Source organism: Sciurus vulgaris, assembly GCF_902686455.1.
Source record: "Sciurus vulgaris genome assembly, chromosome: 3".
Classification (NCBI taxonomy): Eukaryota; Metazoa; Chordata; class Mammalia; order Rodentia; family Sciuridae; genus Sciurus; species Sciurus vulgaris.
This window is the reverse complement of record NC_136463.1, coordinates 62,718,496-62,772,569: the sequence shown is the minus strand read 5'-3', so window position 1 is coordinate 62,772,569 and position 54,074 is coordinate 62,718,496. Positions and strand designations below refer to the sequence as shown.

Below are 54,074 nucleotides of genomic sequence, written 5' to 3'. Positions count from 1 at the left end.
CCTTTTGCAGTTCTCCCATTTCCTTCCAGGGCTCCTCTTTTCTCACCCTAGGATGAAAACCTGGTGTTGGGCCTGACCACTTTGCCAAGGGGTAGAGTTTTAGCCTTAGTATCACTGTCCTGAAATGGGCAACATTCAAAGCCTGTGGTGCATCATATACATCATGTCTCCTCCCAGGATTCATGGCTATCTCTGTTCCTTGATGGATGGTGAGGGACAGCAGAGTGGAAGATGGGGGAGAAATTGTGCTACCTTCTGGGTATTGCTGATCTCCCAAAATCATCTGGGACAGCTGTTGTTCTGGAGCCAGTAGTTAGTTGTAAGCCTCTCCTGGGAGTTTATTAGAAATGCAAATTCTAGGGCACCACATCCTGACAATCCCCCCACTCAAGGAATTGAGGGCACTCTACCAGTGAGTTACATCCCAGCCCTTTTCATTGAGACAGGTTCTTGTAAAGTTGTTCTTTTTTTCCAGAGAGTAGTTTTTCTTTAGTAAGGACCCAGCTCCTTCCACATAGGTCGAGGTTGTGAAGCAGCATCACAAGTCTAAATTGGGCTGGGGGATCCGGTCCTTCTGGGCTTCAAGGGATCCATTCCTGATCACCGTGCTGTGAACGATACAGTTCATGCAGTAAAGCAGCTTCATACACAGCTTGGGAAGCACAGAAGCGTTGAACACAGCTGCAGCCTCTACTGTGTTTTGAATGCTGAGTTTCTTAATGGCCTTGTCCTTAGGCACATACTGCGCAGCTTGTGCAGCAAATAGGCTGTATGTGGTCATGGCCCTTTTTGACACAGTCATTCCTTTATTTGCTTTGTCATTTCGGAAGCAAGGACAGGAGAGCCCAGAAACATTTCAACATGCCTCCAGATGATTCTGATGCTTATTTGAGAACCACTGATCTAAATGATTCAACTTCTCACCAAAGAAATTTGGGCAAAAGTTGCTGGTCCCTGAACCCCAGCCCCTGGTAGCCAGGGTTTTTACTCAGATTTCTCTCCCTTTCATCTTCACTTTTGACACAGGGAGTTCATTGCTTTGTGAATGTTTGATGGTCGTCATTCCCACTTGGTCACTTGGCCCTCTCACTGAAATTGGAGGTGGAGGGAGTAGGGCAGGGAGGAAGACAAATGGCATTACAAATTCTTATTAGGGACAAATGCTTCATACACACGCCCCCTGCTGGTAAATATATGTTTTAGGGACAGGAAAACCAAGGCTGACACATGGGAGTTGCAGACCAGAGGTATTAGTCAATTAAGGTGTGAGCTGCAACTTGAAATGCACTCGCTAGTTGTACTGTGTACTGTACCTTATGAGCTAGTATGTGTAAGGAGGACATTCTGAGACGTTTCAAACAACCTCCCTGCCCACTACTGGGAATTGAACTCAGGGGCACTTTATATCCCCTGCCTCAGGCTCCTGAGTCACTGGGATCACAGGTGTGCATGTACCACCATGCTCAAGAAAGATGTTATCCCATTCCTGAGTGCTCTATTGCGTCACCCACTGCTCACCCATTGGAGCACAGGAGGCTGGGGATTGATAAGCAAAAGTTGTGGTGCACAAATTTGTGATCATTTTATCTTCAAGGTCACTATGTCCTGAATACATCTTTTTAAATCAGTGGATTTAATCATACTTTTAAAATCAGTGGATTACCACCATTAGTAGGAATATTTCACCTTACACTTGTTAGCCACCTTTTTTTTTTTTTTTTTTTTTTTTTTTTTTTGCGGTACTGGGGATCAAACCCAGGGCCTTGTGCTTGCAAGGCAAGCACTCTACTGACTGAACTATCTCCCTAGCCCCAACCACCTGACTTTATTTGGTAGTTTGGACCCTGGAGGTTGTGGTGAGGAAATCTTTGGGCCACATCAGGATATTTTATTCTCAACTGCAATATACATGGGAATTTCTGAATTAAGGCTAACAGTTCTCTCAGTACTCATTACATTCAGCAATGACCATTTGGAGGGCTGGAAATGGATGCAGATAACACAACCCTCAAAGTTTGGTTATGGTGGTTACTGTAAAAAGTTTTTGGTGTGTGGTGCTGGGGATCAAAACAAGTCTTGTGTATGCTAGTCATGTGTGCTACCATTAAGCTACATCCACAGTCCTAAAATATTTTTTAAATAAATATACATGTTAAGAGAATCCAAACATGGAATAAGAGTCAAATAGAAAGTAAAAGATCAGGATAGATGGGCCACACACAACTCGGGGAGACTGTTTTTACATCTTGAATAGCTGCCCATCCACAAAGCAGCCAGAACCTAGCACATGCCAGGTCTCACACTAAGCTTTCCCTGATAATGCCTATTTACCTTTTCAGCAAAAATTGCAATCTACCAGGTGCAGTGGGGCATGCCCAGGTACACAGGAGGCTGAGACAGGAGGATCACACAATCAAGGCCAGCCTTAGCAATTTTTTATTTTTTATTTTTGCGGTGCTGGGGGGTTGAACCCAGGACCTTGTGCTTGACAGGCAAGCACTCTACAAACTGAGCTATATCCCCAGCCCCCAGCCTCAGCAATTTAACAGCATCCTGTCTTAAAAAATAAAAAGGGCTGGGGATGTGGTTCCATGGTAGAATGCCCTTGAGTTCAATTCTCAGCACTAGGGAAAAAACAGAATCCTGTCAACTAAAAGGGAAGAGAAAGGGTGACTGCACCTCCAGTTTGTTTCCTTTATAGAACAGCCCCTTGTTACCTGGGTTGACAGAAGATGTCTGACAGCACTAATACGCTTAAGAGATCAACCAGGAAAAATGGTCCTCTCAGGTGACTAGCAGCCACAATGCTAATTAAATCCAAGCCAGTCTCTGCTTCACATGATGCCCCATATCCACAGGCCCTGTGAAACATGCCACTTAAAGCCTCAGGTCAGGGTTGTTTCCCCAAGTTTGCTCAGGGAAACTAACAAGACATCAGGTTTGGATTTTTTTTTTTTTTTTTTTTTTTTTCTTTTCTCTTCTCTTTTCTTTTCAGGATGTCCAACACACTAAGGACTCTCCAAGCACTCAAAAAGGGATTCAAGGGCTGGGGCATAGCTCAGTGGTAGGGCACTTACCTAATTCCAGCCCTGCGTCGGAGCCCCAGCACCACAAACCACCAAAAAGACATTCAAGCATCCATTATGCTCAGAGCTCTGGAAAGGGATAGTTGAGCAACAGCCATCCACTTTACAACAAACTTCCCCTGTCCGTAGGCCCCTTACACATGCTGCATCCCATGTCATAGGCTCAGCCTCTGAAGTTGCCCTAGTTGAGCTCCTCTTCCCATTTGGTGGGGGGGAGCGGGGTACTGAGGTTTGAACGCAGGGGTGCTCAACCACCAAGCCACATCCCCAGCCTTTTTGTATTTTATTAAGAGACAGACTAAGTTGCTTAGAGCCTCGCTAAGTTGCTGAGGCTGACTTTGAACCCTCCATCCTCCTGCCTCAGCCTCCCAAGCCACTGAGACTTAAAAGCATGCACCACAGCACCAGGCTTCCTCTTTGCATTTCATATTGCCCTCCACGAGCTGGCTCTGAAACCTACACTGAGGTTGTAGTTCAGTGGTGGAGCACTTGCCTAGCATGTACTAAAGCCCTGGGTTCAATCCTCAGACCTGCCAAAAAAAAAAAAAAAAAAAAAAAAGTTGCTAGCTGGCGTGGGACTTGCCTATAATTCCAGAGACTTGGGAAGCTGAGGCAGGAGGATCAGAAGTTTGAGGCCAGCCTCAGCAACTTAGTCTCAAAGTAAAAAATAAAAAGGGCAGTGGATGTAGTAGGGGTTGAGTGCCCCTAGGTTCAATTTTGAGTACCACCGAAAACAATATAAGCCCTACAAGATAGACTAACTATAGGCCCTTCTCATTCTCCTTGCACTACAAACCTAGGCCCAATCTTCCTGCTGCAAGTGAAGGGACAGGGCAGGTGCTCAGCCAATTAGCTATTCAATAATGTAACAAGTCCAACCTGTCCCGGGCCTAGGCACCCTCTTAGTACCCATCCCCCACCCAGGCTTCATTCCAACCTTTCTTCTTGTCACCTATGCAACAAACTCATGGGTAAGCCTCAGCTAAGTGCCTAGGTCTCCACCCCCTCTCCTCCCACTTCAGTGACATTATAAGCATAACCTTGAGTTTGACCTAATTTACAGTCAACTCCCAGTAACATTTCCGACAACAATCCTTACAGTGGAACACAAGAGGCAGGGTTACAGAACACACTGGGGAGGCCGGGGCAGCAGGTTTCAAAAACTCATTTTATTCCAATGTGAAATGAAGACGTGATGGTTTAAAAACAAGAAAAAGTTCTTGATCAGCTGTGGGATGCCTCGCTTGCTAATTCATGCCCACTCCCTTTGAAACAAGGTGCCTGGACAGACCCTACCCATAAGCAGCTCTCTGCAAAGCCCCAGGTAGCTCCCTTGGGCTTATAGGGCAAAGATGTCCTTTGCTAGGGCTCAACAGCAGGCACAGAGAAGCGACACAGGCAGGCAGGGAGAGGGAGCAGTTGAGCCGATGAAGGTCCCCACTACCCCTGAACTACTCTCTGAAGGTGCCTGTGTGACAAAGATCAGGTAGGGAGCTGGGCTCCAGAGGTGACTTCTACCTGTAATTTCTCTCCAGGATCCATGATTCAGTCCTGGTTACCCAGCCCCTTGTCCACCCTACCCCCACTGTGCGTTAGGCAGCTCAGGTTAAAATGGGAGGATACATTCAAACTGTGGCCCCCAAGGTTATCCCACCTGGGGTGCAGGGAGCGGAGAGACAAGTCAGAGTCTGTGGCAGCCCAAAGGCAGACAGGCTGGGTTGGGTGATTGGGTGTTGGAGGGCCCACCACCACTGGCCCCCTTCTCCCTTGCCCTGAAGCTACAGCCAGGTCAAGCCCCATCATGATTAGTAAAGCCACTGCAGCTCTCATCGCGTCACAAGACTAAAGTGCACCCCAAACCTCCAGCCGGCCAGAGCTCTGGCTCCCTCTCCCAGGACACAGGAAAGCCCCCCTCTTTTTTGGCTTAAGACCTGGACTTAAGCCAGGCTGGGCCCAGGGGTAGTGGCAGCAAAAGCAGCAGCCATAATGTCAAACATACAAGGGACCTGAGAAATCGCATCTGCACGTCATCCACTCAGAACTGACTGGGGGCTATGTACAAGTTAGGTGGGACGGATCAAGACATTCACGGGCATGGACACACTCACACACACCTGCTTGAGGATGGGGCCTGAGGGGCACCTGCCCCCCAGCTGGAACCAGTGCCCACACACTCCATTCATGTGTCTTCAATTAGGCCTCTGCATTGTATATTCATTGAACCAGTGCAAAAACATCTTTTGGGGAACAGGCAGGCCAGGCCGGGGTCCCAGGAGGATGCTGGGGTGGGGTGGGTGGAACATGGAAGAAGAGGGACTGGCTTCCTCTCCCGATCTGCAGGGCACGCCCCCTTCTCCTGGAGTCTGGATCACTGGGTAACGGCCGCTGACTAACAGTCCATCTGTCTTTCCCTTTCTATCCCTGCAAGCTTGGGGAGGAAGGGTCCTTGGCAGCCTGGGGCTGGGAGCCCACATCCTCTGGAGCCCCCGCTGGCTCAGGCTCAGTGGCCATGGGCTCCTCGGCCTTATCCCTGTTTTTGCTGGCCTCCTGGAGCTGGTGCCGCCGTGCCACCTCGGCCTTCAGATTCTCCAAGTCTTTTTGGCTGAGTGGAAGGATGGGAGGGTGGGGTGAAAGTGAAGTCAGAACAGCTTGGGCCCTCTGCCACCTTGCTGGTTTTGGTTACATTTACACTCAGGACATGGTTAAGCTGTGTTTTATTTTGTGAGAGATGTGTGAAACAAGCACTTCCCTTCCTAAAGCACAAAAGTCCCTAAGTGCTAAAAGTGTCAAGTTCATGCACTGGAGGGAGCCTTCTACCAAGACCTGGCTCCCACTCCCCTTCATGCCAAATTCAGTGAGTTACAACCTGTCTTCTCCTACAGCAGACCACACGCAGAGAATGGGAACGGGGTGCACTGCTGGCTGACCAAACCCACTTCCCACAATGGTGGGAAGAGGGGAGAGGGAAGAGCTCCCAAAGGTTGCACAGTTAATAGGTGCCAGTAGGGAATCCTCAGAGAACCCTCAGGGTTGGTCTGTTTATAAGGGACATCCCTGGTCTGGAATAGAAAGGGAGCCACTTCTTATCTGCTGGATATAAAAAGACCATCAAAATATATTAAGTGATATAAATACCCAAAATTCTATGTGCATGGTATGCTACAATTTCACGTACAAAAAGGGAAAAAGATCATAGCTATGTATTTGCTCTATTGTGTAATTTCTGGGAGGAATAACAAGGAACCTCTCATTACTGGCTACACTTCTCAATTTGCAGCCATGTCAATGTGTGACATTAAAATTGGAAACTTAAAGGCCATCTTCTGATAGGGGTGCATGCTGAGAAGGGTCTCACCTGAGAGGAATGAAGAGGATGCCATTGATGACGTTCAGCTGCTCCAAGACACTGGCCATGCTGGGGGCTGTGAACTGAGGGGCAGTGGGGAGGACAAGTCAGGGAGTGAGGCCAGGGACCCACAGGCCAGAGCCCAGCCACATGCCCAGGGAAATCATACCTTGAGGGGCGGGATGTTGGCGCTGGAGCCATTGCGGTAGATCTCATTCATGGTGCGCTGCAGGGCGACAGCCTGCTGGGTCAGGCACTTGAGGTACTCAGAGCTCTCCTTGGTCTTCTCGTGGTCCTCACCCAGCTATGAGGGGTAGGGGAAATCAGGGCTGGAGGACTCCAGCAGGAGGGAATCAGGGCTGTCCGCAGTGCTTAGGTCCAGCCCCCTGCAGCCCCTGCCATGGTTCACCTGGGTCTTGTATATGGTGTAGCCCTCCTTCTCATGCTGCAGGGCTGACCGGAACTCAGCTTTGCTCTCATAGACCCGGGCAACGAGGTGGTGGCTACAGGGAAACATAGTGCACAGGACAAAGGAAGGATAAGAGAGGGCAGGGGCACTGAGGGCCTTCTGGGGCCTGGGGCTCTGCTCTAGATCCATCCCTGGAAATCCTCCTGGGGAGACCACACAAGTCCAGGATACAGAACAGAGGTGGAAGTTAAGAAAAATTTTCACAGGAGTCAGATAAAAATAGCACTGGGTTCCTCCTCTGCCCCACCAAAAGCCCACTGGGTCCCTGTGGGTCTGGGCCAGTGTAGACTCACCTGAGGGCCACCTTGAGGGCTTTGGGCCCATGGTACTTGGTGCTAACAGCCAACGCATTCTCCAGGAAACGCAATGACAAGTCATACTCCATCACACCATGCAGCACCAAACCGATGTTGTTCTGGACGGCAAGTGAGGACATGGTCAGCTCCTGCTCTCATGGACTGAGGTTGGTCCCTACAGCTCCCCTCCCTGGCACTCACATCCAGCAGAGCCATCTCAGGGTGGTCCTCCCCAAACACGAGCAGCATGAGGTAGCGGGCACGGTACAGTAGGCTCAGCGCTGTGGACAGCTGGCTGCTGGCGAAGCAGTACAGAGCCAGGTGCATCTGTGGGTGGGGCCATGATGGTCAGGCCAGTGCAGGCCCCACCTCCACAAAGGCTACCCAGGGTAGTTACTCACGTATTCCTGGATGGTGTTGGGGTGCTCAATGCCCATCACTCGCTCGCTCATCAGCACTGCCTTTTGTTGGTTACTGAGGGCCTGAGGAGGTGGGGTGGTCAGTGTCAGGGTGGGCACCACCCAACACCAGAGCCCACACCTTGCTGCTCAGCCTAAGCTGTTCGGCCTAACCAGCTCCGGCTATACTTTCTATTCTTTCTTTGCACAAAGGCAGTAGAGTGGCTTATACCCAGCGGTTGTCACTGTGGATGTCCACACCCCAACAAGGCCTTCTAAAAATCTACTCTATTTTATGTTTTTGGCACTAGGGACTGAACCCTAAGCACTTTATGACTGAGCTACATTAAAATTTTTTTTTTTTTTTTTTTTTTTATTTTGAGACAGAGTCTTGCTAAGTTGCTGAGGTTGGCATCAAACTTGTGGCTCTCCTGCCTCAGCCCTGAGTCACGGATTATGTGGATCATAGCCATGGGCCACCACACCAGACTAAAAAATTTACTGTCAAGTCATTTTCCCCTAACAAAACCTATACAAAAACATACATACAAACCCAACCCAAAACTGCACTAAAAATAAAACTAACTTAAAAAAAAAAAAAAAAAAAGATGCCTATACATGGGGCTGGGGTTGTGGCTCAGTGGTAGAGCACTTGCCTAACATATGTAAGGCACTGAGTTCAATTCGCAGCACCACATATAAATAAATGAATAAAAATAAAGTTTCATCAACATCTAAAAAAATTTGTTTTTAAATGCCTACACAAAAAGGTTAAATAGAACCCCTCTGAAGGGAAGTGGGGGACAATCTAAAGCATAATGATCCCTGAAATGGACTCTCAAAGCTCCAGGGTCAGAAAGGTAGTCTGCAAACCAGGCCACAAAACATTAACGATGACAACAAAAACACCATACTGTGTGGCTTCCAAGCAGCACCTGCAAGGTGATGGGAACCATTCCACACTCCTCACAGGGTCTCAGAATTTACCCTTGCCAGTGTCACTGGAGGGCAGGCCCTGAGTTCTTCCCATGTATTCACCTTAACTGCAGTAAAGGTGGCCCCTAGCTCTCCCAAGTACAGTGAGTGAGGGGTGGAGCTGAAAGGAAGATCACAGGTGAATCCAGGGGCTCCCTGGATCCTGCCTGCTTCCCCATAGGACTGCCAAGGGGAGCAGCATCCTAACACCTTGGACAGCCTGGACACCATCTCCTTCTACTGCAGGGCATGATAATGCAGCCCCAGGCTCCTCACTCCTCCTCATCAAGGTCTCTATAATACAGCCCAAGGGTGCTCTAGGGCCACCCACCTCAGCATAGTCACCCATAATATAGTGGAGACGGGCCAGGAGGCGCAGGCAGGCACAGATCTCCACATGCATAGCTCCATACACATTGTTGAACAGGTTCAGGGCCTCATTGATGAGCTCGCAGCCCTCCTTCAGGAAGCCTGCAGGGCAGCCCACCGCAGCAAGGTCAGAGCAGGCTGAGGGATGCCCCCACCTCCCCTGGCACGCCTGGCACTCACCCTGCTGTACTTTGGCCTGCCCACTCTGGAAGAAGTGGAAGGCATCCGAGGCCTTAGGGTTGACATGCTTGACCACAGGGAAGATGTTGAGCACGTCCTCCTCAGTGAATGCGGGCTTGTGGCGGCTGTCGAAACTATACTCCTTCAGCAAAATCTGGGGGACAAGCAGCCTCAGCATTAGGCAAAGGGCTAGCAACTCCCAGCCCACCAGCAAGCATCCAAAGTCTGCCAATCTGAGAAAGCCACCACCCCAATGACCCTGTGGCCCTGTACAGGACGGGAATCCACAGAGCCAGGGCACTGTGACATTTGCCCACCTGGATTCCAGTTTTTAAGGAGATCTCCCGCAGCAGTGTTATCTTCTGCAGGCCGTAGGTCTCCACAGCCTGGTCCACAGAATCACTGGGGGAGAAGTTTGGGTCCTGAGTAGCCCAGGACTTTCCCTGCCTCTCTGGACAGCTGCTTCTCCATCTTATTCTAGGAGCCCCCCACTGCTCAACCTCTGGTGTTCAAGAGCTAATGCTCCCCTTCTTGCTCCCCATGTCACCAATCCTCAGCTACCCACCTCTTCCCACCTCTCTTCACTCCACTGCCCCTGACCACAGAACTTTGATGCTGCCTGGGAGACCAGCAGCACAACCTCCTCTACTTGACCATCACCCCTAGCACCCCATGCCCACACCATTCGAGGCTGAAGTCGAAATAGTTCTTGGCCTCCTGGCAGATGTTCTTCCAGAGTTCCTGGGGGGTCATGACAGCCCAGGCTGTGTTATCTGCAGCCCCTGGGGGACGGTTTTTCCTCCTCTTGTTCCTCTTCTTGGAAAGCAGCTCATCAGCAGGAAGGTGGGCCACAGGGTTGGGGTAGGAACTCAAGAAGCAGTTCAAGAAGTGGCTGATGGCAGCTGAAAGGCCCGAGAGCTCCACTCCCTGCAAGGGAGATTATGACCAAAGTCACAAAGGTCTGACCAAAGTCACAGAGGTCCTCAACTACAACTCAGGGCTCTTCTCTAAAGCCCAACCACTCAGGGAGGCTGGCCAGGCTGGGGAGGGTGGCACCTGTAAGTATGTCTTGAAGATGTGCTTGGCAGAGCGGGTGATGAGTTCGCCAATGCCAATTTTCTAAAAGGATTTAAAGAAGGAAATCTGGATCAGGCCCCAGGTCTCTTCCCGCCTGCCTATCTCACAGTCCACCCTCAGCCCCACTCACGTATATGTGGTCCAGCTGGTCACGGGCTGGGCTCCGCAGCACCAGGTCCAGTACCTTGCCCAGGTAGCGCATGTTGATGCCACGCTGGCGCATCACCTCAGCCAGTGTGGCCCCATCCATGGGCAGCACCGCATGATCTGTGCAGTCCTTCACCTGCAGGCTGCAGCAGGTTAGGAACCCAGTCTGGGCCCTCTGCCTCCACCCCCCTGGGTCCTCCTAGGGAGCTCACGCTGTCCTGGGGCCCTGAGGGAAGGAGGGGATAAGACCCCAGCTCCCATGTGGGAAGACTTAAGCAGCACCATGGCCATGAGAACCTGTCTCCAACTTGCTACACAGAATAGCAAAACAGGAGCAGCCACCCTCCCAACAGAGAAGCAGGGCCAGAGGTCATGGGTGAAGAACTGAGGGCCAAATGAACATGTGGGAAGGAGCAGGTTACTATGTGGGGGCCACAGTTTTATCCCTATTTCCTGAGCTTTGGAGACTCAACAATGAGACAAGCAGGCCATCTGACCCAAGGGCTGCCTACTGAAGTGGGAGTGAACACATCACACAAGGGTACGAAGTCTATGAGGATGAGACCTTCCACTACTCGGGGTTCAGAGTACCAGACCCCAGACTCAGCAGGGCGGGCCTCCCTTGATCTCTTGGGATCAGGTTCCCCGTTTATAAAATGGAGATGATCACTTGGCCCTGCCTGACCTGTAGGCCAGGGGTCACTGAAGAAGCAACCCCTGCAAAAGTTCTAAGTCTGGAGTCAGACCCCATGAGACACCAGGGCCTGCTATAGCCCTCCTGGGTAGCCCTCATCCACCCCCCTGCAGCCCCTCCCTCACCAAGCCAGGAATCTGGCAGGAAAGCAAGAAGGCAGCTGCATCTTTCAGCAGCTGCTTCTGGTCCCGAACTTCATCCTGGCAGGACTCAGGGAAGCGAACCCCTGCAGGAGACAGGAGAGAAGCCTGAACTAGGTAGGGGAGTTAAAGGGGTAAGAAAGATGTTACTGGGGCAAGCACGGCAGTGCTCAGATGGGCAACGAGGCCCAAAGTCCAAAGTCCTGCCCCTGCCACCCAGCACTCCTACATGGACCACTGCTTGCCTGGTGAGAAGATGTCAGGGTTGAAGCGAATGTCGAAGGCCGTGCTGCTGATGGAGCCAACAGCCTTGCATGCATTGCGGATCACCTCCCGGCTCCTGGGGTCTGCTGTGGGGACATGGCACGATGGCAGGTGGTCCCACTCCACCTCTAGTGGGGCTGGGTTACCCTGAGCCTCTTGCCCCCAGCTCCCTGCAGAGATGTCTGCTGGCTTCTCTCCAGGGCTGGGTTATGAGCCATCCCTGGCAAAGATGAGCTGCCAGGGCAGGCTAAGGGCTCTACCCACTGGCATCCATAGCAGCCCCACCTGTGCCATCGTCTGAGGCGATGGTCTCCGCCAGCTCCTTCACCTTGGCCAGGCCACTGGCACTGCCGCCCTCCTCCTGGCTTCCCACCTCGGGTCCCAGAGGGTCTTCAGGCTTGGACTCCGAGGGGGAAAGACCACCATTTTCCAGTGAGGTGGTGTTCTCCACCTTGCTGGCTTTCTGCTGCATTAGCTGCAGGGCAGCCAGCTTCATGAAGAGGAGGTACCTACAGAGGAGAAAGAACAAAGCAGGAGGTGAGAAAGGGGAATCAGGAAGCTTTGCTGGCCCGGGAGCTTCCTGCAGAGGTTAAGGAATTTTGAGGCTGGACATCCTGCAGGCATGAGGACACATCCTGCCCAATGTGCACTTGCCTATGTACACAGCAAAACTGTACAGACAGCAGGAGGTCACAGCAGAAAGTGAGAACTCCCCAAACAGGAAGAAGGCACCTGGGGGTGGGAGGTTAGGGGAAGGGGTCCAAGTCAAGAATCTTAACAGCAACAGGACTGCCACTGTCATTTTCAGAAGGTTGGTTATGGTATGGGACATTTGACATGGCTGACTCCTAAGCACTAAATGCCAGCAGTGTCAACACCCCATGTGCCACTTCCTAGTCCTGGCATTGGACATTCAAATCCACAACAGCAGATTTCCAAGTTTTCTTTAAGAGAATAGACTCAGCTGAGTCTCTGGTCTGGTCACTTGCAGACAAGGGACAGGAAGCCCCTGGATTTCCTGGGAGCCTCAGATTAAGAGCAGGGTGGGAGGTAGGGAATGGGGCCCCAGAGAGTATGGCCAGAGCTTGCCCCGCATCACTCTCCACACTTTCTTTCTCCTCAGAATCTGTTTGGTTCTGAGGCCACATCCTGGCTGGGCACTGTGAGGTACAGCCCTGGCTTCCAGCTGTGTGCTCCTTACCTGTGCTCCACAAAGGCATCCACTAGCTCCTGGCGTAGGCAACAGAGCTTATGGCGGTGGGCGCGGGGGAAGCCAGCTCGGGTGCACTCCTCAGGCAGCTCCTCACCAGAAACAGGCAGGAAGTTGAGGTCAGGTGGGAAGGTGCGCAGCAGGTCAAGGATGTAGTGGCGGCCATCATTGCCAATGATGCCCTTGCACTCAACTGAGGAGCAGAGCTCCACCTCCTCGTCACGGTCATTGAGCACACGGTGACGCAGGATCTTGAGGGGTCGGCTGGTACGCTCCAGCAACTCCAGGTACCGTGGGTGTGACACTACTGTCTTGCCAAAGTCAATGGAACCGTAGATGACGCTCTGCTCCTGGTCCCGCTCCAGGATGCCAGGGATGATGGATTGAGCCGTAACCCGATAGCCTCGGTAGTCTACCACTACAGTGCCCAGTGTGTACAGTCCCTCCACATCCACTGCATTGTATGTGCGCACACCGTTCAGATCGTTGGTAGGTGCCACATAGGCTGCCACATCCCCACCAAAGTCCTTGTAATGGTCACGGACATCAAAGCCCAGGCTGAAGAAAATGTTGTTCCAGATGAACATCTGCATCTTGGTCTCCTCACTGGGGTTGATGGCCATCACATTGCCATCAATGACTGCCATGGCACCCCGTGTGGCTGCCGCTGTGAAGTCACTGTGTACCTGGAAAGGGCCAAGGTTGGGAGAGTGAAAAAGGACCCACACACAAAAGCCTCACACTGCATCCTACCCTGACCAATCTCTCAGGATGCTGAAGGCAACCAGGCCTGCTTTGGAAGCTGAAGGACTCTAGACTCAAGTATCCTCAATCAGAAAACGGAAAGAAAACTTTAAAAAAAAAAAAACAACAAAAACCCCCAAACGAAACACTTAGAACAGCAGTGCTTACTGATTAACAGGGAGTATAGGGGCTGGAGCAGGTTTGGGATTCAGCAGCTATGTGCCAAGGGAACTGGAACTGGTAACCTCTCAGACTCAGTTTCCTCATCTACAAAACACTGATAAGCTTACTACATTGACCTTTTAGAGGTGTCCCAAAGATTATAAGAGATAATGCCAATAGAGCTGTTGGCACACATCCCTTGGCCAAGTTAGTATCAAGAATCAGAGCTCTTATTTTTTTGCCATGATCTCTGGCAGTCCAATGACGGGCGGTTTTTTTTTTTTTTTTGGTACCAGGGATTGAACCCAGGGCACTTAACCACCAAACCACATCCCAGCCCATCTTGTTTAATTTTCAGACAAGGTCTCACTAAATTGCTTAAGGCCTCACCAAATTGCTGAGGCCGACTTTGAACTTGTGATCCTCCTGGCTTAGTCTCCCAAGGCGCTGGAATTATAGGTATGTGCCATCACACCTGGCTATTTTTTTTTTTAAGTAAATATTTTTCCTCATTTCTATCATAGTAACAGTACTAACAATTTTTAAACCCAAGCAACTTGAAAGTACTGTGCAAAAATGCTACCACCCAAGAAACAGTCATGGTAGGTCAGGGTGTGTCCAGGTGAGGGACCCATGTGGTCAGCAAAGGGTGGGAAGCTGGATGAACCTTGCACTTAGTTCAGATAGGATGTGGGTTTCTTCTTCCCATGGACTCAAAGCCTCATGAGGCCAGAAAAAGGAGTGGGGTAGTCTGCTGGGAGGCAGGAGGCTGGGACGTCCTGCAGGTAGGTACCCGGACCAGCCTCTCAGCAGCCAACAGGGATAGGTGTCCCAGCTTCCACGGCTTTCCTCCTGACCACAAAGAAAGCTGGCAAGCGGCAGATGGGTCTCACAGTCATAAGGGGTAGGGGCACCTTGAATATGGCTCTTTCTCGAAGCAGTCGCTCAGGCAGGTTCTTGCGGGGCAGCTCCCTTGTCGTCTGCAGCTCCTCGTTCCAGTCCCGAGTCTGCAAAAGGAAAAGAAAGACAGATGCAAGCTCAGCCCAGTGCCCCATGACCTGCTCTGGACAGTCCCTTTATCCACCTCCCTATGGATAGCCCCTCAGATTCCCAAGTGAATGGAGAAGCAAATGGAGCCTCTTGGGAAATGCAAGGAACCAGCCAGACACCAGGAGGGGAGGAGAGCCCATGAGTGCAGGGCTGCACCTGTCCAGGAATGTGTTCCTCGTAGCCCAGTCTTGAGGTATAGGCGTCCTCTGCACGCACACAGTCCATGGCATGCTCTGCCTGGGGGGCGGTCCAGCTATACACCTGGAACGGGGTGGCGATCCTCTCGAACGGGTGGCGCTGGACCCTGTGGCAGGCAGGGGAGGGGGAGATGGACGGCCTACCAAGCTTAGAGCCTAGCTATAGGGCCCTTTATCTGAGGCCCTCACTGTTGCAGCATCTCTGGGCCTGTATGCCCCGAAGAATCAGAAACCAGCAAACTACCTAAGTCCTAAGTGGGAACTCTTGGGCACTGGGGGTTGAGAGCACCATTTCTTCAAGCGAAGTTGCTACTGTTCAGTTCAATTTGTGATGGGAGACAGGGTGTTGCAGAGATGGTACAAAGGAACTACCTTTTCTTCTGTAGCACAGCAAAGTTTTTTTTGAAGGTTGGGCTGATCTGGTTGAGCAGCTCCACTAGGGAATGGCTGAGGAAGCGTGGGCTGGCAGGTTTGGGGTTGAAGTGGTAGGCTGTGGATCTGCAGGAAGATAGGAAGTGCTCTGAGCATCTGCCTCAGACCTGGGGCAGGGGGCCACACAGAGGGGAACATGGGGTTCAGCAGGGGCTCACTGGTTCAGGTAGAAGCCCCGTGTGGATGCCGTGATGCTGACTTGCCGGTCCTCAGCTGTGATCACAAACAAGTACATGAGGTCCCCATGCATCTTGCGGTTCCCAGGGGGTGGGTTCCAGCCACTCATGGTGAGCACTTTCAGACACTGCAGGGGCTGCAGGAACAGTCAATCATAAGGTGGCTGAGCTTCTCGGGCACCCCTGACAGGGACCCTCTACCTCATTCCCTTAGTAGTCCCACCTTCCAGTCACGGTTCTGGGGTTGCAGGGGACACAACGGCCGCTCCCGGCTCCCTGGCAGGATGTACTCAGGTGGTGTGCAGTCGATGGGGTCCATCTCCAATCCCTTCTTCCGCTTCCCACTGTCTGAGGGACCCGAGGATGGTGGTCAGCTGGCTACCAGTTGTCTCCCTGTCTCAATGTGTTACTGGTGTGTGCTTGGGACTCAGCCTCCCCCGATGGGAAGGCCTAGCCCCTGGCCCCTTCACCAGCCCCTGGCCCCCTTGCTCCCTGCCCCTCTGCCCAATTCCCCAGTCCCAATGCCTCCGGCACCTCCCAGGTCACCATCAGTGAAGACACTCAGAAAGGACAAGGAGTTGCAGTCAACACCATTGAACGCATCAGATGGGTCCAGGCTCTTGAGCAGGTCTCGGACATGGCGCACATGGATGCGAGCCTCCCGCACTGTGTAGGGCTCTGGCAGGAGGGAAGGGGCAGGTGTTTTACCACAGCCCTACCCAGGAACAACCCACCTAGCTCAGAGAAGAGTTTGCAGGGGTGCTAGCAGGGTGGAGTTTTTGTTTTAGCAGTGCTGGGAATAGAACTCAGGGTCTTGTGCATACTAAGCAAACTCTTACCACTGAGCCACATCCCCAGCCCCATGGGTGGTTTAAATTTTCAACTTTAGGTTCCCATTTTCAAATTCCACTATGAACACACAAACTAGAATTGTGGTTTCAAAACACACACTACTGCCTCCCTGCCCCAACAGCATGTAAGTGAGCAGGGATCCTTATTCACAAAAAACTGTCCACCAAATACCTCTTGAAAACCACAAAGACCCTAGAAAACCTGCAAACTGCCTGCTTTACTCCCTCATGCCTCAGGCAGGAAGGAACTTTACAGCTCCTGGACCTCCACAGCCTTGGTTCTGGTTCTCTTAGGGTTTGACTTCACAGAATTCCCAACTTCAACGGTGCCCCATAACACATGCTTTGTGGGATTTTTAATGGTGGTTCTTTGACAGGGGGTCAAAGCAATCATGGGCACAGATGAATGACAGATTCTTTCCACATTTGCTCTTAACAAGCTGACAGGCCCTGGGAACCTGGGAGGCCGCAGGAACTTTTCTTTTTTCTTTTTTTTTTTTTAATTTGGCTATCAGGGATTGAACTCAGGGGCACTTGACCACTGAGTCACATCCCCAGCCCTTTTCTGTATTTTAATCAGGGACAGGGTCTCTCTGAATTGCTTAGTGCCTCTCTATTGCTGAGGCTGGCTTTGAACCCTCAATTCTCCTGCCTCAGCCTCCCAAGCTGCAGGGATTACAGTCATGCACCACCTCACCTGGCTGAAACTTTCCTTTTACAACCAAACATCTCACATCAGAGCTGACAGCTCTGTACTGGGCCCAAATTCACCACTTTAAAGCTGTGAAACCTTTTAATTTCATTATGAGATGTAACATTTATCTTCACAGAATTTGATAGGGCTGATTTTAAGCCTGGCTTGGGACTGGTTGATATTTCAGTATGGAGACTCTGGTCTTTAATCTGTAAACCACTCAACTGTAGAGTGAGTAAAATAGCCTAAGGGGCAGACCCCTGCTCCTATTAGTTCCACCTCCACGTGCTCAGCTGTGACTATGCAGTGCTAGGTGGAATACTGTCTGACCTGCCTCTGGGGGCCCTACTCTGGCAGGCCACCAACTTCCCAACCAACCTTCCACCACACGGAGCACCGAACCCTCCTGCAGCCCCTCAACACTGCGCAGCTCTGAAAAGTGGTCCAGCATGTTGCCATCCAGGTGCAGTGAGAAGCAGGTACGGTGACACGTGTCTTCACGGTCCATGAGCACCTGGTGGATCTCCTGCACCATCTCCTGGGGAGACACCTGCCAGGGAAAAAGACCAGACCACCCTGGTGAGGGATCACACAATGAGAAGCAAGGACATACCCTCTGCCCTCAGGCTACCATACCTGGTCCCTAGAATAAATGCCCCAAATACTCAGTTTCTCACTTTGGGGCTTATACATTCCAGATCCTGTTCATATAAACCATACCTATCTACACCTAGGTGTGTACATATAGAATAGAGCCCAGTTCCACACTACTCCTACACACCAAGAGCAATCCCTGAGCAGAGCCTGTGGAGAAGCAAGGAGAACAAATGCAGTCTTGCCTCCTCCCAATGATAATGTTCCCCAGGGTAAATGGTCTTCACCTTAATGGGTACTCTAGGGCCTGAACCCTAGGTACAGAGGACTGAAGAGGACCTTGCTTGGTTCCAAAACAAGTCATCAGCCAAGATCTCTAGACTGGCTTTGCCCTTGGAGATCATTCAATACCACCTGCCCCTGTGGGAGATGGTAAAACCATGGCCCAAAACCATGGTTCTTACCTAAGGGTACAGAGCAAGAGGCTGGGGCATGGGGCATGCCAACCCCACCTGGCTGCCACTGCTCCTTTCTCCAAACAGGGCTGGCAATCCTCACTGGTAGCTGTCCTCTAGCAATGGGGCAATGACCTGAATCTGGCCTTAATTCCCTCATCGATCACACCAGCTAAGACCCTAAGTAAGGCTCCCTGTACCCTTGGACCCCTGTTTTCTACCTGCAACATGAGGCCAGGACAAGTAAGAGCAGGGCTTGACCTTCAGGTCTGGTCCTCCCTTGCAAGCTCAGGCCCTGTTCCCATCTCCTCTTTCTCCATCTTACCTGAAGGGAGAAGGGCTCAATCCCAGGGGCCAGGATCTTCACAGAAAAGCCTGTGTCCTGAATGACAATGACTTCCTGTCCAGTAGTCTCATCTCCTGGCTCACCTTCATCCAGCCCATTCTCCCTGGGTGGCTCAGCTGCCCCGTCCTCCTTCTTCAGGCTCTCTGGGCAGTCCCCATTCAACAGCATGACTGATGGTGGTTCTAGGGAAGACAGGAACAGAGTTAGGTCAGATGGGTCTTATTGGTCAGACACCATCTATCTCTCCCACACAGTTGGGCATGTGCCCTATAGTACGGGATCTACATGCCTTCTGAGACTTGCCTTAACTAGACATACCACCTCACACCAACATACCTACAGACTACCACATTCCCTCTTCCACATTCTGTGCTCTCCCTTCCTGTCTGTTGCCCCCCAGTCCACTATAGTCTGGCTTCCTCCTGAGCACACTGTACAAACCACTCTCCTCCTGAGTACACTATAATGCCACCCTCACAGCCAAGCCCATGGGTTTTCTCCTGCCTGTCTAGCTTTTCAGCAGCAACCAACATCACTGTACACTTCTTCCTCTTCCCTGACCAAGGTGACACTCCTGTTTCTACCTCTCCAGCTCCATCCTCTTTGGTAGTCCTGAGAGGTGGGCTAGGCCCCAGCCTCTCTTCAACTTCCCCTCACCCTCTTGCATGGCTTCAAATACCCTTCTGCCCAGAGGCTCACATGGCCATTTCTGGTTTTGCTCAAGCTTTTCAATTGCTACCCAGGCATCACATGTTGCTGTCCCTTAGAGATCACCAAAAGTTCATCTTGTGGTGATTGAATTCATCTTCATCCATGAACTAGACCCTGCTCTGTAAAGGCGCCCACCAACCTATCAAGTCACCCAACCTACTTCTCTAACTTGACCCATGAGATCCCATCTTTTCAGTCATGACCCTAGTCCAGAGATTTCTTCAATTTTAAGAGCACCATCTCGAGCTGGGGATATAGCTCAGTTGATGTGTCACATGCACAAGGCCCTGGGTTCAATCCCCAGCACCACCAAAAAAAAAAAAAAAAGAAGAAAAAGAAAAAGGAAAAAAGAGCACCACCTGGAATCATCTAATAATCCCACTGCTGACAAGACGTAAGTTTAGATCAGCACTCTTAAATACGACCTAAAGTTAGTCTCAGCTCTCAGCTCCCTTCACCCAACCTGTGCTTTGGTTTGTGCCACCCTGATGTATCGTTCCATCAGGTCACCTCAAAGCCTAGGTGAATGAAGCCTCTTCCCAAAAGCCTGCCTGCCTGCCCAATAGACCCCTGCTGGAAGAATTACCACCTCCATCACTCCTGGAAGACTTGCAACCCACCCTGTCCCAGGGAAGCCTCCTGCTATGTTCTGGGTGGTTGTTCATATCAGCAGCTCTACTTACCACCTTCTGTCTTGCCCAGGGTAAAGAAAAGGCATCAAATAAATGAATAAATTACTACATAACCATAACCGAGTCCAATATTTGTGAAGAGCACTGAACTCACATGCTGTGGAGAAAGAGGAGCAAAGAACAAAAATTCCCATTTCTCCCCAGGAACCAAGAAAAACAAAGGCGAGGCCTTCCTGACCTAAGGAGTCAAAGACCTCCTCTCAAAAATGCTTCAGTTGAACAAAAGTCTATCTGGATGCCCATTTGGCAAATGGGGATCTTGGCCCCAAGGTTTCCCATCACCCAGACTGGGTTCCACAGTCAGAGCTAGTTATTCTTCCAGACATGACAGCTCACTGAGCTCTGTTCCAGATGCCAGCCTATCCCATCCAGACCCCACTTCCCCTTCCCTACTCAGTCATCAGGAGAGCAGATGGAGTGAATTTCCCCAGAGCTCTGTGGCCTCTGTCCAGAGGCACCAGAAATGTGAAGCAGGGACCTCAAAAAAGAAGACTGGGCCAGTGCAGAGAGGCACACTAGGGGAGTTAAGGAGAAACCACTCTTCATTCCCTGTACCCCTCAACTTACTACTAAGTCCCATCTCCTTACCCCACATAAGGGATCTAATGCCCAGAAAGGTTTAGAGTCTGACTCAAGGTCACCAAACCAGAATGGACCCAGATTCCCAAAGCCCACAAATCCATGTCATATCACTGTCCTCAATTCTACCCACTGTGGGCCTCTATACTGATGTCCGTCTTGGCCCTTGTCTCCCCATCATACCCTCTTCAAACCTGGAGTATAATTCCTGAAATCCACAGGATGCACAAGGACCTGTCCCTTCCAGTGACCCACCAGCCCCAGGGAGGGGAGCCCTGCCCATCTAATGACAGAGTAGACAGATAGGAGGGTAGTGGTTGGTCAGCTTTTTAAGAGCAGCAAGACGGATGGCAGGTAGGAGAAGCTTCCCCTCTACTGGGTCCCTGAGAAAGGTTTTACTGGCTGGCAAACTCCAGAGAATGAGGGGAGAAACTGGATGGGCCCAGTACAGAGTAGCAGTTTTGAGCTCTGAGGTCCCAGAACTAGGGAATCAGATCTGGACCCAGACAGGCAGCTTATGCTCCTTAGAGTGTCTAGAATAGGGAGGACATGGAACAGGGAAGGACTATAAAGCAAGTGGGCCCCAGGTCCCCCTTCCTTTCTCAGCCCAGGGGCTGTATGGGGTAGAGGGATTAAGAGAGTACCTAATTCCTGGTCAGATCAAGGGAATGTCACTGGTTCCCCAGAGTCTTCCTCTCCCCTAGGATGGCAAACTTTGACTCTCTTCTTTCCTCCAAGGAACTCTAAAGGTCTCCCCACCACTGGTTTAGGGCCAAATGAATGCCCCCATGCAGCCCCCACAGCCCACCTGGTGCAGTCAGCAGCTGCCCTCTCCTTGGTTCTGAAGTCTCAGGACTGCCATGGCAGCAAGGCAGCCGGTCCTCCAGCCCAGGCCCAGCACTGCCTGTGTCCCTTGTTCCAGCCTCTGCCACTACCCTTGCCCTAACGCAGCTGGTCGGCCCAGGACTGGAGCTCTGGCTGGCTTCGGGTTTCAGTGGGGCCAGGCCTGCCGGGGTGGCCCTGGAAAGGGAACACTCCCCCTGCCTTGCATCCTGCTCAAGGTCGGCCAGAAGGACGGCTGTGGGCCAGGAGGCCCTGGCGGCTCCAGGACCCCAGAAGGAACTGCTATCAGCCCTCAAGCCCACCTCTTTATGTCCCCCAGAAAGGGGGTCACTGCTGGTTAAGCCATTTGGGGAGCAAGAGAACCCAGCATTTGGGGTACCTGGGCCCCTCAGGATGGAGGGCCTGGGGGACTGGCTGGCAGAAGAAGAGCTCAGCAAGGGGATCCTCTCCTCAGCTCCAGCCCCAGTGCAGGTGGGCAGGACTGCTTCTGCTAGCTGCCAGCAACAGCTGGCACAGACCCGGACCCAGGCCATGACGTGGCAGCCCCCTGTCCACCAGTCACGGACACTGAGTGCCCTGCTTGCCTCCTGAGACTGGCTGGGGCCTCTGGCCCCTGCTGCCCCCTGCAGGTGACCTGGCAGCTAGCCCCTTCCTGAGAGTCACTAGTGCTGGTGAGAGGGGGATGGGCCCCCAGTCTCCCAGAGGACAACTGCACCCATGCCCCAGGCCTCCAGACTCTACTAAGAAGCTGGCAGGCTGTCTTCCCTTCCCAGCAGCCTGTGCGCTGCCAGAAGAAAATCAAATGTCTCCCCAGGGAAAATGGAGCTGGCAGCAAGAGGCCGAAGGCCGTTGGGCTGTGGAAAAGAAGCAAGCCCGGCCTCGCCAGGCGCCTTCCAGGGCCTCTGACTTGTTGCCAGGGCCCAGTCAGAACTGCTCCGGCATCCATACTAACCAGTGTTGGGGGCAGGGATCCAGGATCTCACCCTAGGCCCCCCGCCCCTCCGGTCCCAGGGACCCACTGAGCAGCCCCTCCACAGTTTCATAAAGGGTTCTGCATCTCACAAAGACCAGAAGTTAAGAAGCACTAAGTCCTGACAGAGCCCCCTCTCCTCCACCCACTCCCCCAACACACCCTAATGCTGAAGGGGATGGGACAGGGCAGCCTGACAATGACCCCAGAAGTTGATACCACCTAGATACCAGGTCCAGTCCACAGCAGGTCCCTAAATCAAATCCCCACCCCATTCAACTTGAGGAAACTGAGACTCTATAAGGCAAGCAAGCTGTCCAAAGTTACAGAAACAAGCAGCAGCGAAGCCAGGTCAAGAAAAGGCTAGGTGTGTCAGATACCCAGGCCCTTGCCTCGGAGTGCCACTCTCACTGAGCATAATCTGCTGTCCCTCCCCCTGGAGGATCATACTGCAGCACCTTCTCACCCTCTTCCTCTTTGACACCTCAGGACTCAGCCCAGAAGGCAGATCTATCTGTAGCTATAGGATCTCCCAGGCCTCAACAGCTCTTGGCCAGCTCCCCCTCTCATATCCCAGGGGCCTCCTCTGAGAATCTGGAGTTTAGGTAAGGGAAAAAGACAGGAGCATTCTGCAGAATGGGATAAGGTTGTCCAATCAGCACTATGTGCACATCCCATGTCTTAATTGGGCAGATTAAAGTGGAGAGACAAAGCCTATCCTGCCTTGGTCTGGGAGCACTGAAGTCCCATTAGCTGCAGATAAAAGTTAGAAAAGAATGAGTGGCTGGTCTCTGTGTGCTGCCTCAGCCTGGCATGGTCTCCTTCAGGAGACCATGCCAGGGCCAGGCCACACCTCAGCAGGTGAGGCTACAGCAGGAAGCAAGGTCCCAAAGACACTGGATCCAGAATTTCAGGCTGCAGGGGCTGAAGACCCTGGGTAGGCCCAGTATCTTTGCCTCTTTCTGTCTTACCCAGGCCAAAAGGTCTTCAAGGTCTAAGTCTAGGCCAGTTTCTGAAGCTGCCTGCCCAGACCCTATCCATGAGAAGAGCTTTAGGATCCTGTTAGGGGAGCTCATAAGCCCCTGAACTCCTCCTCAGTCTGCCAGCCCTCTTCTCTTCCCCTTCTTGGCCTCAACTCTAGAGAGACCTCCCCTAGGCAGAAGGAACCCGACACACCACTGTGAACTTGAAAAACCTGCCCGTTCTCTTAACCCCTAAAAGCTGTTTTATTCCTAAGAAGGTAACAGACCCTTGCCTGCTCCCAAGACCTTGACTGCCTCCTCCTTAAGGGGACTGGAAAATCTTCTAGAGCTGGGAACTGAGGTCAGGGACCTGGGAGGGAGTCTAGGGGAGGTTTTCCAATAAAGCTCCCTCCTTTTAACAGATCCAGGCTGGCTGTAATTCAAGTCCTGGCTATCTAGACTAGCTTCCCTAGGATGTGAGAGCCGAGGTCCTCCCACTAGAATGCCCCCAGTTTCCCCAAGATGAACAGCTGTGCCCTTGCCCTGATCCAGGTTCCCCCCAGAAACAGCCCCTCAGCACACAGCTGAGAAGGGAGCTTCACTCGGCTCTCAGAAATTATCTTAACTCCTCAGTTCTCAGCACATGATTCAAAGAAATGTGTCTGTCCGAGCCTCCTGTGGACCAGCCTTGGGCAGCCTTGGAATGCTGGCCATGAGCTGGAAATCCAAATGCTTCCCTGACAACTAAATTGCTATGCTAAATTGCTATGTGACCTTGGGCAAGTCTCTTCATCTCCTCAGGTCTCTTTCTGGAGGGGAAGCCAGTCAACCCCAACCTTCTCTTATCTAGCCTCCCCACTGATTCAGAACTGCATCAGGGCAAAGCCTGGTAGGCTGGAGTTATCAGCCTTTCTTGTTCTGCCCAAACCTGGCCTTGTCTAAGCATTCAGCAAAGCTGTCACATTACCCACCCCCCAAGGTAAATCCACTGTGATGGAGACATCACAGTGTCTCACCCAATGTTCTCTGTCCCATTCTGACTCCCAAATCAGGATGAGAATCTACCCAGTATCATCCCCATCTGGACTTCCAAGTCAGCCCCAGCCTGCTCACTGGGAAGGAACATGATGATAATGAGGGTTGTGGGGGAGTGGGATATAAGGGCAGCTCTACATTTTCACTGCCACTCAGGGTAGAGAGGACCATGGTTCAGCCCTGGGACATGAGGAAGTTTTGAAGAAATGGCAAGTGAGGGGCTGGGAAGGGGCTTCCACCCAAAAGACTGCTGTCTGAGGCATGATGAAAAAAACAGAATGGGACCAGATGAAATGGAGGCCCCACCTCAGGCTAGCTACAGCCACTCCCAAAGCCACCACTACACAGCCCCCTTGGGGAAGAACTGGGAGCTCCACTCCACGCTAATGACCTTTGCCTTAAAAAAAGCAACTCTGGTCTGACCCACTTTTCGCAATAAGGCAGGTTAATGATCAAGTTCTAGCATAAACACCTCCCCCTGCCAGAGAGCATAGTTTTGCCCCCACACACAGACAGACCCTCCAGGTCAGGAGACAAGGCCAACACCTAAGCGGGTAAAGATTACAACCCAACATCTGGGGTTAAGCCCTTGTTTCTAGGAATGAACCAGAAAAGGCCCCTCACAACACACACACCCACTCCTCGTATTTTTCCCACAGACCAAGCTTGGAAAGTGTCAAGACGAGTTTCACTGGCAGGGCTGCAGTTCTGCTGCACAGGGAATGCCTGGGGGTCTGACGCAAAGAGAACCTAACAGAGGTTAGGCCCAAAGTGTCAAAGAGCCCCAACCTAGAGGGAACCCATGCACCGGGGCGGAGGGGGGTGGGGCCGCCGATTCCACCTTTTTGCGGCGGCGGCGGCGCACCCTGAAACCGCGTGTGCGCGCACGTGTCCCCGCCATCTGACGCGCGTGTGCCCGCCGCGGTTGCCCTCTCCGGGACCCCACGTGCGAAGCCCGGGCCGCAGCCGGGGGCGAGAGTGAAGGTGACCTTCAGGGCGGGGGCGGCCGCCGGAGGGCCCAGCGAGATGCAACCCAGCCTGGCGCAAAAGGAAGGCGGCGGTCCCCGCGGAGTCCCGAACCCGTCTGTCCCGGTCCAGTCCCCCAGCCCGCTGCCCGCTGGCCCCGGCCCCGCTCACCGGCCGCGCCCGGCCGCCCCTTGCCACCGGTCTGCGAACCATGCTCACGGGCGCTGTCGGCCGGGGCGGCCGCCGGCAACTCGTCCGTCTTGATGACCATGGTGGCGGGAGCGGGCGTCCGGCTAGGCTGTCCGCGCCGCCCGCCGCGCCACTAACCCAAGTGCCCTGCGCGCCGCCGCCGCTGCGGGAAGGACGGAGTCACCGGCCCACGTGGTGCGCGCTGTAGCCTTTGACCCCACCGCCGCTCCCCTGCCCCGCCCTCGCGCCCGGCCCGGCCCACGGAGGCCCGCGAGGGACAAAACGCGCCGCGCCTTGTTGCCGGTTCACGGGTGCGATGACTTTCCGGAAAGCCTTAAAGGCAACGAATCCTGACTCAAAGGAGAAAGACTTCGGCCCCCTCAAGGGGCGGGGCTTCGGGGAGACGTCCCTGCCGCTCGCTGTCCGTTGGGCGGGCACTGTGACCTTGGGTGGAGACTAGTCTAGGCCTACTATTGCTAACGCTCCCCTCCCCCAACGACCCTCGGCTTCCTTTTGCAAATCTGCCAAACCACCGCGCTGTTTCTAATTAACGGTGTTAGTGTGACCCTCAGCTCCCTTCTCTCCAACCATGCCTTTCCCCACCAAAAGGGTGAGACTCGGTGCGTCTGGATTATTGAGGAGGGAATTCAAGGCAGTCTAGAGCATGGTCACCAGAGACGAGGGTGAGGGTGACTAATGGGGATGAAACATGAAAAAAGAACTCACCAAATTTTGTCTTGAGCCACCACGGGCATCTATCTCTCTACCAACGTCCTCACACTCTCACCAAGATAGGTTCCTTCTTCCAGGCTGCCATCCTAATATTACAGAAGAGGAAGCTGAGCACAAGGTCACACAGAGAGCAGTCTAAACCCATAGCCTCTGTCCTTTACAGTAGTTTGAATTTTTTTTGTTCAGTTTTCTTGGTGGGACTGAAAAGTGAGTGAGGTCAGAGATTGCTACAGGGGTAATACTGTGTGCGCGCGCGCGGTCCTAGGGATGGAACCCAGAACCTCCTGCTTGCTAAGCATATATCAACTATTGAGTTATCCCCCAGCCCCAGAGGTAACATTTCAACCAGGCCTTGCCCGTGAGTTGAAGTTGTCCAGGCGGAGAATGGGATGAGTCTTCCCTGCACAGGCCCTGGAAGGCCTTGTGAAACACTTCAAAGTTTTTTTGTTTTGTTTTGTTTTTTTAATTTGCAGTACTCAATTGAATTCAGGGGTGCCCTCCCATTGAACTACATCTACAACCCTTTTTATTTTCTTAATTTTGAGACAGGGTCCCTCTAAGTTGCCCAGGCTGGCCTTGAACTTGTGATCCTTCTGCCTCAGCCTCCTGAGTCACTGAGATTACAGGCATTTGCCACTGCACCCTGCTGAAAGCATATTTTTGACATTTGCCAGGATCTAATAGAAATTGGAAACAGAAGCTGCAGAGATAGGGTTGGGGTGGTAGGCTGCCTAGGCCCTTGGAATATTGCAAAGGAAAGTAGACTTTGCCCTGGAGTGCAGGTGGAGAGAAGAGGAGTGGTGAAAAGAGGAAGCCTTTAAGCAGGAGAAAGGAAGGTGAGAAGTGATAAGATTCATTTCAGAACGATCCCCTCTGGCTACCATGTGAGGGGGAAGAGGGACTGAGCTGGACCAGAAGAAGTTAGAACTATTGCATAAGAAGGCTGGAAATAAGAACAAGACCTTACTATTAGATGTACATAGAAGGCAGGATAATGTGTGAACCTACCACTGAAGTGGATTGGAAATCTGTACCTGACAGCCTCTACTCAAGAGTTTTGTGAACTTGAGCAAATCACTTGACTGTGACCACTGAATCATTGGTGCTTGCTTCCTTCTTTCTTCCTTTCCTTTTTAAGGTGCTGGGGATCAAACCTAGGGCCTCGGGCTGTGTGAGGCACTGGGTTTGATCCTCAGGACCACATAAAAATAAATAAAATTATGTTCATCTACAAGTGAAAATACATATATTTTAAAAGAGAAAACCTAGGGCCTCGTGCATGCAAAGCAAGCTCTGAGCTAGACTCCTTTATCAGATAAAAACACTTATCTCTGTAGCCTTACCTAGCTGTTGGGAGGAAATAGGGATCATTAAAGCCCTTCGCAAAGTATAAAACATTGTGGGGCTCATTGTTCTCATGATTCACTCAGTCTTTCAAGCACAGATTTCAAGAGCTCAGTGTTGCAGGAAGACCAGAGGTGAAATAGGTTCACTCCCTACCAGGAAGAAATCTGGTGGATAAAGTGAGATGGACGCAGCATTGTCCAAGGCTGCAAAATAAATGGCCTTACACAAAACTGTTAGTGTTCAGGGAAGGCATTCAGGAAGTACTTCTGGGCAGTTTGGTCTAAACTGAGTTTTAAAGATTGAGAAGGATTTAAACGAGGAGGTTAGAGAATCATATGGGCAGACACAGGAGGGACTTGGAAGCCAGGTGCTGCTGTGTGCACACCTGTAATCTCAGCCAGGTGTGAGGAGAAGGATCTGGAGGCTGGAGGCAGAAGGATCACAAGTTCAAGGCTGGCCCAAACAACTTAGCAAAACCCTGTCTCAAAATTAAGAAAATAGGGCTGGTGTTTTGGCTCAGTGGTAGAGCACTCGCCTAACGTGTGAGGCACTAGGTTTGATTCTCAGCATTGCATATAAATAAATAAAATAAATAAAGGTATTGTGTTCACCTACAACTAAATTTTTTTTTTTATTAAGAAAATAAAAAGGGCTAGGGATTAACTCAGTTGGTAGAGTTGAATCCCCAGTACAAAAAGGAAGAAGAATGGGGGATTCTGAGAATTGATTTGCTCATTTATTTATTTAATTAAATATTTAATTTTTAAAAGAATTCTAAATATCCAATACATTTATATGTTTCAAACTCCAAAAATTAAAAAGGGTATACATTGAAAAGTCTCAACCTACCAAGGTTATCAGTTCTTTTATACCTTTCTAGAGAGTATTTTTTTTAACCATATAGTATATATCACATATGCTAAGCAAGTGCTGTACCACTGAGCTATACTTTTTATTTTTTATTTTGAGACAGGGTGTCCAGTCTCCATTGTATTATGTTACATATAATATATATTACATATATAATACATATATATATATATATATGTATATATGTTGTTGATGGACCTGAATTTTCTTCCCCTCTCTCTCTTTTTTTTTTTTTTGTAGATTGATACAATACCTTCATTTAATTTTTTTATGTGGTGCTGAGAATCGAACCCAGTACCTCACACTTGTGAGACAAATGCTCTATCACTGAGCTACATTCCCCCGCCCCCCCCCTCACTTTTTTTTTTTTTTTTTTTTTTTTTTTTTGTGGTACTGGGGATCGAACTCAGGGCCTTGTGCTTGCGAGGCTAGCACTCTACCAGCTGAGCTATCTCCCCAGCCCCCCCCTCACTTTTTTTCAATGTTGAGACAGTCTCACTAAATTGCCCAGGCTGACCTCAAACTCGTGATCCTTTGCCTCAGCCTCCTGGGTAGCTGGGATTATAGGTGTGCACCACTGTGCCCAATAGGACAGTACCTTTTTCATGTGAGTATCCCCAGCATCTTCCCAGAGCCTGCTGCAGGGTAGGTGCTTAATGTATACTTGTTAGCTAGTGGAGGATCCAGGCATACAGAGTACCAAACAGTCCTTTTGAGGACTTCACCAGGTGCAGAGGGGGAGCTTTGCTGGCAGCCCAGAGTGCCACCTTTGATCCCCACCATTTTGTTTATAATATCTGGGCTTAACTTACAGAAATTCCTTTTGTGTACTGTATCTTCAACCTTTGTATCCATTACTTCAGATCATTTTCATAATGCACAGTTAGACCCACCAGCCTGTCTCCCCCCAGAATGCCCAGCAGAGGTGGTCTTCCCTGTCCCCCTCTGGTCAGTGTTTGAGAGTGTCTACTGATTAGCAGGACTGAAGACCAGTCTGTCCACGGACCTGGTCCAGACTCAGCAGCCTTGGAATCTACACTTGTCTTCAGTGGCTTCCTTGCCCTGTCCCTCAGAAACTCTTCTTGTACACCCCATCCTCAGGATTGCCAAGATGGCACTTCTCAGCACCTTAGTTTCCCCATCTTTGGAACCCTCACATAAAGATGAAATATCCATGAAAGTTTAGGCTGAGACCTATCCCACATAATTAGCCTGCTGAAAGCCTCCTACCTTCATCATTATTGTTATGATGGATCCTCCTACTGCACTGGCCATACACACTTCCTTTTGGAGTTCCCCAGATGGGTGGAGAGGTGGGGCTGGGACTCAAACCCCTGGACTTCAGAAGGGAGTCCCCTACCTCCTTGTCCTGACGCTGAGAACCTAGAAGAGGAAATGTTTCAGCTCCCTCAACCCCAAACCTATGTGGGCAGAACTGCCAGGAAGAAAGGGCTGACGGTCATAAGATGCCCTAGGCCTCGGTTTCCCATCTGTAAAATGAGCGGGTTGCATAGATGATCTCTGAGAGTTATCTGGTGCTGACATTTTACATCTTCACCTTCAACTGGGTTGTGGGCTCGGCTCAGCCAAGCATCCCCAGGTGTCTGTTGTCGTTGAGGGTGGGGTGCTTAAGGACAATCTCTTCTCCCTTCCTCTTCTTTTTTCCTTTTTCTCAAATTGTATATGGGACCCAAGAGTCTTGGGCTAATGTTTATGAAGACTAGACCTTCCCTCCCCAAGTCTCCCCTGGAGATAAAAGGCCATGAACAAGCAGAGGCTTGGGACATACTCTCTGGGCTTGCTACAGGTTCTTGGCTAGTCCATCTTGGGCAAAAACTCTAGTCCCAGAGGCTGGGACAGGAACCAAATTCAAAATAGTTAATAGAAAGACCAGGTGTAGGGGCTGAGGTTGTGGCTCAGTGGTAGAGCACTTACCTCACATGTATGCGGCACTGGATATGATTCTCAGAACCACATATAAACAAATGAATAAAATAAATGTCCATCAACAACTAAAAAAAATTAAAATTAAAAAATTAAAAAAAAAAAAAAAAGACCAGGTGTAGCAGCACACATCTGTAATCCCATTGATTTGGGAGGCTAAGGCGGGGATTGCAAGTTCAAGTTACTCAGCAACTTAGCAAGACCCTGTCTCAAAATTAAAAAATAAATAAAAAGAACTGGGGATGTAACTCAATGATAAAGTGCCTTAAGGTTCAATCTTTGATACCCCCCCAAAAAATAGAACCTGGCCATGCCTGTGGTCCTCACTTCTCAGGAGGATGAAGCAAGAGGATTGCTTGAGCTTAAAAGTTTGGGGCTAGCCTGGGCAACATAGCAAGACCCTGCCTCTTAAAATAATAAATAGGAAAAAAACCACAAATCAATGTTGAGCACTTAAAAGCAAAAATGTGGAAGGGGGAGGGGATTATAGGTTGATGTAATGGAAAGGCACAGGGGTGTATGAGCTTCAGGCAAAGCTGGATCCAGGTGACAACTGTCTCCATCTTTTCTGGTTCTGCTTCTTTTCTGATAGCTTCATACTCTGGCAACCTTATCTCTTATTGTAGCAAATGAACTGTCAGACCACTAAGTTGATGCTCTGCCATTGAAGCCAACCAACAGGTTGTCCTTGTCAACAGTCCTATTTTGTTCATCCCTGTAACCTTAGCACCTAACATGTTCAATGAATGGCTTCAACAGAAGTCCTATAATTGATTCTTATGGGCTCAGATTGAATTATGTACCCATCTTTAACCCAAACAACGTGATCTAGCTTGCCTGGGTTACATGCATGGGGCCGGGGGTCATCCCCAAAAAACATGGACAGAGATGGGTATAATGCTATTCCTTAAAAGGAAGAGATGGGTCCTATTATCAGGATCCCTTGCATCCTTGGGATGTACAGCTACTGCATTTTTCTCCTAGAGTCATTCACAACATAGACCTACATTGAAAGTGTTCTGGTTTGAATTCTTATGGGTGCTGGGTGTGCTGAGCTCCTAAGCCTGTAGTCTTCGGTTAACTCCCATTAACAAGAGAACACGAAACATCATTTCTATGATGTTGGGTTTTTTGCAGTTGCATCAGATAGGAGCTGGGAACCTGTGGCACATGCTTGTAATCCCCACTACTTGGGAGGCTAAGGCAGGAGGATTGCAAGTTCAAAGCCACCCTTAGCAACTTAGTGAGGCTCTGAGCAACTTAGGGAGATCCTGTCTCAAAATAAAAAGGACTGGGGATGTAACTCTGTGGTTAAGTGCCCCTGGGTTTGATCCCCAATACCAAACAAATTAAAAGAAAATAAAAATAAAAAGGGCTGGGGAGGTAGTGGTAGAATGCCCCTGGGTTTAATCCCTAGTACTGGGAAAAAGTAAATAAATAAATAAATAAAAGCACAGATAGAGGCAGGGAACCCTCACAGCCAAAGACTCATGATTCCTTTTAGGCAGAACAATAGACAATTCCTTGCATGGGATCCTACCAATCTATCCCTCCCCAGCCTAGACAGGAGCCTCTGGTCTTAGACCGCTTTGGATCATTCACATGGGCTGCTTGGGGCAGGAATAGGCTGAGGGCCAGGACACCTCAGAGCACACCTTATACCTTATCTGAGGAATATCTGCTGAGGGAACACCTGAGCCTCAACTTGCTCACTCTACCCACTGACTCCCAAGCCTCTCTCTACTTCTCCCCAAACTTGCAGGAACGGAGATGGGGTAGCAGGCAGCGCCCTAGGAAAAGAGCTGACTTGCTTGTTTTTCAAATATTTTATTAAGAATAAGGCATATGACAGTCACCCCCTAAAGCACAGGGCTCTATTTCTGTGGGTGAATGAATACACTCTGAAAAGCATTGGGTTAAAAAGCGCAGCCAACAGAGAATTCGGAGCAGGATCCCTCTGCCCTGCATGTCCTCCATTCAAGGCTGACATATCAGTGAGAGGGCACTTAGGGGTCCCCAGGCTCTGGAAGTGAGGAGGTACTGCTCCACACCCTCTGGCCTCCTTCTTCTCCACTAGGAAGGGCTCTAGGCTGTCCTGAACTGGTCCCACAAAGTGCAGGTCACGGTGGAAGGGTTATAGGGTCATGGGTACAAAGCCTCACACAGTATTGCCCACTGGGCCCTGGCTGGCTTCCTGAAAATGGAGGTGCCTCCATCTACCTGCAGCTCTCCCTCCTGGGACTTTCCACACTTGGGATTGTGGTGGGACCCCGAGCTAGGGACCCTGAGTATCCATGTCAACATCCCCCTTCCACCAATGGAGTGCATGCAACAGAGAAGAGAGACAAAACAAAACACAACACAACAAAACAAAACAAAACAAAAAACCCAAAAACACATTCTTTTTCCTTCTCAGTCACCCACACTTCCAAGAGCTGGGCCTGGGGGTCCCTCAAACCAGGCCCAGGAAGGGGAGGAAGTGGAAGCTAAGGGCAGGGCCCCAGACAGGCCCTGAGGCTGCAGGTGGGTGGAAGGAAATTTCTATTCCATTATTTTCAGGTGAGAGTAGGGGAAGGGGGATTTCCCCGTGTCTGCCTAGGCCTCCTGCCACCCTGCCTCACTGAGATAAAGTTTGCCTTATTTCCTTTCCCAGCCACCCCCAAACATGTCAGCTGCACGCCAGCCACCCCAGCGCTGACTCTTTCATCTGGGGAATCTCTAAGCACTACACAATTAAGTATCATTATCTGGTTGCTGGAGGAGTGATAGGGTTTGGGCAGTGCTGATGGGATCTCTTGGGGAGAAGCGGGCAGGCCACTGAGGATCCTGGGGCTAGGTATGATGGGCGACTACCCAGACACCCTAGGTACTGAGGAGGAAGAAGGAAGAGAGCTATTGCTGTAGAGCTTTGAGGGAGGCCAGGTGGGCACAGCTATGGCTTTTAGTGGATGGGTGGGCGGTGGTTAAAGGACTTTGCCATCTCTGCAGAAGAATCAATGTAACAGTCACCCTGTTCACCCCAAAAGCATGGTTGTGGGAGATGAAGGTCAATGTGGGTTCCTCTGGAAGAGAACTTTCCTCCCCTTCCCACAGTCCTCCAGGCACCTCCAAAAGAGGGGTGTGAGCCCCTTCCCCAACAGGTTCTGATAGGGAGGGCAGCAGAATAGGGCACAGTGAGTCCTGCACACCTGAGGGGAGACAGATGCATGGGCACAATCATAGGGGCCAGTGGGACAGAGGTGGAGCAATCAGAGCAAGGTTCTCAGACTGCCATCTCTGCCACGTGACTCCCAGGAGCCGTATAGCCCAGACTGGGCCTGGTTATTGCTTGGTGGATTCAGCAGTCCTGGATAGGGTCAGCTGGGAGGGGGCAGCACATTTGACCAGGCGAGAAGTGTGCTCACTGGTTCTGCTTTTTGCCAGATTCCCCCTTCCTCTAACAGAGCAAAAGACACAATTGGAGATTCCCCACTTCTCCCTAGGGGTCTTTATGGGAGAAGAGTTTCTCACCTATAGAGATTGATTCTGCTCTCCTCCCAAACCCTTGGGTGACATGCAGAATGTGTGGCCTCAGCCAGGGTCAGAACCTGCCAGGGACCAGTGTCTGAGTGAGGGAAAGACATCTTCCCTTGGCAGCCCCTGGAAGAACTCACAGGCACTTAGGACTCAATGTAGGACCAACCCAAGAGGGATGGTGCCAGAGCTTTGGGGGTTTGTGTTTCTAGGCTGGGCTGGGCTGGGGGCAATGAGCTGGACTGAAACTGCACTTCCTGCCTTTGGTAGTAGGGGTTGGGGAGCTGGGGCAAGTGGGAGTGGGGGGCATCTTGCTTTCTACTTTACCACATCCAACCCAGGCAGAGGGTCACAGGAGCATTCTACATCCTCAGATAGGCTTGGAGGCATCCCTGGAGGGGGTTATACTCTCTTGCAAACCCATACTTCTATTAATATTTTCTACTCCCAAGAAGCCAGGCCCTCCTTCCCTCTTATGGGTGCAGCCAGCTGCTTAGGAAGCTGGGCAAGATTAGCACCAATTACAGGACTAGGGAAAGACTCCCAGGACAGACTCCTGAGGGAAAAAGGCAGTCTGCCCTGTCCCAGGGCGCTTCCCCAGCACAGCTCCAATCCCTACAAACCTACCTGGCAGATCTGAGAACTGAGCTGGGATAGCTCCAGCCCAGTTCCTGCCATAACCCTTTTAAGGGTCTATGTGTACTGCTCTCTGGAAGTTCAACTTCCATCAGGCAGCACTTTCCGCACCAGAGTTTCTGGGAGGATGCGAATTCTAAAGTGTTTGGTGCCCTGCAAGGACCTAGCAACGGGGTAGGGGTACACCCAGTTCTTAGCCAGGGCCTCTCCTCAGGAGCAGGGTTTGGCAGCGGGTGGCAGGGAGGCAGGGAGGCAGGGCAGGGAAGCTGGAAGGTCTAGTGCACTCTCCATTTCCTCCTCTAGGCCAACCCAGCCTTTCCCCTCCCCGCAAAGATTGTCAGTTTTCCCGGGCGAGTCCCCTGCCTCTCCCCTCCCAGTGGCAGGGTGGAGACCAGATTTAGATTGGTACTGCGAGTCCTTCTCCACAAAAAAAGGTGCAATAGCTCAGCCCCACAGAGGAACTCCCTCGCGGGAGGGAAGAGCTCGAAGCTTCAGAAACGCTGGGAAATACAAAAGGCGGGGCGGCTCGAGGGGGTGAGGGAGCTGGGGTCGCCTCCGCCGGCTCCCTGGAGCCCGGGCGACTGCCCTTGGCCCTTGGGACCTGCCAGCGGGACTGGGTTGCGTCCCTAGCCGGGGTGCACCGGCCTTTCCCCCGCCGGCTCCAAGCCTACTCCGGGTCGCCGGGCGCGCTGGACGCGGCGGGCGGGCTCTGGCAGGGCCCGGGTTGCTGGCCACCTTGGTCCCGAGGCTCCTGGGGCAGCGGCTGGCGTGGGCCGCGGGCGGTGGGCCGCGGGGGCCTCCGGGCGTAGAGGAAGAGCGCGGGGTCCGGCATGGGTTCGACGTCGTCTAAGGGTTCAGTCGCGCGGTCCCAGGAGGCCCAGTCCCGGCTGGTGCCCTTGGCGGCGGCCTCGGGCAGGCGGCGGGCCCTTTGAGCGCGCCGGCGGGGCCGGGGTTCCGCGGCAGCGCCGGGGCCAGGGCGCGGGGCCTGCAGTCTCTGGCGTGCGGCGTGCAGCTGGCAGGAGAGGTAGGCGGCCGCTTCAGTGTGCTTCTGCAGCTCGGTGCCCAGCACGGTGGCGCGGTGGCTGCGGCGACGCAGCTCCTCCAGGAAACGGCGCTCCTCCGCGCGCAGGTTGCAGCGCAGCGCCGACACTAGAGCCTCGCGCTGCGCCACCTCCCGCCGCAGCTCTGCGTTGGCGGCGGCCCGAGCAGCCAGCTGCGACTCCAGCGCTCGGCACTTGCTCTCCAGCTCCCGGGACGCCTCCTCTGGGAAGAAGAGATAGAAGGGAACGGTGATAGTGCCCGCCTGGCGTGGGTCAGAACCCGCACAGCTCAGCAGCCAGTGTAACAAAGCTCTTGTCCTCCCAACCTACTCGGCCTACGGTGCTTTCTTTCGCGCCCCACGCGTCACCCTCAGTGGCCTGCCTTTTTCTTTCTCAAGATCCTTGCACGTATCGTACCCGCTGCGTGGCCTTTCCTGTAATTCTTCCGATTTCAGTTTAAATGTGAAACTCTTCCTGACCATTTATTCCTTCCAAAAGTAATTTGTTGAGCTATGTGCTCTGTGTTGGGCATTGGGGATATGATGGATAATAAAACGGGCCTCATGAAACTTACAGTGCAGTGGGAGAGGTACAGTAAATAATAAATGAGGTCATCACTGTGACATGCACCAAAAAGAAGCAAATCAACGCTCTAACAAAAGGATGTGACCTAATCAGAGGTGGCTTCCTGGCAGAAGAGGCTTGGGTTAGAATCTGAAGGGTGGAATAGCTCCTCTCCTGAAGAAGGGTGTTTCAGACAGAGGAAACATCTTGTGCAAAAGCCCCATAGAAGAAAGACATGGCAAGAGCAAGGAACTGGAAGAGTTGGAAGTGTGCACAGGAAGGGAGAATCCGTGTCCTTGTTTCCTTTGTGGAGCATTTATCACATTTTAAAATTTTTTATCCAGGCACCTGTAATCTCAGCTACTCAGGAGGCTAAGGCAAGAGAATCACAGCAATTCAACAAGACCTCATCTCAAAAATAAATAAATAAAATAAAAAAGAAACATAATAATAATAATAATAATAATAATAATAATAATAATAAACAGCTGGGGATGTAGCTCAGTGGTAGAGCACCCCGGCTCAGGTTTTGTTTACTTGCGTATTGTTTGCTTTTGCCCCTGCAGCAGGTTTCAGCCCTGGATACCCAGAGAATCTTTTTAAAAATAGCATTTCCTGGACCCTACCAAAACCCATATGAATTACAATCCCTGGGATTGGACCTGGGAATGATAATGCTTTGATTTTTTCCAGTTTAGTCTCATGTACAGCTAGAATTGAAGACCCCAGACTCCTGGATCATTAACTCCATCCTGGAAGACTGTATCCTGGGACTTAACACATGTGAGTCAATGTTGAGACCTAGTCAGCTAAAAGAGGAAAGGGAACACTAGTCTGAGTATGATGGTGCTGGCCTGTAATCCCAGTTACTCCCAGGAGGGAGGCATAGCTGGAGGACTTCAAGTTGGAGAAGAGCCTCAGCAATTAGGAAGACCCTGTTTTGAAAATAAACAGTAAGAAGGAAAAAAAGTGGGATCGGGATGGAGCTCGATGGTACCCTGGGTTTAATCCCTAGAGAAGAAGGAAAGGGGGTGGAGGAGAAGAGGAGAAAGGGAACTCTGGGACATGAAAATCACCAAGTTACAGGAAGACAAAGAAAGAGTTCTCAATAAGTTCATTGAGAGAGCAGAAAAAAGCAAAAGACCCCAGGACATTGGGACAGTGACTTGAGCTGGTGACCCTACAAATCTTTTTGGCAGAAGGACAGTAGGGGTGAAAGCCGCTTATCACTGATCTGTCCATCTGGTGTGTGGGATGTGTGCCCCTTCCTCCAAGGACCTAAGCACCAAGGGTTGCCCAGGGTTGCCAGCTAAGGAAGTGAGCAGAATAAGTTGAAAAGTATAGGTGATCCTCAGCTAATCTTTATATATACAAAGCAATTTGCAGGACTCTTAGCATTTTAGCTTAAACTTCCAGCTGTCCCCGTCTTCAACTCTTGGTCATGTAGCTCTTAATCTATAAGCAACACAGCAATATAGCAGTCTGTTCTTAAGAACTCTTCTGGCCAAGAATAACTATTTTTGGATTTATTTTTAGCTAAGTTGTTAGAATCCCTCCAAACCAGGCAATGTGTCTTGCACTTCACAAAGGGTAACGCCCAGTCCTAGTTCTTAGGGATCCTATAATCTGGTGATTAAAATCTTATAATCTGGTGTTTAAGATTAAGGCATTTGCTGGGTGTGGTGGTGCATGCCTATAAATCCCACTGGCTTGGAAAGCTGAGGCAGGAGGATTGTGGGTTCAAAGACAGTCTCAGCAACTTATTGAGGCACTAAGCAACTCTGTGAGACCCTGTCTCTAAATAAAATACAAAAAAGAGCTGGGAATGTGGTTCAGTGGTTAAATGTCCCTGAGTTCAATCCCTGGTACTAAAAAAAAAAAAAAAAAAAAAAAAAAAAAAAAAAAAAATTAAGGCAATAAATTTTTAAAAATTATAGTTAAAAGAAAGCAAAATAAAAATTACCACCTTAACCTTTTTTTTTTTTTTTTTTTTTTTTTTTTTTGGTACCAGGGATTGAACCCACAAGTGCTTAACCACTGAGTCATATCCCCAGCCATTATTTTATATTTTATTTAGAGACAGGGTCTCGTGAATTGCTTAGGGCCTCACTAATTTGCTGAGGCTGGCTTTGAACTCATGATCCTCCTGCCTCAGCCTCCTGAACTGGTAGGATTACAGGTGTGCATCACTGTGCCCAGTTCCATCTTAACCATTTTTAAGTGTACAGTTCAGCAGAGTTCAGTAGTATTACTTATCTTCACATTGTGCAACAGATCTTTAGTACTTTTTTTTCTTTTTAATTTTTAAAATTTTTTATTTTTTTAGTTGTAGATGGATGCAATATCTTTATTTTGTTTACTTATGTGGTACTGAGGCTTGAACCCAGGGCCTCGCACATGCCAGGAAAGTGCTCTACCACTGAGCTACGGCCCTAGCCCCCGCCCCTTTTTTTTTCTTTTTTAATGACAGGATCTCCCTATGTTGCCCAAGCTGGCCTTGAACTCTTGGGCTCAAGCGATCCTCCTGCCTCAGTCTCCTGAGTAGTTGGGACTACATGGAGGCATACCTGGTCACCATAGATATCTGGAATTTTTTTTTTTTCTTCTTTGGTACGGGGGATTGAACGTGGGGACACTTTACCACTAAACCATATCCCAGACTTTTTTTAATATTTTATTTAGAGACAGGGCCTTGCTAAGTTGCTTTGAACTCAGAATCCTCCTGCCTCAGCCTCTCAAGCAGCTGGGATTACAGGTGTGTGTCACTGTGTCTGGCTCCGGTCCCTTTAATTAATTAATTAATTTATTTTTTGAGACAGGGTCTCACTAAGTTGCCAAGGTTGATCCTCTTGCCTCAGCCTCCTGAGATTACAGGTGTGTGCCACTGTATCTAGATCTTCTGCCCTCCTTTCACCCCTCACACTTGGGATTGATCACAGGGGCATCCACTGAGCTATATTCCCATTCCTTTTATTTTTTTTATTCTGAGACAGGGTCTCGCTAAGTTGCCCAGGCTGGCCTCAAATTTGGGATACTTCTGCCTCAGGAGGGGACCCCACATTTGAGCCCAGCCTGGGCAATTTAGTGGCTGGGATTACAGGTGTCTGGCACTATGCTCAGTTTTCTCTGGAGCTTTTTCATCTTTCAAGACTGGAACTCTATGCCTACTGAACACTATGTCACCACCCAACTCCCATATTATGGTACTCCCATAGTACTCTGGAAAAAGATGTCCTGATGGAATTGCTACAGTGGCACTAAGTTATACTTTTGTAAAGTGGAAGATTTGCTAATGTGTTTTCTCTTTTGTTTTCATCTAGACCAAGTACCTCGAAGCCAGGAACCCCATACAACTGTGGTGTCACATCTTGACACTCAGCATCTGTTGGGGTGTGGACACCAACTGTAGATCACTTGTACAAGTATGGGAAGAACTGGGGAGTTGGGTCCCAGAAAGGTGGAATTAGAACCATAGAGCCATCTACTTTCTGCTTTCCTTTTCTTACTTTGGACAGAGACATGGATACAGGTGCTTCGGGTGGTATTGCAGGTTGTTTACTGCACAGGTCACCCACTGAATGGGCAAGCAGGGCAGACATCCTGCACTCCACTCACCAAGATGAGGAGGCCGCTGTCCCCATGTCCATGCTGGGATGGAGAGACATGGGTCCTAGCAAGGGTTGGGGGAAACTTAACATGTTGGGTCCCATGGCACTTCCCCACCAGTGGTTCATCTCTTACCTTGCTGGTGAGATTGGGCCTCTCTCATCTCCAGGTCATGGGTCAGTTCTAGGGGAGAAAAAAGAAAAAGCAGGTTTGTGTATATGTAGGCATGGGGATAAGATATAGATATCAGGGAATCATAGCTCAGTAAAGTGGCAATAAGGATGCCTAGAACCATCTAAACCATCCCCTATACCTATTTTACTGCAGCTCAGCAAGGGGAAGAAACATGCCCAGGGCACAGCTTGAGCTTGTCAGGCTCAACTTCAGTGCAGGCTTTATGCCTGGGTTGGGGAATTGATCCAACCCTTATGGAACAGAGGAGCCTGGCTTGTTTGGGGACTTGGGAAATATCTACCCCTGCCTAGGGCTGATATGCCAACTGAATAGCTGTTCTGGAGGATCCTTGCTGTTCATGGCTTTGACTCATTAGTGTTCCTTTGACGGTATCCAGAGCCTCTTAGGGGCACTGGAAAGGGGCAGTGGCTATTTACCAATCTGGACCATGTGTTTCATTATTTTCACAGCCAATACTGCTGTGTCTTTGTTATTGTCTGAAGATCTGCTCTGCTCCATTCCGCCATATTCCACAGGCAAGGATAGGGGCTTCAAGGAAGACAGCGCCACCTAGTGATGGGAGCTGCATGGAGTTTGGCTCCATGTTGAGTGGGTGGGACAGGGCAGGGAAGAGGGCAGGGCAGGACAGAAGAGCCGCCCAAGGGCACTGGTACTGGAGCAGCTTCCTCCTGGGTGCTAGTGGCCCTACTACCACCCTTTTCCTCCTTTCCTGTCCTCCCAGTTCCTGTTTTTTCTTTTTTCGGGTTTGAAGATGAACCCAGGGTCTCAGGCACGCTAGGCAAGCACACCACCACTGAGCGACATCCCAGCCCTAAGTCCCCATTCTTTAGTGCCCATCTCTCAGCCCAGCTGAACTTGATAACATTTTCCCAGCTCCATCTCCTTTCTTCCATCTTCATCAGGACTCAAGAACTGGGAAGAGGGACTATGGGTGTAGCTCAGTGGTGGAGCACTGGACCTTGGAGAGAACTGAGTAAAGATCAGAAGAGAGCCCGAAGCCACAGAGGCTGGTGTTAGAAGAGACCTACTCAGGAGCACCTGTGTGTACCTGCAGGGACAAAGTGTAGAGCCCGAAGGAGGAAGGTGTGAACCTGGGGGTGGGGGAAGGTCGCTTATCTCTGGGACCACCACCTGGCAGTATCTACAAAGACTGGCCTGTGGCCCTTCTGCCTGCTCTGCTTCACTGCCCTCACAGGGCTCTTCTAGAGACTGGGGGCTTTGCTGGAGGAGCCTTCTCTGGAGAAACCACTTGTTGCCAGGAGACAGAGCCCAGGGTACCTGGGCCTTTTCTGTGACCGGAGCCTGAACCTCTTCCCTGGAGACACTGTAAGGACTCTGAGGCCTCCACCCTCCTAGGGTTCTGGGGACCAATTGGCCCCTCCTCAAAGCTTTGCAGTGTAGCTCAAGGGACTCTGGACTAGGTTCAGGGACTTAGCCCAAGAGTCCTTGGCTTTGCCACTACCTCCCTATGGGCTGATTTCTCTTCAGCCCTTTACCATGGGACTTGAGGAGGAGAGAAAGAATCCCAGATGGGCTCCACTCCTCCATCTGGCACATGTCCCTTCCCATCTTCTGACCAGAGTCCTCATGGTTTAGATGAGCATACTGTGAGGTCAGATACCCTGTGACTTTGGCCCAGTAATAGCACCACTCTGTGTCTCACTTAATTCATCTGGAATATGGGGACAAAATAGCACTTTTAAGGGGCTGTGTGCCAGGAGGAAGTGAGAGAAAATCATCAAAGGGCTTGGTCCAGGATGGAGTTAGTGCATAGTAGGTCTTGTCATCATTCAGGCTGCCAGAACATGCCCACCACCTTCTCAAGCCCCTTTGTCCTGAGTCTTCGGCTAGCCTCAGCTAGGTTTCCAGAAGCTCTCCTGGCTTCTTTTCTCTCCCATCACCCTCCTAGCCTCTGGGATCCTCTGCAACAACACCCCCACCATCTTCTCTTTTGTTCTTCCCCCTCCTTCTCAGCCCTTCCCCCTGGAGGGAAGGCCTTACTCAGTCATTTCAGTCCCCACAGTGGTTGTTCCAGCCCAGCCCAGTTATTTTTATCTCCTCAATCAATAATCAAGAGGCTATTGACCCATTCCCATCTGAGAAAGATAGTGGGGGCAGAGGGCATATCTTCTTGGGATCTGGACTGTGTCAGGAGTTGGGGGATCGAGGCCCTTAGAATTAGGGTAAAATAAGAAATTCAAGGAACTGCTGTAAGGTCTTAGGGTTCCCTATTTTCCTCTAATGCTGTTATTATAATGCAAAAGTGTCATTGGGCAGGGATGAGTCCTCATGGACCATTTCTGAACCCAAGATGGTCTCTGCTGCCATTTGATCTTTGGGGGAGATTGCAGGAAGTCTACCTTGGAATTTGGCAGATTGACCTGTGTGTGGAGCAGGAGGAGAATGTGGTGGCTGAGAGTCAGGACTAACTACTGCTTGTGCCACAGTGTGAGAAGCCAGGTGGGTCCCTCAAGCCCTCTAGGCCTGTTTCTCCCTGCAGTGGGGAGCCTTCCATAGACAGGGGCTGCAAGAGAGCTAGAGAATGTCCAGAAAGTTGCATAGGCACATAGAGGGAGTCCTGGTTCTGCCATTAACATACTGTATGAATCTCTCTCTGGACCTCAGTTTACCCACTACTGCAATAAACAAATTGGGTCCTCCCAGCTGAGACATTCTGTAGTCATTGGTTCAAAGCCTGTAGTCAGCCTCAGCCTGTGTGAACATTTGGGCCAAAGGCAAGGCTCTGAGAGGCTCAGGCAGCTGAGGCTACAGTTCAAGAGTAGAAGCCAGGCCTGGGATTTTGCTCCGTCCTTTGCCTCCCTCCACCCTACTCACGAATTCAATCAGTTGCCAAGTCCTTTCCTTCAACCTGTCTTCCATTGGACTTCCCTTTTCCATTCCTCTTCATCTTTCCTCTGGACCATCTCATCAGCTTTGCCACAGGTCTGCTGACCTCCCTCTCTCACAATTCATCTTCCATGCAACTGCCAGATTGAGTTTCTTAATGCAGCATAATCCTTATGGAGCTCAAAAACCTTCAGTGGCTCCCCACTACCTAACAGGACACTCCAAACTCCTTAGTTACCCTGGTATTTGTCAAGGTCTTCCACAATTTCTCACCAGTCTCCTTTAAGCTCAACTTTATCCTGTCAAACAGAACTTTTCATGAGCATTTGATGTCCTACCTTCTTGCTTTTCTATGCTGTTCCCTTCATTTGGAATGTTTTCTTCCCTTCCATTCCTTGTAATATATTAACATGTCTATTTATTACTTCAGCTTTCTGGGAGTTGAAATGCTTCCTTCTTCTTCTTCTTCTTCTTCTTTTTTTTTTTTTTTTTTTTTTTTGCAGTACTGGGGATTGAACTCAGTGCAAGGCAAGCACTCTACCAGCTGAACTATCTCCCCATCCCGAAATGCTTCCTTCTTTGACGGGCCTCCTTTATCATTTGCTCCTCAGGTTGGCCATGGCCCTGTCTGTGAACCAACTTCATATATGTATATATAGGAATTATATACATGTACATATGAATTACATATATAAATTTTCTATCTATCTATCTATCTATCTATCTATCTATCTATCTATCTATCTATCTATCTATCTATCATATATTTTGCAGGGCTAGGCATTGAACCCAAGACCTTGTGCATACTAAACATGCTCTCTACCACTGAACCACATCCCCAGTCATCTTCTATATCTTGATATCACCTGTTGATATGTGTCTCTTCCCCGGTTGAACTCAGGGCTTCTTCAGGGCCTGCTGGTACTTAATGAACAGTGACTCAAAAAAAAGGACAGGAATCTGCAGGAACTTGTTCTCATGTCCCCACATCTACAACCTCATTTGAGCCCTCAACCCCAAAGCTCTTATCCTGCCTTCCCAAGTCTTAGTTTCCTCATCCATTTTGAAAAAGAGGTGGCAGGATTAATGTTAGACTCACAGGGGCTCATGGTGGCCACCCTATCAAAGACAAAAATGATGATGATAATACGGACCCCTCTTCTCCCAGCCAGCCAGCCCCCAGGGTCTCACCTGAGCAGCGTTTCTGCAGCCTCAGGATTTCCAGGTGCAGGTCTCGAAGTAGCGCCATCTGCTCCTTTTTCAGGAAACTGATGTGTCGCTGCACACTCTGAATCTGATGCTCCAAGGACATGGTATCCATGGCAACCCAGGCCAGGGCCCCACCTGGGGAGGACTACATAGTGAACACACATCTTTTGAGCCCATATGTCCTGCCCCACCTTCAGATCCCTCACGGTCTCCTCTACATTGGAGTCTTCTTGTCATCAGGTAGACAATTCTGCCACCACTGTCATTTCCCCTCTATTGACTCACTCCAGCTTCATGAACAAGCAGGTGTGTTGTCAAGGAAGTAAAATTATTCTCATTTAAAAGATGAAGAAGTTGGGCGTGGTGGCCCACACCTGTAAACCCAGTGACTTGGGAGGCTGAGGTAGGAGGATGGGGAGTTCAAAGCCAGCCTCAGCAACTTAGCAAGGCCCTAAGCAACTCAGTGAGACCCTGTCTCTGATAAAATATAAAAAAGGGTTGGGTATGTGGCTCGGTGGTTAAGTGCTCGTGGGTTCAATCCCTGGTACAGAAACAAAACAAACAAACAAACAAACAAACATTAAGAGATGAAGAACCAGAAGCTCAAGGGGAGCTTGCTTCATTCTTGCTCCCATGTGACCTTTGGATTCTTCTACTCAGAGAGGGAAACAAATGGAACAGCAAAGAGACCACTTGGGGGGTGGGTCTAGCTGCCTCCTCACCAGCCTTGTGACTTGGGGTCAGCCCTCTCCCTCACTGGGCTTTCAGGTTTCCGTGGGTAAAATGGGAGAGTGTGGACAGGATGAACCTGGAAGTCTCTTCCAGCTCTGGCATCCCACAAGCAGCTCAATTTTAGGGTGAGTATCAGCTCAGCTGGCAGGGCCATAAGACTTTTTTAGCCACAACCCTCCCCAGATTAGCTCCATTTCTTTCTCTTTTTTGGTGGGGTACTAGAAATTGAACCCAAGGGCACTTTAACACTGAGCTACATTTCCAACCCTTTTTATTTTTTGAGACAGGGTTTCGCTAAGTTTCTTCAGGCCTTGTTAAATTTCTGAGGCTGGTCTTGAACTTGGGATTCTCCTGCCTCAGCCTCCCACGTTGCTGAGATTAGAGGTATGAGCCACTGCGTCCAGGTGGTCAGCTTCCTTTCCCTGACTTAAGCAGAGCTCTGCACTCCTAGCCACAAAGAGGAAGATCTGATGAATGTTTACGGTGAGCTGAAGGAAAGTTGTGGAGTTCTTTTTTTAAGAGAACTGAGAGAGGGTGATACGAAGACTTATACAGTAAATCCCGTGGCAGAAACCTAAGTCACTGTAATGGGCTAGGGAGGTGTGCACTAATGATGGCTGGGTTCTCCAGCCTTCCCTCTGGCCCTGGCCTCTTCTCAATGACTCTCTTTCATGATGATCAGCATCCTGGAAAAGCAAAGGCAGAAGGTAAGAACACTGGGCCCTGGGCACTGGGGTGCAGGATTCAGAGAGCATACCTTCTCTGCCAGAAGGTTCCTAAGGTTTGAAGGACCTGCCTCCACCTGCCTCCACCCCCCAGGAATTCCTCAGGTGGTGAGAGAGGGAAGTGAGGAAGACAGCTGTGTTTAGTAAATGATCCTTTACAGACAAGCTTCCATGTGAGATTTTCGTTTGCAGGTTCACCTGAGAATCTCACATGTGTAAGTTTGTCTCTTTGGGCACCATTTTGGGCTCCTCTTTTGGCTATTCCTCTCACTCCACCATTCTCGACCAAATAGGCCTTTCATTTCAGCAGTGGGGGGAGGGCTTTGACCTGTAGGAATCACTGTACATTTACTGACCATCTATGTTCAAGAAACTTTTTATTTTTCTTTCTCACACAGGGGATTGAAACATTGTACACTCTACCACTGAGCTATACGCACAGCCCTTTTTATTTTTATTTGAGACAGAGTCTCAATGAGTTGCTAAAGGCTGGCCTCAAACTTGGGATCCTCCTGCCTCACTCTCTCAAGTTGATAGGATAAGATCACAGTAATGTGTCACACACCCAGCTATTTTATTTTACTTTTATATTTATTTTTACAGGGCTGGTGAGGCAAACTTAGGGCCTTGCACATGATAGGTAAGTACTTTATCACTGAACTACAGACACTGCCCATGGGACCTATTTTAGACTTGGGTTCAGGAAAAGGTATCTTTAAGGAAGTGACTTTTAGGCTGAGACCTTGTGGAAGGCAGAATACTAAAATGATCCCTAAGTTTCCTAGTGTCTGGTATACACACCCTCTTTTATTACATCTTCCTCTTTAGTGTAGGTGGGACTACATATATGATGGATTTCGCTTTGTATATTATATATAAAGGGGAAGGGGTTTTGCAAATGTAACTAAGTTCTTCAATCAACTGACTTTGAGTTAATTGAAGGGAGAATATTCTGAGTAGACCTGTCCTAATCAGGTGAGTCATTAAAAGGAACTCTGAGTGGAGGACCCAGCTAAAATATGCCAGATTCCTGACCCTTAGAAACTGTAAGATAATACATTTGTGCTTTTTTTCGTTTCTTTTCTTTTTCTTGAAGTGCTGGAGATCAAACCCAGGGCCTCGCACATGCTAGGTGAGCATTCTAACGCTGAGCTATATCCCCACTCCTAATTTTACATTGTCTTAAGGCACTAAGTTTGTGATCATTTTTTATATGGCAATAAAAACTAACACAGACTTAAAGGAAGGGTAGGAGTTAGTTAGAAAGAAGAGTAAAGAGAAGAATATCCCAAGTAGGGAACAGCATCTGTGAAGACTTAGAGGTAGAAAAGAACTACGTGATAATAACAATAAGTTGCATTTATTGAATGCCTGCTGTATGTCAGGCTTTGTGCTAAATTCTCATGGTCTTTTTGAGAACTAGGACATTGTCACTGCTAATGAGGGCTAAAGTGTAAGGTATTGGGGAAGGTCACAGTAAGTAAGGTAAGCAAGGGGAGGATCATACAGGGTTTGGCAAATGGTAATAAGTTATTATCAATATTAAGTGTTTGGGCGGGGGTGTGGCTTAGTGGTAGACCACTTGCCTAGCATGTATAAGGCCCTGGGTTTGATTTCCAGCACTGAGAAGAAACATTTATTAAGTGACTTTGGAAGTTATTAAAGAATTTTAAGCAAGATCCAACCCAGGGCCTTGCTTGTGGTAGACAAGTGCTCTGCCACAGAGCTAACTCCCCAGCTCAAGATTTTTATTTAAAAAAAAAAATCACTCTAGTTGTTGTGAGGAGAGCAGACTAGAGCCAGCAGAATGGATGTAGGGAGGTCATCTGGGAAAGAGACATGGTAAAAGATGATGGTGGCCTTGGCCTAGATGGTGGAGGTAAAGATGGAGAGAAGCTCTAGGTGTTTGTTTTTGTTTTGTTTTTTCTTTGCACTGGGGATTGAACCCAGGGATGCTTAACCACTGACCTACAACACCAACCCTTTTTATTTTTTATTTTGAGACGGGTCTCAAAAAAGTTGCCAAGCTGGCCTTGAACTTGTGATCCTCTTGCTTCAGTCTCCTGAGTTACTGGGATTACAGGTATGCACCACTCTGTTGGGATCCAGGTATAATTTGGAGGCAGAACTGGCAGGACTTGGATTTGACCTGAACTGAGTTGTGATGGGGAAGGGATGTCCAGAATGTCTCCCAATTTTCTTGACATGATCACCTCAAAAACAAATGCACAGGGGCTGGGTCCTTCCTCATTGCCTCATCTATCACACTTGACCTCTTCTTCACCTGTAAAAACTCCCTAAGTGATCTTGTCCAGCCCCAGTGCTGTAAATACTATTTATATGGTGCTGACCCTTAAAGTAATTCTTTCCTGAATGCTACATTGACTACCTACCATTTTCCATTTGGATGTCCATCAGGTCCCTAAACTTACAAGTCCAAATACTGAACTTCTGCCCACTCTTTGCCATCATTTAATTTTTTTTCCAATACTGGAGAGTGAACTGAGGAGTGTGTTACCACTGAGCTACATCTCTAGCCCTTTATATTTTGAGACAGGGTCTTACTAAGTTGCTGAGGTTGACCTCAAACTTGTAATCCTACTGTCTCAGCTTCCAGAGTTGCTCAGATTGCAGGCATGCCACCATGGCTCCTGTTTGCTATCTTGATAAATGGCACTGCTATTTGCCTATTCACTCAGCTGCTAGGACCAAACACTTGGGAGTCATCTTTGATTCCTTTCTTTATATTCCATGGCCAATCCATCTGTAAATCATATTGGCTCTGCCTTCAAAAAAGTATCCTATATCCATTCAGTTCTCACTATCACCCTAGTCAAAATCACCAACCTTCCTCGGGTGTATCATTGCAGTTGCCTCCTCCCTGGCATCTTACTTCCACTCTCCCCCTGTGTTTTACCTGAAGGAGCAAGAGTTCTTTTAACAACTACAGGTCATGTCTCTCTGTCCCTGAGTCAAAACCCTCCAGTGGCTTCTTATTCCTCTTAGAACCAAACTCAAAGTTGTCATCAGATCCTTTACAATTTACCTCCAGCTCTCCTGTACCTTATCTTCTGTTTTCCCTGCTACTGGTTCTACCCCAGCCACTCTGGCCTCCTTGCTATTCCTGAATATTCTCATGGACTTTGTATGTGCTAACTCCTGTGGCCAGGAATGCCCTTCACCAAGATTGCCTCATGGCCTATTCCCTTCCTGCTCTGTTCAAATGTCATCTCTTCAGGGCCTCATCTCTTCCAACCTAAAATAGATCTTCTGTCACTCTCCATTCCCTTAATCTGAATTATTTTTCTTCCATGAACTTATTCCCTCATGAATATATAGAATTTTTGTATACTTTCTGTTTCCCCTACCAGATTGTCAACAACAGAAGATGAAAGACTTCTGTTTTGCTAGTACCTCGCACAATATCTGGCAAATATGAGATACCCAGTAAGTATTTGCAGAAGACACAAGTAAGTGAATCTGCAGGAATGGTAAACTGATGGCAGGGCAGATTTATAGAGAAGTTAAGATCAAGATGGACACATGTCAAGTCCCAAAGACTTCAAACAAGAAGAATTTTGCATGAAGTAGGCCATCAAATAAACAGAAGAGTCAGGTGAATTGTCTATGTTGAGAAGTTTGTGCCTGTGTGTGTACCTCAAGGAGTACGTGTGTGTATGTGTGTGTGTGTGTGTGTGTGTGTGTGTGTGTGTGTGTGATGCTGGAGATCACAACCAGGGCCTCATGAATGCTAAGTAAACACAGTACCACTGAGCTACACCCCTACGCCCATGTGTGTGTTTCTCGATTGTGTGTGTGTTCTTTGCACATGTGCAGGAAGAAGCTGCGTGGGCTTGTACTAGGGTGAAGAGAGAAATGTCTGATCCCAGCCACTGGAATATAAATGATTCTGAAGGGTAAAAACCTTTTCCAGACAGCTCTGGGGACTGGACCTTGGCCACAGGGAGAGGTTGAGCCAACCAGCTGTTTCTGTGCTTTCCCAGAAGGACTTGAGCTTTTGCTTCCAACTGGGCAGGCGGCTCTTCTCAGGGCAGAAATTTGGGTCACAAATGATCTTGGCACATATTCTTTCTTAGATGTTATTGTGTAGTTTGTTGGGGGGAGGGTGGGAGATGGAGTGGGGAAGGGGAAACTAGGGAAAGCACCAATCTCTTTATGGAACTGAAGAATCACGAGCACATCATAAGGCCCAAGCCAGGAAAATGTCACATTTTCACAAAAGAAATGCAGTCCTAGAACAACTGGGCTTCAGAAGTTTGTGCCCAAGATGCAGTCCAGGCCAGTGGCAACAGCTGAAGGTTTAGTGTTCTCAGCTCCATCTCCTCCCTACACCCAGCCCTAGATGCCCAGCCTCATAGGTGAAAGGTAAAGAGGGCCCCTCATCTCTGTTCACTGTCCTGACCATCTCAGGGCCTGCTTTGTTTCTGCTTCTCTCCTTCTGCTACTCCTAGTTCTTTTTGTTAATTTTCTAGCTTGATGAAAAAAAAAAGTTCATTTTTAAAAAGTGTCACCAAAAATAAAAAAGGACCTGTAACAGGGTTCACAAATCACACTTAATTCTAAGTACTTTTGATGCATCACTTATGTGACTGAAAGCTACAAATATGTTTCCCCTTGGAGAAGGCAGTGAAAGAAGCCTTCTATGCTCAAGTCCTCAAATACAGAAAAGGTGCCAGCTCAGGAACCCTCTGACCCTTGTGCAATTCTGGCTCTGAGGCCCAGGCGCCTTATGCTTGAAAATAATCTGATTTCCTGCTTGTCTCTGGAGTTCCTGGGTCCCTGCTTTCATTCCCAGCTGTCTGAATTGGCAAGTGGGAAATTTAGTTACCTCTCTCTTCAGTGTTTACATCTCTTTGGGCCAAAATAAACAGAAAGCCCAGAATCCTGGTACCCAGGGCCTGGAGGGTCTTCAGAGTTATCTCAGCCAATGTTTTTCAAATTTTTCCCCATGGAGCTCCAGAATTCTATAAAGGGAGATATTGTAAAAAGGATTGGGGACCAATGGCAGGGTTGAAGGTTGTGCTTTTTAATCTTCTTTCACATGATGAGCTTGTGCATAGAAATTCATTGGAGATAAAGCTTCTGCTAACTAAAAGACTGAAAACTCTGTGTGTGTGTGTGTGTGTGTGTGTGTGTGTGTGTGTGTGTGTGTTTATTGCAATTCAATCTTTTCGCAGTGCTGGGGATCCAACCCAAGGCCTCACGCATGCTAGGCAGGCACGTGCTCTATCACTGGACTATATTCCCAGCCCCTAAAAATCACTTTTATATTCCAATCTTTCCTTAGATGTCTAAATTCCACATCCCGTACTTTACTCTGCTCAATATCTCCCTGACCTCTTCTGTCCCTATCTCTCCCTTAGTCAGGCCAGGCTGCTGGGGGAGAAACCAGCACCCAGGCTTCTTGCTCTCTGCAAGGAATTTTCATTGTATGCCATACATTGCTCCCTAACCAAGTGTCTTGTTCCAGTTTCAATTTCATCCTTAGTGCTTGTTTTCTCTTTGGAACTGAAAATGTTTATCAAGTTAACAAATATCTATGTACTGTTCTGAACACTCAATACCTACATTTTGTTAAAGTTCTTTAAGAAGGTAGGCCTTTTTGTTTCCAGTGCTGGGGACTGAACCCAGGTGCACTCTATCACTGAGCTACATTTCCAGTTTTTAATTAATTAATTATTTTTATAACTTTATGTTATTTATTTATTTTTATGTGGTGCTGAGGATGGAACCCACTGCCTCACACATGCTAAGCAAGCACTCTACCACTGAGCCACAACCCCAGCCCAATTATTCTTTTTAACTTTAAAATTTTTTATTGTGAGACAGGATTTCACTGAATTGCCAAGGCTGGTCTTGAACTTGAGATCCTCCTGCCTCAGCCCTCCTGAATTGATGGGATTGCAGGCAAGCATCCCACATGTGGCTACCTTTTTGTTTCAAGGAGAGCACTGAATTTCTCTCTCTTGTTTTCATTTTTATCATTCTTCTAGCCAGGACAAGTATATTAGCTAGGAGAGGCATGGCAATAAATGAATCAATATGTTCTTTATTTTCTTAGTCATTATTCCTCTTCACTACCTGACTCAGAGACGTAGGGCAGGAGGAGAACAGGCACTCAAGAACCCTTTCTGGGATGTGGCATCAATGCACAGGCAATAATACTAATATGAATAAGAAGGGTCAGCAATGTTCTTAGCATTTTACCCATATTAACTTATCTTGACAACTCTACACTGAAGGTTCTGCTAGGTCTTATTAGTATTTGCACTTCGTAAATGAAGAGACCTCTTCAGAGAGGTAATTTGTTCAATATATGTAACTACAGTCCCTGGCACCTAGGAGCACTCCCCCTCCCCTTTCCCTGCCCCAGAATTTAGGACCATCTCAGTACAAAAACAGCCCACATTTGCAGGCGGATCTCCTTTCTATTCTACTTTTTGCTATGACAAACTCTACCACTTATTAAATCCCACCCTGTTTTTGCCTCCTAATACCTAATCTCTCCTTCAGGGCCTTGCTCCACTGCTACCTTTCCCAGGAAAGCTCCCTTGATCTCCCATCAAGCTGAAATTACTCTTTCCTGTCTCTGCGTTCCTCAGACAATTTGTTGGAATCTGGGTGGTAGCTAGCACCACATTCTGCCATAGATGCTCTCCATCCACCCCCACCCCAGTGTGTGTGTGTGTGTGTGTGTACATTTGGTTTCTGTTTTAAGTCATAAGCTCCCTACAGGCAGAACTTTGTCTCCGGGCATACCTTGCAAAGAAGCATACATCTGAATGTCCATGAACCAGAGAATGAGTTGAGTCTTAACAGGAATCACCAGGCCAAGTAAGTACATGGATTAAAAAATAATTAACCCCCCAAGTCCTTGACTCTCCTGGGAACTTGCGTCTGGAGCAAGGATTTGGACTTTGACAAATGTCTGGGGCTCTGCAAGGTGGGGCCACTTGGCCAGAGGAAGAACTATATTCCCCAAGGACCTGTGGTCCTCTCCACCCCAGTGCCCATCCTCCCCTAGACCCCTTAACTCCCTCCCTTGGAGATCCCAGGATCCCCAGTCTCAGCAAAGCTTAGAATTCAGGAACACAGGAGAGGGAGTGGGGTGTATGAGGAAGCTGGAGTCCCCCACCCCGAGTCTTGATGTTCTGCCCTGATTGTGCCTCGAATGACTCCCAGAGAAGGCAGGGGTTGGGGGATGTAGAGACTAAGGAGGACAAGGAAGACGGGTATCAGAGGGCAGGAAAGGCAGGCAAAAAGAAAGGCACGTGTGGTGGGAGGCTGCAGAAGGTGGTGGGGGGCCAGATCTTGGGCCGCTCTGGACTCGCGGCCAGCGTCAGGAAGGGCCCGGGTCTGGACGGTAGAGGACAACTTCTGCCAGTAGCCCCGCGGTCCTGTTCGCCTCCCGCGCTGCGGTGCCCAGCCGTGCGCCAGCCCTCTAGGGGAAGCTGGTGCTTGGCAGTGTCGCTACCCACCCGGGGCCATCGGGCCGGCCCCCACCCCCACACCCACCGACCGGCCTCCTCACCTTCGGGACCTGAGGGAGCGACCGGCCGGCGGGGCCCCGAGTCCGGGCCGGGCTGGGAGTGGGGGAGACGCTGTCCCCCCCCGCGCTAGCTGCGCCCGGGGTTCCGCAGCGCCCGCCCCGGCTGCGGCGCCATCAGCTGCTGCGAAGCTGCGGGGAGGTTGGGCCGGGGCTCCGGGGGGCTCCGGGGCGCCAAGGCGGGGGGTCTGGGGCGGGCTCGAGGCGTAAACACCCAGCAACGTGACCGGAACTGGCGAACGAGCTGGAGGAGGGTGGGGGGGCGGGAGAGATAAGGGGGGAAGGGAGGGACCTGGGACTGGCGGGGAGGGGCCGTGGGCGGGGCGGGGGGAGGGGAGCCCGGCGGCGCGCGACCGGGGGAGGGGGAACCCAGGGAGCCCAGAGAACCCGGGGAGCCCAGAGAACCCGGGAGCCGGGCCTAAGGACCCCGGAGGGCAGCCGAACTCGTGGAGCTGGCTTTGGTTGGCAGCTGGAAGGGAATCCGGGAAACCTGCCGGCTACTTGGCGAGCAAGGGCGCGGCAACCGATCAGCACCGCGGACAGCGCCCAGGCCCGCAGGCCGCGATCCGCTCCGCCCCTCTGCCGCCCTGGGCGTAGGAAGTAGAGGAAAAGCCGGCACCCGCCTAGGGAAGGGCTGGGGTGCGGGCGAGCTGACCACGGGTCTAGAAATCTGCCCTGTATTTTGGGGACAGGAAAGCTACCCCAGATCTTTCACGAGCTTTGTGACCTTGGGCGAGCCATATCATCTCTCTGGGCCCCAGCTGATAAGATACATGCTTTCTCCTTTATGTGAGGGTTTCAAGAGTCAAGGGAAGGTCCTTTATAAACTTTTCAAGTATAGAACAGGTGCAAGACATTGGTGTTGATCTGTTTTTACTTCATATGGGAGGTTTCTAAGGTCCCTCTGCTTGGCTTATAATTTTAACTCCACCAATATCTTCCTCTTTCCTGGGCTTTGATGTCCTTGTCTGTTAAATGGGGATAATGATGACTATGTAGCTCATAAGATCTTTGGGCTTTTGTGAGGATTAATTGAATTAATACATGTAAAATGTTTAGGATAGTGCTGAGTGTTCTTAGGCATTGGTGCTCATTGATGGATGTTGGCAAGGGACTAGGTTCATTGTGTGAGTGGGAGGTGGCTCAGAGCTCCCTTCGGGTAATTCATTTTCATCCCTGACTTGAGAAACTGGAGGAAGGGACTGAGGAATTCAGACCAAAGAACTAACCTGGCTTTTCCCACTCCAT

At 49.9% G+C, this 54,074-nt stretch overlaps 2 protein-coding genes across 5 annotated transcripts; both read right to left on the bottom strand.

Annotated features, from left to right (window-relative positions):
- Positions 1-4,233: 4,233 nt before the first annotated feature.
- Positions 4,234-25,491, bottom strand: CLUH (clustered mitochondria homolog). 4 transcript variants are annotated; one of them, XM_079130753.1, is made up of 26 exons: positions 25,282-25,491; positions 18,332-18,534; positions 17,336-17,507; positions 15,947-16,090; positions 15,636-15,760; positions 15,395-15,549; positions 15,177-15,302; positions 14,764-14,911; positions 14,472-14,564; positions 12,643-13,337; positions 11,727-11,950; positions 11,423-11,527; positions 11,163-11,263; positions 10,327-10,479; positions 10,176-10,238; positions 9,802-10,046; positions 9,437-9,521; positions 9,120-9,273; positions 8,902-9,041; positions 7,599-7,679; positions 7,399-7,524; positions 7,195-7,316; positions 6,842-6,935; positions 6,602-6,736; positions 6,442-6,515; positions 4,234-5,688 (listed from the first exon to the last, which is right to left on the bottom strand). In XM_079130753.1, the coding sequence occupies exons 1-26, from the start codon at positions 25,379-25,381 to the stop codon at positions 5,502-5,504; spliced, it is 4,050 nt and encodes a 1,349-aa protein (XP_078986879.1). In that variant the 5' UTR covers positions 25,382-25,491; the 3' UTR covers positions 4,234-5,501. The 4 variants fall into 4 exon arrangements, with proteins under 4 accessions (XP_078986879.1, XP_078986880.1, XP_078986878.1 ...); XM_079130754.1 differs by having other exon boundaries at positions 11,423-11,524; XM_079130752.1 differs by lacking the exon at positions 25,282-25,491 and adding an exon at positions 21,143-21,890 and having other exon boundaries at positions 11,423-11,524.
- A 6,512-nt stretch (positions 25,492-32,003) lies between these two features.
- On the bottom strand, positions 32,004-53,065 carry CCDC92B (coiled-coil domain containing 92B). Its single transcript, XM_079133712.1, has 4 exons — positions 52,812-53,065; positions 43,785-43,937; positions 39,687-39,734; positions 32,004-35,604 (listed from the first exon to the last, which is right to left on the bottom strand). Exons 2-4 carry the CDS (start codon positions 43,912-43,914, stop codon positions 35,009-35,011), a joined length of 774 nt encoding a protein of 257 aa, XP_078989838.1. The 5' UTR covers positions 43,915-43,937; positions 52,812-53,065; the 3' UTR covers positions 32,004-35,008.
- Between the last annotated feature and the right edge of the window lie 1,009 nt (positions 53,066-54,074).

Excerpts from the sequence above, each read along its gene's own strand:
- CLUH (XM_079130751.1), bottom strand. The coding sequence starts at position 21,710 with ATGGCCTGGGTCCGGGTCTGTGCCAGCTGTTGCTGGCAGCTAGCAGAA. Across the intron at positions 10,239-10,326 it reads ACCAGCTGGACCACATATAC|AAAATTGGCATTGGCGAACT; the intron begins GTGAGTGGGGCT and ends AAATCCTTTTAG. Across the intron at positions 10,047-10,175 it reads TCTTCAAGACATACTTACAG|GGAGTGGAGCTCTCGGGCCT; the intron begins GTGCCACCCTCC and ends TCTCCCTTGCAG.
- CCDC92B (XM_079133712.1), bottom strand. The coding sequence starts at position 43,914 with ATGGATACCATGTCCTTGGAGCATCAGATTCAGAGTGTGCAGCGACAC. Across the intron at positions 39,735-43,784 it reads GCTGCAGAAACGCTGCTCAG|AACTGACCCATGACCTGGAG; the intron begins GTGAGACCCTGG and ends TTTCTCCCCTAG. Across the intron at positions 35,605-39,686 it reads GGCCCAATCTCACCAGCAAG|AGGAGGCGTCCCGGGAGCTG; the intron begins GTAAGAGATGAA and ends TCTTCTTCCCAG.